This window comes from Manis pentadactyla, chromosome 7 (assembly GCF_030020395.1).
Source record: "Manis pentadactyla isolate mManPen7 chromosome 7, mManPen7.hap1, whole genome shotgun sequence".
Taxonomy (NCBI): Eukaryota; Metazoa; Chordata; class Mammalia; order Pholidota; family Manidae; genus Manis; species Manis pentadactyla.
In genome coordinates, this window is record NC_080025.1 from 103590010 (window position 1) to 103650957 (window position 60948).

The 60948-nt window shown below is 38.5% G+C and overlaps 1 protein-coding gene across 1 annotated transcript; it reads left to right on the forward strand.

Annotated features, from left to right (window-relative positions):
• Positions 1 to 18908: 18908 nt before the first annotated feature.
• On the forward strand, positions 18909 to 60613 carry GARS1 (glycyl-tRNA synthetase 1). Its single transcript, XM_036897337.2, has 17 exons — positions 18909 to 19187; positions 25840 to 25941; positions 27500 to 27602; positions 28736 to 28877; positions 30163 to 30251; positions 30628 to 30704; positions 36608 to 36753; positions 38402 to 38551; positions 44793 to 44955; positions 46066 to 46230; positions 46928 to 47035; positions 47817 to 47962; positions 51734 to 51819; positions 53423 to 53532; positions 56020 to 56113; positions 56814 to 57004; positions 58358 to 60613. Exons 1-17 carry the CDS (start codon positions 18966 to 18968, stop codon positions 58481 to 58483), a joined length of 2220 nt encoding a protein of 739 aa, XP_036753232.2. The 5' UTR covers positions 18909 to 18965; the 3' UTR covers positions 58484 to 60613.
• The last annotated feature ends 335 nt before the right edge of the window (positions 60614 to 60948 follow it).

The window sequence follows — 60948 nt, forward strand, 5'->3', positions numbered from 1 at the left end:
TGAGCTCAGAACCAGGGAGGTGATGCTCTTTCTCCATTGACTCTGGTTAGGACATACACCAGATGCATAATGTCCAGTTTTGTTCCCTAAATACAAGGGGAAGTTTAACAACTAGAGTTTGTCCAGGTAAGGTGATCATTAAGAAACCACACCCATGAGGAAGTTCTGAGGGACCTTGGACTAGGCCATTTTTAAGGGACTAAGGCTCCTGTGTCTAAGGCAGAAGGAACAGAGGGTTCTGTGTGGTACAGAGAAAGGACTAGCAGGCTAAAGCTATAGGGAGGCAGATTTCTGCCCAACGTAAAGAACCTCCTGCATGGACAGAAATCCCAGGAGGGAATGAACAGCTCGCCCTGAGAGGAGTCTGGGAGGAGGCTGAGCAGTTCTTCCTCCCACCCTGCCCGGCAAGTGTGAAGCAGGGACCACAGCCCAAATACCCACAAGTGCCAGGTGAGGCGCTAGGAGGGAGCAGTCTAGGTAAAGGCACAAAATTCAAAATGAAAGCAATAGAAGCCAAAAAAAGCACTGTGGAATCCAGACAAAACCTGGTGCACTGGGGGGGACTGAGTTAGTGCACAACTTCTGCCACAGACAGTGTACAGCAGGGCGTATCGGTTTGCTAGGGCTGCCGTAACAAAGTACCCCAACTAGGTGGCTTACACAGAAATTTGTCTCAGTTATGGAGGCAAGAAGTCCAAAATCAAAGTGTCAGCAGGGTCATGCTCCCTCAGAAACCTCTAGGGGAGGATCCTTCCAGCTTCTGGCAGCCTTCGGGTGTTACCTGGCTTCTGGCAGCATGACTCCAGTCTCTGTGTTCATCTTCAGACAGCCATGGTCCCTCTGTGTCTGTGTCCAAATTTCCCTCTTATAAGGACACTAGTCATATTGGATTAAGGGTCCATCCAACTCCTACATAACTCATCTTAGTTAATTACATCTACACTGACCCCATTTCCAAATAAGGTCACATTCTGAGATGACTTTCTCTTTTGGGGGGATACAATTTAAACCATAACTGGGAGTCTGAGATGCCATTCAGCTGGACACTTGCCAACCTAGGAGTGACACTCAGCTTTGAGAGCCCTTTGTTATTTGTCTGTTTTTGCCTGTCTTGTCTTCCTAGCTTGCATAAGCTTCCTCCTTCCCACCAAACTGGCAAAGCCAAAGCCCCTCTAATATTTAGTGACCGACCCACCCTCTCTCTGCAGGAGAAGCATAGGGGGCAAGGATGCCTTAGGTAAGGGCTGCTGAGTAGGAGCTCGGAGGGCTTCCGTTGCTTACTCCCTGGATGCTGGGTCTGCTGTGCTGAGCTGAAAGCCTCTGAAGGTCAGGTCTGCACCCTCCTGTCACAGCCCTCTCTCTGCCCAGGTGCTGGTTCGTGGGGAGCTGCTCCCCTCTGCTGGACAAAGGGATACCTGCTCTCCTTCCATTTCTTAGGGATTTGTTTTCCTAAGTCACAAGTTCATAAACCCATAGTAAGAGCAGAAAGGGGCCAGAAGTCAGCAAGTCCAGTGCCCTCGTTGTTTAGAGGGCAAGACTGAGGCCACGGAGGGGAAAGAACTTGTCTAAGGCCACACAGAGGGTGAGAGGAGGAGCCAGAAGCAGACACATGCTATCTCCTTCCCACACAAGGTCTGGGAAGTGTCTCTCAGAACTCTGGAGGCCTGGGCTGGAAGAAAACCAGGGTGGGGCTCCTGGGAGTCCTGGCTTGGATGACAAATGGCAGGAGAAGAAGGCAAAGGAGAAGGGGTGGATCCCTTGCTTCATGCAGATGCATGAGAAAGCTGGAGAGACCCTGACCCAGAGAAGTGTACCAGGACCACCACTCAGTCCACTCACTCTGCAGAGCTCCCCATTAGCCTGGTGAGGGATCCCAGCATGGCCTACCTCCACACTCCTACAAAGTCATGTATAAACAGAACACTCTTTCTAAATCAGATGCTCTTTCTACCCTTTCCCTCTTTCTCCTATGTCCCAGATGTCCTTACCATCTTTCTCATACATGGCCCAGTGGTAGCACAGTATAGTTAGGGCAAGCTTCCTGTTCTAGCAAATAGACCATAATGTATCAGAGCTCAAATGCACTATTAATTTACTTTTTGCTTATGTCAACAGTTCAAAGAGCTTATCTGAAAGGGGTGGGGCAACAGACTCTGTTCCTCAGAGTCACTCAGGGACAGGGCTCTGCCATCTTTACCATATGGACCTTGATAGCCAACCAGCAGAAAAGGGAAGAGCATGGAGGATGGCACACGGGAGTTCTTACAGGCCAGGCTGGGAATGGCGTACAGCAAATTCAATCATGCTTCACCAGGTGGAACTCAAAGGATCCAGAAAGGACAAGAAAACACTAAATCCAAACCTGGGTCACAGGCTGGAGACTCGGTCTAAAAAGGAGTCCAGTCCTTGGTATTCTGACCACCCCATCTCTGCCTGGAGCCATTTAGCACAGGTGGTGTGGATGACAAGACTGATGCTTGGGGCAAACCCAGAACTTGCTTATCTCATATAGAGGTAACAGGGTTAAGATTTCAACGTGCCTTTTCAGGGGACACAATTCAACCATCAACAGTCTCCACCCTCCATGGGGCCTCAGTGCTGGCTGACCCCATTCTACATTCCCCAGCAGGGTTTTTCTCAGCAGTTCCTCACAGGGGCTTGCCCAGATCTTCTCTACTTCCTCACACCACAGCCCTGTGGTTCCTGCCTCACACTCAGCAATGACTTTACCTCCGGCTTCACAGAAAAACAGATGCCGACAGGAGGGAGGCCCCTTAACTTCATGTAGCATCCCTCCCACTTTACCCATCTTCTCCTGCCCTCCACCGCCATCTTCTTTGCCAGGTCTAATCTGTACCGTTTGGAAGCCTCTCCTCTGATGAAGGAGCCCTGCTCCTCTTCCAACTTTGTCCACATCAGGAAATGACACCACAATCTGCCTGTGCTCAGGCTAAACGGTACCTACCAGTCCTTCTTGATTATTTTCTTTTCCTGACTCTCCTTCCTCCTCCAGTACAACTATTCTACCAGCATGTCTGATCGGCTTTACCTTCAAAGTACTTCCTAAGCCTGACCCCTCTCTGCATCTCCACTGTGACTATTCTTTTTTTTTCCATAACACCCCCCCCAAATTAATCTATGAATTTACAGCTAATCTAATACACATACTACGAAGTTTAAATGGGGGTGTTTAAGACTTTTTTTTCCAATTGTTTCTTAAAGATCAATCAAATTTTATTCTGGTAAACATTAAATTATTTACTCTATAGATTTCTAATACATGTTCATGTATTTTAGAATGACATGTAATATGCTCCTGACATAGAAAAGCATTCTATGTTGTTTCCAATGTCTGTATCCACTGCCACATTTCAATGATAGTTAAAGAACAGTGGAGCTTTTATGTAAATCAAAATATAATACTTATATTATCTAATTCTAGAGATTCCGGTGATGTAAAAGAATGTATCCCAAAGCATTATATTAAATAAAACTTTATTTGAAAAATACTCTTAAAATTATAAGGTTATGTCTACTTGGATAAGAGAATTGTAGTATCACTTAAATAACAGTAGCCAAACCTAAAAGAGATAAATCAAAATTAGTTTAAAGACAGGAACACCTGCAGAGCTGTGGCATGGCCGTGGGTGGCCAGGACCTGGCTGCTGTGAGCTGGGTCATACATGCAGGTCACCCCAGACCTCTGGATCCTCACGGTGACACCCTCCTCCTTCCTGGGGGGACCTGAGGATTCAGGGGATCCTGTGACAGGTTGTGGCCTCTGTGTGCTGCAGGTGGAGCAGCAGCAGCAGAAGGGCCACCTCGGAAAGGCTGCAGATGGGCCTGGGCATTGGCGAGCATTTGTCTGATGCGGTCGCTTTCTCTTCTTAGCTCCATGAGGTTTCTCTCAGTCAGCATGGCTGCCTTCCAGCTTTCCTGAGCCCTTTTCTCATGCAAAAGGATTTCCTTTTGGTAGAAGGACCGGGTTCTCTCCAATTCTTTGCCCATGTCTTCAGTTATCTTCTTGTACAGCTGGCTAATCTGAAACTTGGAGTTCTGGTTTCTGCACGAGTTGATCAGTTTTTTCTCTATTTCTGCGCACCTCTTTTCTTCCTCAACGACTTGGCTCTGAAGTTGCATGATGTGTTCTTGGTGTAATTCATGCAGCATCTAGAGCTTCAGCTGAAGTAGTTGACTCTCTCCTTTCAGCTGTAGAATTTCACACTTCAGAGACATTTCCTCTGCCTGGAGGGCAGCTGTGTGTTTTCTCAGCTCTTCATTCACTTGCTTTTGTTCCCTCAATGATCTGGCTTTCTTGGGACTTTGAGGGGACACAGGGGTGTCAGCATGGTGTATGTCAGCCATTAGTGCCGCTTCTGACCTGGGGACAGGGTGTTTGCAGCTTCCCGCTTCCCTCTTTTGCTTGACTTCCAGGCTCCCGCCATCCAGGAGATGTCTCAGGGGCTCAAGCATGGGGCGGCGTGGAGCAGGGGCTCAGCCGCTGACAGTAGTTGGCTGACTCCCTCTTTCAGGACCTGCTCTGCATGTGCGTTCAATCCCAACAGCCCTTCTTTCTCCTCCTCCTTTTCCTTCAGCTTCTGCCTGCATTTTGCAATGTCCTGGGTGAGCACTTCTGCTCTTTCTGGAAAAGCAGTGTTTCCATCCCAATCATCCAGCATTTTCTTCCCAAGTTGTTCTCTATCCTTCTGTGATGTACTGAGAGTCGGTTTCTCATCAGTGGCTTTGGGAAGTATAGGAGGCTGGCTCTCCCATTCCTTTGCCAGAAGGCCCAGGGTGTCCTGAAGGGACAGCCTCAGGTGTGTGGTCACTGCTGCCAAGCTCAAGCTTTGTAGGGTGGGAGGACTGGCCTCCACCACAGGCAGCCTGCCGGTGTCATCGGTTGGAGTCATTCGTTCTGCAGTATCAGCACAGTTTCCAGGTACTTCATCACGGACAGAACAGCTTCTGCCCAGAGCCTTCGTGCTTCCTGAATTCCATCTTCTGCTTACTATGAACAGCAGCCCCCCACAAAATACCAGGGTCCCCCATGGAAACCCATGGAATCCTGTTGGGTGTCCCCAGCTCTCAGTCATTGCCAGGAGAGCCCCCTACAGGTGCTTCAGGATCAGCTGGTATGTGGGCCTGGCATCAGGCAGCAGGCCCTCCATGGCTGCAGGGCTCCACAGCTCTGCCTCCAAGTGCCAGTGTCTGTGGTCACAAGCAACTGCTCAGAACCCTGCAAGAGTTCTGTTACCAAGGTAAACAGGTGCCCTACCAACAGGGCAGGTCAGTTAAGTGGGGGAGGGGGAGGCCAGCCAGATTCTAGAACACTGCTCTTCCTACCTACTCTGATGGGGAAATTGATGTCACCTGTACAGGCACATGGGGGAGGAGGGAAAGGCCGATTCCAGCCAGGAGCTCTGGCACTCTAGCCCACCTGGTCCTACAGCAGACCTAGGTGACAATACAGGCCAGGCCAGGCCCCTCTGTTCTGTGCGTAAGTGCAAGTCAGGGCAGAGGTGCTGGGCCCTGTCCCAGCTGAGGCCCTATCTCCTGATTTAACATTTTCTTCTGTTTCAAGGATGACTACTGCCGCCCACCAAGGTCCCAGGCATCTCCCTCCTCTGAGGCTCCCTTTCTCCTTTCCACTGTGACTATTCTGATCCAGGCAATCTACAGGTAGCGACAATAACCTGTAGCTTACCTGGTTTCCCCACCTCCACTCTGGTCTTGTTCCAGCCTAATCTCCATTCACAGCCAGAATGATCATCTTAAAACAGATGTCACACTGTTCACTCCCCTGGTAAAAATACTTTAGTGACTTTCAATTGCACTGAAAGTAATGTTTTTTGCTTTGTTTTTTGTTTTTGTTTTTTTACCATGGCCTATAAGATCTGTATCATCTGGTCTCTGCTTACCTCTCTGATGTTATTGCATGCCTCTGTCCTCTTCGCTTATAATATTCCCAGCACATGGGTTTTCTTACTGTTCTTTACATGGCCAAGTAGGTTACTACTCAGGCGCCTGCACACATTATCACCTCAGATATTCTCATGGCTGATTCCTTGTCATCTTCATATTCTTCAAATGTCTCCTCGTCAAAGAGGCCTGACCACCTATCTAAAGACCACTTTCATCCATTATCATAGTCTAGTACCAAATTTCCCTGCTTTACATTTTTAAAGTCTCTATCACTATCTGAAATTATTTATTATCAGCTTATTTTTATAAGAATGTAAGTCTGCTCCCAAAGAATATAAGCTCCTTGTGAATAGGAAGTTTGTCTGTTATGTTCATTGCTGTCCCTCCAGTACCTAGAACAATGCCTGGCACAGGGTAAGAATTTGGTAAATATTACTGAATGACTATGTGACAGGTTCCAGGCTTCTTAAGTAGCACAGAAGACTCAGAGAGGACACTAGCTCACTGCTGTGACTTTTACTAAGTCATAGAGGCAAATTGAAGGCCAACAGTTCGGTCACCTGTGTGCCATGCTGGAACAAAGGAATTCTTTCAAAGGTTAGGAGTCTCAAACTTGAATTCAGCCTCCCTAAGGGTGCTGCATAACCATTTCTCACTGAGACCCTGGCACAATGGCCAGATGGTCTTTGGGAAGGGTTGCTAATCTCCATTTCTTCCAGGATGCAGAGACCTCCAATCCTTGTCTCAAAAAAATTCTGCTGCTCTAGCCACTTATGCTTCTCACTTTTCAAGCCTCTGAGTGGGTATCTTCCCCCTGTCCCCTAATTTAACAGTTTTAGAAGGTAAAATCTTCTCTTAACCATGTCCTGGGAACCAAAGAGGGAAGGGAAATGAAGCAGTTCTTCTTCCTCCTGATGTGTCAACACCAGGAAAATCAGAAATTAATCTTACAGTGAATTACTTTGCCTCAGCCATTGACATTATCACTCAGGTTTCAAGGGACCTTGCCTCTGTTTTTAGAGGACAGAGGCTAAAACAAATCTTTGCAAAGGGAGGCACACTGAGGCAAAACTTTGTTAGTGGTTCAGGAGACAGGAAGGAGAGTCAGTGAGAGAGAATTAAGGGACCAGGTCACCTAGAATACAGACTGGGTTCACACATCCTGCATTTAGGATCTTCTTTAAGGCACCTTGTTGCTTTAGCTGCCTCTGTAGCTACCTGCACCTATGGGAAGTGTGGGTAAAAGCGTAATATTTCCAGAATATCTCGCCTGGCTTTAGTACATCTGCATATCAATAGGTATTTAGAGGTGGAAAGAAGCATGGCTTTGGTGCATTTGCATCATTTCTCAGGGGTGGAGAGAAGTTCATCTCCATATCAATGGGTAATTACTTGGGCAAGGAGGCCCAAGGAGAAAGGAGGGCAGGTTTTGCTTCTGCTGGAGCAGGAAAGAGAGAAGGGCCTGGGCTGCAGTTTGTAAGCAATAAACAGATTTTAAACTTTATTTCTCCCTCTGACTGATTTTGGTTTTTAGAGTATTTTGCCCTGGGATTTGCTCTCCCCGGACTTACAGAAGAAGACCAGCAAATCAAGCCTTAGAGTTCTCTGCTTCTCAAGTAAAGGGGTAAATGTTTATCGAATGACTATATGACAGGTGCCTGGCTCTTTTTAGTAAGGAGATTCAGGGACTATTCAATGACACTCACTGTCAAAGCCCCAAAAGGTCCCTTGAAGGTCAATGGTTTGGCCACTCATTTATTAAGAAAACAGATTGTACAGCTAGTTCAAAGAAGAATGTTGTATTAGTTATCTATTACTGTGTAACAAACTACCCAAAACCTAACAGCTTAAAAAAAACAAACATTTATTATCTCACAGTCTCTATAGGTTAGAAATTTGGGAGCAGTTCATCTGGGTGGTTCTGGTCATGGTCTTCCATAAGATTAGAGTCAAGATGTTGGCTGGAGTGGCAGTCATCTGAAGGCTGAACTGGGGCTGGGGGACCTGCTTCCTAGTTGGTAGTCATATGGCTTATGTCAGGAGGACTTAGCTCTCCACTGGCCATTGGCATTAATCATAAAAAAGCTGGAGTAGCTATATTAGTATGAGACTAAATAGATTTAAAGAAAAAGGTGTATTTAGATGGAGATGAACATTTCAAAATAACAAGAGTGTCATTCAGCAGGAAGATGTACATATGCTAATAAATTCAAAATACATGAAGCAAACATGACAGAAGTAAAGGGAAAAGTAGATAAATTCACAAGCATAGAGACTTTAACGTCCTCTTTCAGTTATTCATAGAACAACTAGTTAAAAAGCTAGTAGTGATATAAAAGATCTGAATAACACTATCAACCACCTTGTCTAACTGACATTTATAAAACACTACATAGAACAACCGCATAAAGCACATTCTTTTTAAGTACACATGGAATGTTCATCAAGGTATGCCATATGTTGGGTCACAAAATTTACTGAAATCAGTAAGTTTCAAAAGTTATTCTCAGCCCACATGGAAATTAAACTAGAAAGCAATAATAAAAATAAAATATATGTTTAAAAGCCCCAAAGATTTGGAAATTAAACAACATCCTTCTCAGTAACTAATAGGTCAAAGAAGAAATCATAAGGGAAATTAGAATTTTGAACTAAATTAGTATTTTGAACTAAATGAAAATGCAATGTATCAAAAATTTGGGAATTCAAAATAAAGCAGTGCCTACAGGCAAGTCTATAGTTTTAAATGTTCATTTTAGAGAAAAACAAAGGCTTATAATAAATTATCTAAGTTTCTATCTTGAGATGCTAGGGGAAAAAAGAGCAATTTAAACCCATATTAAGTAAAAGGAAAATATTATAAGGTAAAAGCAGAAATCAATGGAATAGAAAATGACAACACAACAGAGAATATTAACAAACCCCAAAATTGGATGTTTTGAGAAAAATGATAAATTCGTAAATGTTTAGCAAGACTTATCAAGAAAAAGAGAGAAAGAGAAGCAAAACGAATTACTGGTATCAGGAATGAAAGAGGGGATTTTACTGCAGATCTTACACATATTCAAAAGATAATAATGGAATGTTATAAGCAACTTTATGCCAATAAATCTGACAACTTATATGAAATGACCAGACTCCTTGAAAAAGAAAACTTAGCAAAGGAGGCAAAAGTTGAGATAGAAAACATGGATGGCTCCATTTCTGTGAAAGCACCTATTTTCAAATTCACTGGTGAATTCTATCAGTTATGGAAGAAATAATACCAATCCCACAAAGACTGGTATTTCAGGAAATAGAGGGGAAAGAAACTCTTCCCAACTCACTTTACACAGGCAGCCTAACCCTCTTACCAAAACCTTCCAAAGATACTGCAAAAGAAAATTACAGGCTAATATTGCTCATGAACATAGAAGAAAAATTCTTATCAAAGTATTAGCAAAACAAGCCCAACAAAACATAAGAAGGATAAAACCAAGTGCAATTGTCCCAACAATGAAAGGTTGATATAACATTTGAAAAATCCAACAATATAACTTACCGTATTAAGAAGATAAAGTAGAAAAACCATACCATATGGTCATCTCAATAGATGCATAAAGATTTTACAAAATTCGACACTCATTCATGACAAAATCTTTAAGCAAACTAGGGATAGGCAGGAACTTCCCTAATATGACAAAGGTGAAAAATTCTACATCTAACATGATGCTTAATGGAGAAACTTTAAACACTTTCCTTTTAAGATCAGAAACAAGGTAAGATATTTACTCTCACCATTTTTATTCAATATTGTGCAAGATGATTTAGACTATCCAGCTAGGTGAGTAAAAAAAAAAGTATAAAGATTGAAAAAAAAAGAAGTAAAACCGATTTATATGCAAATTGCATGACTACTGATGTAGAAAATCCCTAGGAATCTACAAAAAAAAAAACCCAATTACTAAAATTAATAAGTGAAAAATCACAGGACTCAAGATAAAAAAATAATCAATTATATTTCTATACAATAGCAACAAACCACTGGAAAACAAAATAACATGCAGAGTCGAAGAATAAAATACTTAAATCTAACAAAAGACATACCAGGTCTGTATTGTCAAGCTGTCAGTTTTCCCCAATGGATTCACAATCCCAGCATGTATTTTTTTAATTGAAAAATCAATTCTAAAATTTATACGGAAATGGAAGGACCTGGTAGAGTCAAAAACTACTTTTAAAAAGAAGAAAAGGTGGAAAATGTACACTCCTGGCCTGAATTCAGGACTTAACTATAAAGCAACAGTAATCAAGGAAGTCTGACCCTGGCATTAAGACTGATAGACAAAGAATCACTGGAACACAACAGGGATCACAGAAATAGAGCACACTTATATTGAGAACTTATTTTTGACAAAGGTACCATACCCGATCAGCAGTGAAATAATTTAGTGTAAGCCTTTCTTCTTTTCAGCAGCTGGCGTTAGAGTAATTGAATATCTATATGGGAAAAAAATGAACTTTGATCCTTACTGCAAACTATACACAAATATTAATTCGAGATAGATCATAGGCCTAAACACAAAAGCTAAAACTCTTAAAACTTTAAACAAAAATATAGGAAAATATCTTTGAGATCTGAGTTTAGGCACAGATTTTTTTTTTAGCACCCAGAAGAAAAAAATAGATAAATTAGATTTCATAAGAATAAAAAATTTTACTTATCAAAAATCATCATTAACAAAATGAATAGACAAGCAACAAATACCTCCTAGGTATTAACCCAAGGGAAATGAAAACATATGTTCACAAGCAGGGATGGACAAAAATGTCTACAGCAATTGTGAAACTTAAATCACCAATCTTCCTGATAAGGACTTCAAAATAAAAGTCATAAACCTGCTCACAGAGCTACAGAAAAATATTTACAAAACATGTATCTGGCAAAGGACTTGTATCCAGAATATATAAAACTCCTAAAACTCAATACTAAAAACAAAGAATCCAATAAAAAATGGACAAAGTATTTGAACACACACTTCACAAAAGAATATATACTTACATTCTTTTTAATATTAGTGGCCACTAACCATATGAAAACATATTCAACACCATTAATCATCCAGAGAAAGACAATGTAAAATCTTAGGACACTACTACACCCACTGGAATAGCTAAAATCTGAAAGACTGGCAGACTTAGATGTTGACAAGGATGTACAGAAATTAGAATTCTTGTATGTTATTCAGGAGGATGTAAAATGGTATGCTGGAAAAAATTGTGGCAATTTCCAAAAAAAGCCTAACATATATCTGCCTTTTGACCCAGCAATTCCCTCCTAGGTACTTCCCTAAGGGAAATGAAAATATATGTCCACAAAAACAGATGCACAAAAATGTCTACAGTAGTAGTGAAACTCAAATCACCAATATTCCTAATGAAGACTTCATACTAAAAGTCATAAACATGCTCACAGAACTACAGAAAAATACTCAAGATCTCAGGGGGGACTTCAACAAAGAGACATAAATTTTGAAAAATACAGTTTCTGAAATGAAACATACAATGGAGGGATTTAAAAGTAGATCAGGTGAGGTGGAGGAGATGGTAAATGAAATAGAAATTTGAGAATATGAATACAAAGAAGCTGAGGCACTGAGAGAAAAAATGGATCTCTAGGAATGAAAGAATAGTAAGAGAACTGTGTGACCAATCCAAAAAGAACAATATTCGTATTATAGGGGTACCAGAAGAAGAAGAGAGAAAAAGGGATAAAAGGTCTCTTTGAGGAAATGACTGTGGAAAACTTCCCCAATCGGGAGAAAGAAATAGTCTCTCAGGTCATGGAAGTGCAAAGATCTCCCAATACAAGGAACCCTGGGAAGACAACACCAAGACATATAATAATTAAAATGGCAAAGATCAAGGACAAGGAGAGAGTATTGAGAGCAGCCAGAGAAAAAAGATCACTTATAAAGGAAAGCTCAACAGGCTATCATCAGACTTCTCAGCAGAAACCTTACAGGCCAGAAGGGAATGGCATGACATATTTAATGGCAATGAAACAGAAAGGCCTCTAATCAAGAATACTCTACCCGGTAAGATTATCATTTAAATTTGAGGCAGGGATTAAACAAGTTCCAGATAAGCAAAAGTTGAGGGAATTCACCACCACCAAACCATTTCTTACAAAGTATATTAAAGGAACTGCTCTAGATAGAAATCCTCCTAAGGAAAAATAGCTGTCACCTGAGAAAATAAAGGAAGTAGACCAATTAATTACTAAGCAAACACAAAATTAAATCAACTACTCATAAAGTTAGTCAAGGGATCCACAAATAGTACAGAATATGACACCTAATATATAAAGAGTAGAAAGGGAAAAAGAAGGGTAGAAAAATAAAAAGAACCTTTAGATTGTGTTTGAAATAGAGTAATAAGCAAGTTAAGATAAACTGTTAGTGAGGATGCTACCCTTGAACCCTTCATAACCACAAATCTAAAACCTACAATGGCAATAAGTACATATCTATTGATAATCACCCTAAATGTAAATGGAATAAATGCACCAATTAAAAGACACAGAGTTATAGAATGGATTAAAAAAACAAGACCCATCTATATGCTGCCTAAAAGAGACTCCTTTCAAACCCAAAGACATACACAGACTAAAAGTGAAAGGATGGAAAAAAATATCTCATGCAAATAATAGAAAAAAGCAGGAGTAGCAGAACTTATATTAGACAAAATAGATTTCAAAACAAAGAAATTAACAAGAGACAAAGAAGGACATTACATAATGATAAAGGAGTCAGTCCAACAACAGGATATAACCATTATAAGAATCTATGCACCCAACATTGGAGCACCTAATTATATAATACAAATACTAACAGAATTAAAGATGAAAAAAGAATGCAACACACTCACTTTAGAAGACATCAACACACCACTCACTCCAAAGGACAGATCAACCTGACAGAAAATAAGTAAGAAGACAAAGGCACTGAACAACACATTAGAACAGATGGACCTAACAGACATCTATAGAACACTCCACCCAAAAGCAGCAGAATTCACATTCTTCTCAACTGCACATGGAACATTTTCCAGAATATATCACATACTAGGCCACAAAAAGAGCCTCAGTAAATTTAAAAAGTTTGAAATTGTACTGACAACTTCTCAGATCACAAAGATATGAAACTAGAAATAAATTGTGTAAAGAAAACAAAGAGGCCCACAAATACAAGGAGGCTTAACAACATGCTCCTAAATAATCAATGAATCAATGACAAATAAAAACAGATCAAACAATATATGGAGACAAAGGAAAACAAAAACTCAACAGCCCAAAACTTGTGGAATGCAGCAAAGGCAGTTCTAAGAGGAAAGTATATAACAATACAGGCTTACCCCAAGAAAGAACAATCCCAAATGAATAATCTAAATTCACAATTAATGAAACTAGAAAAAGAAGAACAAACGAGGCCCAAAGTCAGTAGAAGGAGGGACATAATAAAGATCAGAGCAGAAATAAATAAAATTAAGAAGAATAAAATAATAGAAAGAATCAATGAAATCAGGACCAGGTTCTTTGAGAAAATAAACAAAATAGATAAACCTCTAGCCAGACTTATCAAGAAAAAAAAGAGTGTACATAAACAAAATCAGAAATGGAAAAGAAAAATCATTACGGACACCATGGAAATATAAAGACTTAAGAGAGAATACTATGAAAAATTACATGCCAACAAATTGGATAACCTAGAAGAAATGCATAACTTTCTAGAAAAATACAACCTTCCAAGAATGACCCAGGAGGCGACATAAAATCTGAAAAGACCAATTACCAGCAATCAAATCTAATTGGTAATCAAAAAACTACCTAAGAACAAAAGTCCTGTACCAGATGGCTTCATGACTGAATTTTATCAAACTTTTAAAGAACTAAAACCATCCTCCTTAAAATTTTCCAAAGAGTAGAAGAGGAGGGAATACTTCCAAACCCATTCTATAAAGCCAGCATCATTCTAATACCAGAACCAAAGACACCACAAAAAAGAAAATTACAGATCAATATCCCTGATGAACATAGATGCAAAAATACTCAACAAAATATTAGCAAACCAAACTAAAAAATACATCAAAAAGATCATCCATCACAACCAAGTGGGATTTATTCCAGGTATGCAAGAATGGTATAATATTTGAAAATCAATCAACATTATACACCACATCAACAAAAACAACAAAAATCACGTGATCATCTCAATAGATGCTAAAAAAGCATTTGACAAAATTCAATATCCATTCATGGTAACAACTCTCAACAAAATGGGTATAGAGGGTAAGTACCTCACCATAGTAAAGGCCATATATGATAAACCCACAGCCAACATCACAGTTAACAGTGAAAAGCTGAAAGCTTTTCCTCTACAATCAGGAACAAGACGAGGATGCCCACTCTTACCACTTCTATTCAACACAGTATTGGAGGTCCTAGCCACAGTAGACAACACAAAGAGATAAAATGCATCCAAATAGGTAAGGAAGAAGTTAAACTGCCACTGTTTGCAGATGACATGATATTATACATAGAAAACTCTAAAGACTCCACCAAAAAACTATTAGAATAACTGAATTCAGCAAAGTTGCAAGGTATAAAATTAATACACAGAAATCTGTTGCATTTCTATATTCTAACAATGGATTATCAGAAAGAGAAATCAGGAAAACAACTCCATTCACAATTGCATCAAAAAGAATAAAATACCTAGGAATAAACCTAACCAAGGAGGTGAAAGACCTATACTCTGAAAACTACAAGACACTTACGAGAGAAATTAAAGAAGACACCAATAAATGGAAATATATCCTGTGCTCATGGATAGGAAGAATTAATATTGTCAAAATGGCCATCCTGCCTAAAGCAAACTACAGATTCAATGCAATCCCTATCAAAATACTAACAGCATTCTTCAATGAACTAGAAGAAAAAGTTCTAAAATTCATATGGAACCACAAAAGACCCCAAATAGCCAAAGCAATCCAAAAAAGGAAGAACAAAGCTGGGGGGCTTATGCTTCCCAACTTCAAGCTCTAATACAAAGCCACAGCAATCAAAACAATTTGGTACTGGCAAAAGAACAGACCCCTTGATCAAAGGAACAGAATAGAGAGCCTAGATATAAATCCACACATACACAGCCAATTAATATACAATAAAGGAGCCATGGATATACAATGGGGAAATGACAGCTTCTTCAACAACTGGTGTTGGCAAAACTGGACAGCTACATGCAAGAAAATTAAACTGGATTATTGTCTAAACCCATACACAAAACTAAACTCAAAATGGATCAAAGACCTGAATGTAAGTCATGAAACCATAAAACTCCTAGAAGAAAACATAGGCAAAAATCTCTTGTATATAAACATGAGCAACTTTTTCCTGAACACATCTCCTTGGGCAAGGGAAACAAAATAAAAAATGAACAAATGGGACTACATCATGCTAAAAAGCTTCTTCTGTACAGCAAAGGACACCATCAGCAGAACAAAAAGTATCCTACAGTATGGGAGAATATATTTGTAAATGACATATTAGAGAAGGGGTTAACATCCAAAATACATAAAGAACTCACACACCTCAACACCCAAAAACAAATAAGCCGATTAAAAAATGGCTGAGGGTCTGAAGAGACACTTCTCCAAAGAAGAAATTCAAATGGCCAACAGGTACATGAAAAGATGCTCCATATCACTAGTCATCAGGGAAATGCAAATTAAAACCACAATAAGGTATCACCTCATACCAGTTAGGATGGCCTGTATCCAAAAGACAAACAACAACAAATACTGGCGAGGATGAGAAGGGGGAACCCTCCTACAGTGCTGGTGGGAATGTAAATTAGTTCAACCACTGTGGAAAGCAATACAGAGGTTCCTCAAAAAACTAAAAATAGAAATACTATTTGACCCAGTAATTCCACTCCTAGGAATTTACCCTAAGAATGAAGGAGCCCTGTTTCAAAATAACATATGCACCCCTACATTTATTACAGCACTATTTACAATAGCCAAGATACAGAAGCAACCTAAGTGTCCATCAACAGATGAATGGATAAAGAAGAGGTGGTACATATAGACAATGGAATATTATTCAGCCATAAAAAGAAAAGAAATCCTCCCATTTGCAACAACATGGATGGGAACTAGCGGGTATTATGCTCAGTGAAATAAGCCAGGCGGAGAAAGACAAGTAACAAATGACTTCAATCATTTGTGGAATATAAAATCAAAACAAAACTGAAGGAACAAAATAGCAGCAGATTCACAGACTCTGCAAAGGAACTGGTGGTTACCAAAGGGGAGGGGTGGGGAGGGTGGCTGGTGAGGGAGGGAGGGAGAATGGGATTAAGGGGCGCTATAATTTGCAATCACAATATAGGTAGATCACAGGGAAGGCAGTACAGCATGAGAAGACAAGTAATGACTCTATAGCATCTTACTACACTGATGGACAGTGAATGCAATGTGGGAGGTGAGGACTCGATAATATGGGTGAATGTTGAAACCACAATGTTGTTCATGTGAAACCTTCATAAGATTATATATCAATGATACTTTAATGAAAAAAAAAGTCTATAGCAGCTTAATTCATAATAGCCCAGAACAGGAAACAACTCAAATGTCCATCAACTGGTGAATAAACAAATTATATTATGTTCATACAATGGAACACTAGTAAGCAATAGAAAAGACAAATTCCTGATACATGAAACAACATGGATTAATCTCTCAGATATTATGCTTAATGAAAGAAGTCAGATACAGTATCCATACTATATTCCATTTATACCACAATTTTGAGTAGAAGAAAACTAATCTAAGAGGAAAGAAATCAGAATAGTGGTTTCCTGGTTGTAGGGGGTGGGATAACTTGGAAGAAAGGGGGAACTTTGTGAGGTCAGAGAAATATTCTGTATCTTGATTGGGGGTTATAAGAGGGTTTTCCTTTGTCAAAACCCATTGAACTATATACTTAAGATTTGTGTATTTCAATGTATGTACATTTTAGTCCCTCATATAAAGAACTTTAAATAAGAAGGAAAAAAACATGGCTATGTTATACAATGCCAGGGTCTTGGAAAAGCCCATCCAAATGAGTGTTCCTGAAGCTCACTTAGAGCTGCTTCAGCTACATGGCATAACTGCCTTTGCCCCAGCTCCTATTCTTGCCCTCCACTCCACTTGACCACGGACAAGTTGTTTCATATCTTAGTACCTTGAATTCCAAATCTGTAAAATGAGAATTACTATGGACCCTATCTTTGGAATGGTGGATAAATCACATGAGATAACTTAGAACACTAACTGGTACACAGTAAGCCCTCAAAGAATATAAGCTATTATTATTGCCTTGCAGATGTAGTTTTCTATGGGAAACCTCTTAAGATATTCTGGTAATATTAGGGCCATGTGGACCGACTGAAGTGTCCTACCCAACAAGCAACAGACACAGCTTGTCTCTTAAAAATAATCACCGGGGCTACAGTGAGGAGGATGCACTGCAGGGAGAAAAGAATGAATTTGGAGACTAGCAATAGGACTGCCATCACATGAACATGGATGAAACATTATTGACCTAAAGAATTAAAAAAAATATGTATAATTGTATTCAGAGTATACAAAATTTGAATGTTTTAATAATAATGTAAGCAAAAGCATACGTAAAAGTAACTCATATTAATCGTATTATAAATTCAAAATCACCTATTAAAATTTTATAAAAATAAAAATTATGATTAATAACTATCAAATCTTGAAATAAGTTTTTAAAATATGAATTATTTAATATTGCAAAAGGTTCTTCTGCATCTGCCCTGCTTATGTATGGTAAATGTGAGTATTTCTCCCGATCCACCAAGTGTAACAGGAAGAGAAGTGACACTACTGAGAAAGGTGCTTCATTCTGGTGGGGCTGTCTACTCCTGCACACTTCTGGGGTTGGAATTGTTGGTCACAGGCAAAGTGTGTATAGTTTGCTTCAGTGGATACTGTCAAACAGTTTTCCCAAGTGGCTGCCCAGTTGACCCTCCTCTCAGCAATGTGGGAGAGTCCTAGGGCATCTCTTGGCATATTCCATTATTTTCATCAGGCATTATGGTGGGTGTCTGCAATGCTACTTCTGCAACCAACACTTTTTTCTATTCCCTCTCTGAAAAGGGAATCCAGCTTTTCCAGACAATTCATCTTGGGGAGGGAGAGGGGAAGGAAGCCATCTCTGGATGATGGTCAGCTGGGGCCTAATTCCAAGAGGCAGGTGGCTGAGCCAGGCCACACAGAAGGGAACCCCGTGCACCTGGATTCTCTTCTCCACTCCCCTGCATTATCATGTTTCGTAGCCTTACCTCATCTCTTTGCTCCTTACCTTTCCTGAAAAGGCGACTCAGAATTGACCTTCTCCAAAAAAGCCCCACGCTTCTCCTCTTTTCCCTTTTTTCTTGACTATGGCAAGTCATGAATGTGTAAGGTTGAGCAAATCATTAACCTCTCTTGACCTGTTTCTTCAGCTGAGGAACAGTGAGTCTATCCCTGATTTTATGTTTTCTGATCCTTTAAGGCCCAGGGAGCTAAAGAACAGAAACAGAAGTCTGTATCCCTGGGTCAGCCCGAGCGTCTGTCCCCCCGTATACAAGCCTATGCTCTGAAAAGGGTTTGTGCCTCAGTCTGCGTCTCTCGGATGGAGCTGCGCCCTTGAATGTCCACCCTACTGCGGTCTGACGCACCTTTCCGCAAATCTGTTCGCAGGAGGGCACCCCGAAAGCCCGCAGTCCTCCTTGGCGGCCCAGGCGGAGCAAGCCCCGCTGAAGTTCCCAAAGGATGCCCGGTCCTTCCGGCGTTTTGTGTCGAATCTGCCAGCGCCGCGTCGCGGGATGCGGAATGTGCGGCTGCACGCGCGCCGCGGCGTTTACGCGGCGATTTCATCATGCTCCCCGCCCGGCCGCGCGCCGCGCTTCCGCCGCCGCCCCCTCGGGACCGCCCAGGGCCGCTGTCTCATGCCGTTTCCGCGCCCCGCGCTGCTTAGAGCCGCCCGCGCTGCTCTGCTGCTGTCGCTGCCGACCCGGCTACCGGCTCGGCCCCTGCTCCCGCCCCTCCGACCCCTCAGCACACCCGCGCGCGCCCCGACCCCCTTCCCCGGCGCCGCCTCCTGGAGCAGCATGGACCACGCGGGGGCCGAGGAGGTGCTGGCACCTCTCAGGCTAGCCGTACGCCAGCAGGTACCGGCATCTTGCACCTCCCCGTTCCCAGCCTTACAGCCCTCCAGCCCCCGGTCTCCTCTGACCATTCTCTCTCCGTCTTGTGCACCCATCCGCCTTCCCGGCTACCCCTCTCCTTCTACCTCTAGAAGCCCTTGGTTTCCTGGCATCTTCCTCGCCTCCTCACTTTGGACGCAAGTCCCCTCGTGCGGCGGCCACCTACCCTCCGGTGGAGCGGCGCCCTCCCCTCTCCTCGGGTGACTCCCTCGGATCCCCTAGACATCTTGCGTCCCTCCGCTGGCGATCTGTTCTCCTTTCCCCATCCTTGTGATTGTCGGCTCCTCTCCTCCGTCCAATGGGGCTGGGATCTGTGACCCTTTGGTTCTCCTGTCCCAGCTCAAGAACCTCAACTTCAGTTTCCCAGTCTCTGTTGTGTTCTTTTTGCTCCCCGGGTGGCGAGGTTCCCAGTTCTTCCTGGCCAGTTATGAGCCCAAGCTGCTGGTTCTCTCTTATTGCCTCGGAACTTTTAAAAATCTTTGGGATGCTATATGAATAGTGTTTCCTCCTTGACATCTTCCTTCATTCAGTGCTCAGCCAAATGATCGGCTGAAAACGTAAAGAGAGTTGAAATGTGGGTGTGGGAGGTGTTCCACTTTTTTTCCCCCAATCATGAGATCATCGTCCTTCGCTCCTGTCATCTTTACTGGGTTCGGGAAAGGCCATTTGGAATAAGCGAGCTTTCAGATCGTAACTGGGAAACTGCAAATGTTGCTGAGTTACTTGGGTGAAGTCATCCAGGCTTTGTATGGAACATGTTGAAATTTGATTTTGCGAAAGGGAGGGAGGATTCGTGGTCTGGAGGGCCTGGTGATTTAATTCAGGCCTCCTTTTCCTAAGGCCCATCATGCATATCAGGAAAAGACTTGAAATGGATTGTCACATCCAGTCAGGTAGAGTCAACAGCTTGGAATAGGATCCTGGGGATCGATGACCTCGTAGTAAACACCAAACGGGTTTCTCCTGCACGGGTGCCTGATGCAATAACTTGCCTTAACTATGGAGGGTGGAACCGTCCTTTCTCCGAAATAATTCACTGGGGCAGAGCTGCCGAAAATTCAGCAAATTCTGCCCCTTTGCAATGAATGTTTAGATTCAGTGTGACTGATACGATTGTGTTTTATTTAGAAATTTCACTATAGGCTTAATTTTTTCCCTCTATTACTGGTATCAGAATGTTGTATGGGCTTGATTCTGGTCTCCCTCCACTCACCCTCCCCAAATAAAATTAGGTGTGGTTAACTTTGTCTTTTCTGTAACTCTCAATTTTTTTTTTCATGTCCTTCACTTTAGAAGGGAGAATACATCTAATTTGGAAAAACACACTCAAACCCCTCCCTCTGCCACGTTAGCCTGGAACTGCAGTTCAAATTACCCATCTGTAGTAACACTGGAACTGGTTAACTGAAGTAAACGTGCATGGTGAACAACCTTCCGATTCGATTACTGTCTTGTGAATTATGTTGGCTTGGTTGTTAAATTTTTTTGTACTTTAAGATATTATCTGAATATGTAAGTTAGTTTGGGTTTTTTCTAATTTTCCAGGGCCACACAAATTTCAGTTAACTGCCTGGAACCTTGAATTGCAGTGGTCCCAGTGTGAGCTAGAAGGGAATGTAAAGATCATCTAGTGCAGGCAGGACCTGTTGAGATGATTTTCACTTAATCTGGAAGTTTCAGAAGGAACTGGTGTAGAGATTCGGTGAGGTGCTTTCAGTATCATTGCCTGGACTTAGGAAGCTGCTTGGCAGTGATTGGTAGTTGTAGCTTGATGCTCTAACAAAGTAACTAGTATAGAGAAAAGTAGCCAAGAAGGATTTTTTTTAAACTAGTCAATGAATACTAATTGTCAAAACAGGAGAGGTTTTGAAGAATTGCTAGATGGGTTTCTTTACATTCTTGCCTATTTTTGTTTGACTGTACCTCGTAATTAAGAGTGGCTCTGAAGTTGTATTTTCAGAGTTTGGGTCTTACTCCATTGTCTACTAGCTGGTGGTGTTCAGCAAATTATTTAACCTTTCTGTAGCCAAACTTCTTCATCTGTAATACAGGAATGGAGTTATAAACATTAAAATGAGATAGTGCACGTAAGGTCCTGAGAATGCTGCCTACAGTCTGCAGTAAGCTCTTGGTAAAATATTAGATATTATTCTTAAATGATTTTGGCTTATTCGAATGCTGGTTTTACCAGACCATGGCTGGCATGGAGTTCACATATTTTCTTGTGATGGATGGTTTGACAGTAATGTTGAACTTTTATAAGAGGATTATATCTTCTTAATTTGGTAAGCCAGAATGATAGAAAAGCCATTCTAATGATTTCCTGGGAAGTTTTGAAATTATTTGCTCTCTGAATCACTAATGACAGTAATGTATGTGTGAATAACATGTGAATGTATGTGTTCCAGTATTTCGAATTTTCTTTAACTGTAATTGGGAGGACACAGATAAAACTCAGATTTTAGTAGTATTAAGAAGACTAATGATGAAGATTCCTGGATTTTTCTGTTTTGGTTTTCTGAACTGAGAGTGCTCATTAAAGCTCTTGCTTAATCCACAAAGTGCAAATAAAAAGTTTATGAAGTTTCTGTCAATTATAAACACTTGGAAATCTGAGATGAACTCCTTAATCTTAAACAAGAGCCGTTTAGGTCCATTTAAAGCTAAACATCTTACAAAGGTGGAGAAGTGTTCTTTTTGTTTTTTCTTGGCCAGCTGAATATGCACCATAATATATATGAAGGGTATGTGAAGAAGAGCCCTTAGAATGATTTCTCATCTAATAACTACTTTGCTTTATAATCACAGGCTCTTAGTTCTAATATATGTTTTTATGTTAAGAACTTATCTAGGAATTTAGCTTCTAGTTGATGTTTCTTAAGCGTAAATTAGAGATGTTGATGACATTTCTCGTCAGTTTCATTCAATACACAAACAACACACAACTTACGGTTGTGTGAAAGGGAGAAGAAAAATCATTAGAAATTACGAATCCTTACATCCTTCCCAAATTTAAATCAACTATTTTTGGGGGGGGGCTTGTTTTCAAGATTGGATCATTATAAATCCTAATTTTAATTATTCCATTATTCAGAAAAAACATTATTGCCTTTCTTCACTGCATTTTAGGGATGATTAACTCAGTGTAGGGATCCTTCTTTGTCATAGCTGGCCTCTCCTTGAATGTATGTGCCTGAAACTTAAAAGACAAAAAAACTGATTCTGGGAAATTGATTTTAAAGCCTCCCTGCCTCTGCCTTTCCTCGTGACCTTGCTTTCCAGTGCCCTCTGAGAAGTGTTGAAAGAACAAGTAGGTGAAGCATTTGGATGTGCCAGGCGGTACTTGACACACAGGGGTAGATAGTAAAAAAAAAAACTACTTGTCTACTTCCAGACATTCCAAAGAACTGCTACTTGCCTACCACTTTTCAGAACAAAGACTCTTACAGAGTTCTTAGCCTCATCAAAAAGCACTGTTAGAGAACATTTATGAGACAAGTGTTCCGATAGGTAGAGGAAGGGAAAAGAACCACTGCATGAATAAAGAGTAAGCCAGTAGATACTTATGAAGGGCTTGGTACTGTGCTAGGTTTAGGTTCTGGTTTTAACTAGAGAAGTCAGGATAATAGAATAAAACAACTAGTATAATAACAGACAAGACTTTACTAGTAGATGACAAGAGAATATGAGGAATAACTAATTCAGTGCTCTGAGCATTTAGACCCAGTGTCCCTTTTTACACCAGATATTTTAGAATTCCTCATTACTATCCTGTAATGAAATTAATACAAAATATCGATTAAATCTTATTAAAGAAAAAAATGTGTCTTCACATATGCTTTAAATGTAATGCGAAGAAGTAAAAAAATAATTTATAATAAAATAATATGCATTTCAATATGTAAATTCTTAGATATGATGCCACCATTGGAAATCACGCTAAAATTAGCAGATACTTTCATTTACACATAGATATGTTGTGAATACCACTGCTATAAAGGCACATTGATAAAGATAAATTGTGTTGATTGGTCAGATACCACAACAGCAGTGCCATTGGTCACATGGTTTGCTTGTTAATACAACTCCTGGTAAAATATTGAAAAAAAACAGGATATAGTCTTCCTTTAAATTATGTTTTCCTGGGTGCATTCCTGAAAAATTCAGTGTGTGTTAAGACTGGGAAAATATTTCTGATTATATGTAAGCAGAGTTAGGGTCTAAGTTCAGGCAGTTATAAAAGAGTTTTTTTTTAGTCCTGACAAGGACATTCTAAAGTAGAGTGAATTACAGGAGAGAGACTGTCATTGAATGCGGGGAAGCAAGTGGGAGCTTGAAAAATGTCAGTAACAAGGGGAAAGGGTGATGACAGCCCTTCAAAGGAACTGGGGTTTGTTTGGGAGGAGGAAAGAGGAATCAGTTTGAAAGTACAGAGGGGAATAAGGATGACATCTGCCATTTCCAGCCCCTGAGAATCAAAGGGACATGGGAGAAAACCCAGCTGCTAGTTAAAACAGCTTCAAGGGGAGAAATGTCCTCAAGGAACTATTTAAGTCCTTCATTTTGGAAATGCTTCGTACAGGACATTGTAGAATTTCATTAAGTGAAAGCACTTTTGGATAAGAGGATAAACATTATTGAAGGAATGTGGGTAGGACCAGTCACCAAATTAGGGATGCTGTGCTCTTGTGAAAAAAAAGCCTTCTGGGGATCGGAGAGAAATGATACGAATCAAGGTGATTTGCAGCCAGGTATAATCTTAGTGTAGACGTTTTTGGATAAGAGACAAACTGGTAGTCTGTTGTAACATTCTAAGTGAATTTAACCAGATGTTGGAGGTAAAGGAAGATATCTTGATATTTCTTGTTTGAGAATGGTAAGTTTGTTGCCATTAACAATATGCAGAACAAGTTTGTAGGAGAGGAAAAGTAATTTATCTATAAACAAGTTGGGTTTTTGAAGCTTTTGAAAAATAAGTTGGCCACAACCAAGTTGAGGCGTTTTGTGGCATAAGAGCTGTTATTTTGTGTGTGCCTGTTGTTTGTTAGGTGCTATTGCAGATACTCTGCTTTAATTGTTTCATTTACTCTCTGTAACAATTCAGTTAGATAAGTATTAATTATCATCCTGATTTTACAGCTGAAGAAACTGAAGCCCAAAGAGGTTTACATTTTTTCTGGGTTTCACAATTGACTGATCAAGGATTAAAACTCATCTTTAACCCCTCTTAAGCACTATGTTTTATACACTTGTCTAGGAGTAGATTTTTGCTATGTATATTGTTTGGAATTCATTGTGCTTCCTAAATCTGAGAATTCATGTCTTTGAGCAAAGAAATAAAGAGAAAACTCTATAGCCATTATCTCTTCAAATATAATCTCTTACTCATTTTCTTTATTCTTTTCTTATGGAATTTTGCTTGGATGAATGTTGGACTCTTCTCTATGTCTTATTACCTCATTTATATTTTTAACTGTCCCATTCCATGCATTATCCATAAATAATTTTTTATGTCTGTCTTCTAGGTCACTAATTCTCTCTTCAACTTTGTCTGATCTGCTGTTTAAACTGTCAGTGAGTTTTTAATTTCAACAGCTCATTTCCAGATGATCTGTGTGGTTCTTTTTCAATTTCCCTGATTGTTTCTGACAGTCTCTTGTTCTTCATGTTTTTTTTAAATTTCTTTTTATTTTTTATAATTTCCTTTTAAAAAAATTAAGCATTCAAAAAGTATATTTGGTCATTCTAATACTTTTAGGGGATCTAATTCTGTTGTCATTTCTGCTGAGTTTCACTTAACAGTTATGGTGGATTGTATCCTCATGGGTTTTTTAATTTTGAGTGGAGGGCTTCTAATTTTGGTGAGCTTAGTCTGTGAAAATCCTAAAAGGTCTGTGTGGAAGGTCTATTCCTGTAGAGAGCCATTGCTTCTGTAGGGTATCCAAGGGCTCTATCAACTTAACAACTTTTAATTTCTCAGCTTGAAGTTTCCTAGACCATGGAGGTAGTATTTTGTTTGCCTTCCCAGATTACCTATCCCACCACATTACTGTAAGTGTGGGAATCAGTGTATAAGTGGTAGGCTGTTGGAAGTGAACAAAGTAATCTACAGAACTTAGCAAGGAAAAAATTCCAACAATTAAGAAAAGGTCAGGGGAAAATGAGCGAGTAGTGACTGAGAAGAAAGGGTCAGAGAAGTAGGTAGAAAACCAAGACAGTCATTTTTTCTAAGAAAGAAAGAAAAAAGATTGAAGGAGAAGGTGGTTTATTGGCTGTTCTGTGTTCTCAGTACTAATCTTGCTCTTTCCTACTTTTTGATCAGTGCTTTTTCTTCCTTCCTTCTTCCCTCTGTCCCCTACCTCCAGAAGAAAAAAAGCACACTGGTAATAATCACCCTTAGAGTATAGTTGTTTGTATTCTGCTGGACTATAAATGCTGAGGGCAGGTCATAAAAAACTGAATACTTTAAGTTATTCATAATAACCTCTCACATAATAAACATTTAAATTGCCTCATTCTTATATAGATACTTTTTAAAGGTATGCTTAAAAACACATTCATAACTTTTCTTGACTTCTGAAACCAATCCTGAGCATAATTTCTCTTTGTTGGCTAGGGAGAACTTGTACGAAAACTGAAAGAAGATAAAGCACCCCAAGTAGATGTAGACAAAGCAGTAGCTGAGCTCAAAGCCCGGAAGAGGGTTCTGGAAGCAAAGGTGAGTCTTGGGGCCCTAAAGTAGGAATATAAGTAGGTATAGGGTTGTTCATCTTTATTTAATTTCTTTGGGTGGGAAAGACCTTAAAAGAAGAGTTTCTGAATGAGTATCATTTGTTTTTTCTCTATGTATCCAGAATGCCTTCTCCTCCTACCTGGCAAACTCCTCATCCTTTCAAAGTGCAGGTCAAAATGTCACTTTTCTATGAAGCCTTCCCCCAAATCCTAGACTCAATGAATTTCCCTGAAAGGCATTGTGTTTGCCCTTCTTTATGAATTCTCCTATGCCTGAAAGTAATGGTTTTGAGTTAAAAAATTTTTTTTTCTTCTAAGGAGAACGTCTATCCACTTGATACCTGTTCCCAAATCTTGCAAACACGTTGTAGATCCCCCATCACAAAACTGACATAGTTTGAAGTTTTGTTGTTTTTTTTTGAGAGGGCATCTCCCATATTTATTGATCAAATGGTTGTTAACAGTTAACAACAATAAAATTCTGTCCAGGGGACTCAATGCACAATCATTAATCCACCCCAAGCCTAATTCTCATCAGTCTCCGATCTTCTGAAGCACAACGAACAAGTTCTTACATGGTGAACAAATTCTTACATAGTGAATAAGTTCTTACATGGTGAACAGTGCAAGGGCAGTCATCACAGAAACTTTCGGTTTTGATCACGCATTATGAACTATAAACAATCAGGTCAGATATGAATATTTGTTTGATATTTATACTTGATTTATATGTGAATCCCACATTTCTCCCTTATTATTATTATTATTATTTTTAATAAAATGCTGAAGTGGTAGGTAGATGCAAGATAAAGGTAGAAAACATAGTTTAGTGCTGTAAGAGAGCAAATGTAGATGATCAGGTGTGTGCCTGTAGACTATGTGAATCCAAGACTTTGTTACAAGGGCAACAAAACTTCCATGGATGCAGAAGATTTCTCTCAAAACAGGGGAGGTGAGGTTCTAAGCCTCACCTCTGTTGATCCCCAATTTCTCACCTGATGGCCCCCCTGCGACTGTGCCTGTCTTAGGTTGTTCCTCCCTTGAGGAATCTTACCCGTCTCTGGCTAACCAGTCATCTTCTGGGGCCATACAGTGAAATGTATAGTTGGTAAGTGAGAGAGAGGCAATACTGTTGAAAAGGTTAGCTTTTTACTTGTTTGCAGATTTATGCCCTGTGGCTTTTATGCCCAGTATTTGTCTTGAGGTATCTTTACCACTTGGAACATAGTTTGAAGTTTTAAGTCACTATTTTGCTACAGTGATCCACTAAAAATTCAGCTATTGCTTATTAGTATCTGCATATAAGTCAGCTTAGTGTTGTAGTCTTGGAAATGAGCATATACTTTCCTAAATAAGTAAAAGTCTTTTCTGTAACTCAAAAGGCAAAGAACCCCTAAGGTTTCTGTTTTTTCAAAGGTATCAAAATCTTGTCTAATAAAGTTTATATTGAATTTTGTTGTGGAATAAACTAAATTCACATATCTAAATTCATATTCCCACTCATCCCTCTAATCACATGTTTTCTGTTTAAAAATCCCGTACAGGAGTTAGCACTACAGCCCAAAGATGACATAGTAGACAGAGCAAAAATGGAAGATACTCTGAAGAGGAGGTTTTTCTATGATCAAGCATTTGCTATTTATGGAGGTAGGAGATTAATGATAGAACAATTATATTGTTAGTTACTTTAATAATGGTCTCAAATCACAAATGTGGCTGGCCAGTCGAGGTATAATTGTATCAGGTCACATAAAGCAGAGGGCAGGTCATAAAAAACTGAATACCTTCAGTTATTCATAATAACCTCTCACATAATAAACATTTGAATTGCCTCATTCTTATATAGATACTTTTTAAAGATTGCTTTCATTTGTTTAGAGGTGGCCATTTGGTGTAAAATCTGTTTTTATTTCCTTCCAGCTTACTTATTCTTGAAGATTGCTTTTTCCCAACATGATGTAGGGAGTTGTTGGGGGTCAGAGTTTAAGCATTTAATGTGTCCATGTATGTACATATCAAATAGGCTTTTCTTAAAATTGCAATGGAGACTTGTGAAACAGTAGACCATCGTTACACTGGCCAGCTGTACCATGCACCTCCACATGAGGGCAGTGATAAAACAGAGTCCCTACATTGTTCTTTATGGCAATTGCCAGGAGAAAACAGTCTTCATAGGTATATAAATAAATCTTTACATCTTTCTGAATGCTGTATGAAGATATGGAGGCAAATACAATTCACTGACTGAAGATAGAATGATATATTTTTCGTAGTCAACAGAGATCATTGCAACAATACTACTTTTAATACTTTATCAGGGAAACTGAATTCATGTTTGGCTAAGTAGATCTCTAAATGTTTGACTTCTTAAGATTCAAACAGTGGCTTATATACCCAAAAATAAATTAGAGAATTGGGTGCTAAAATTTTAGATCATTATTATCAGCTAATGCAACAAATAATTTTCTGATTTCTATGGCAGAAAACTACAATCTTTTTCATTCTGTTTCTTCTGTATAGAGGAACTTCTTTTGCTTTTAGTTTTTTGCTATCCTCCTAGAAAATTCTTAATATGGAAATAGTAAATGGAGTAAGAGCTTTTTAATTTTACTTCTGTCAGCTAACTAGAAGTAAGGCTCTTCAGTGTTGAGGGATTTGAATTGTTGACTAATACATTATTAGGGAATATGTGAAGCCTTAACAGTTTCTCATGTCTGCTTTCCTTCTTTTGTTCAGAGTGACAAGGTAAAGTACACATTTTCCTCATTCATGTTTTATAGGTGTTAGTGGTCTGTATGATTTTGGGCCAGTAGGATGTGCTTTGAAGAACAATATTATTCAGACTTGGAGACAGCACTTTATCCAAGAGGAACAAATTCTGGAGATTGATTGTACCATGCTTACCCCTGAACCTGTTTTAAAGTAAGATTTCTACTTTGAGGCCTGAAATCCTTTAATATGCATACTTAAGTAACTTTTTCTGATTATAAAAACTACTTAACATTTATTGTGAAAATCTCGAAGTAAAGAACTAAGAAAATACACAACTACTGTCCCTAGATGGCTATGATAAAATTGTTATATATATATCTTCCCTGTCTTTTTTTTCTCTTAAGTACATATATAAATGGATATATATTTATTGGTATCAATTGATTGACATTGATATATATATCAGTGTTGGCAGCACACTCCTTTTTTTTCATGTAATGTAGATGAATATTAACCTATGCCATTAAATATTATTCTAAAGCATTTTTAGTGACTGCATAGTATTCTGTTTTGTGGGTGTGCTGTAATTTGCTTAGCCAGTGCAATATTGTAAGCATTCAAGTTCTTTCTGATTTTGACTGCCCAGAACATCCTGATAAATGAATTTTTGGTATATCTCTGATTACTTCCTTAGTATAAGTTCTTAGATACTCTGGGCAATGGTGTGCATATATTTAAAATCAAATACTACTCTTTATGTTGAACTTTCAGCCAAAATTTAGATTATCTTACCAGCATTGTTGAAAGCAGAGCAGAATTTCTCTGCTATAAAATCATGAAAGAGGAATTCTTAACCATTTTATAACTCATCACTTCCTGCATTTAAAGAACTACCTGCCTGGGAAAGAACTACTTTTCACTGTTTGTATCCATTTGTCTCTCTCTTAATAATTTCAGCCAATTAAGACAAGGTGAATTCCTGATGATGTATCTAAATTATTGGGACAACCTATTCTTTAGCTATTTGCTTCACTAATAGGAGCTGTGTAGAGATAATACCAGTGTCTGTGCAGATTTCAGTGCCAAAAAACTTCCATTAGGGTTCAGTGTCTATATTGGTTATCACAAATTCTTGCCTATTCAAATTCTCTATGATTTTGGCCTTTGTGTAGATTATTATTAATAATGGGCTAGGCATGGATTAATTGATTCTGTAAAGTAGCATAGACTTTATGACAACTTGTGAAAAAATATAATCTAGTCGATACCTTTTTTCTTATGGGAAGAAAGAACTTGGAGAGAGGGTGGGAATAGATTTGAGGGAGAATTTTCTCTGGCATACATTATTATCTATCATGGATACATCATTATAGATGTGGGAGCGTCCATCTTTGAGATACACAGATATAAACACTAGTAAGAAATATGTAGAAGGGGGATTCTATGTGCTGATCTGTATGGAAATGACAAATTGGCTTGGCATTTGTTAACCTAGGACCTCTGGCCATGTAGACAAATTTGCTGACTTCATGGTGAAAGATGTAAAAAATGGAGAGTGTTTTCGTGCTGACCATCTATTAAAAGGTATGATTCCTCATCTCAGATAAATATCCTTTCAAGTAGGATTGATCAAAGGGTTTAGATAAACTTTTCTCAAATTTTTTTCAATTAAAAGTTTTTTGGGGGCATGTCGGACAGAATAAAGTACACAGATGTTAAAGACACAGATCAAGTCCCTTATTTTGAAAAAAGAAGTTATATATAGATAATTAGAAATTCTCAGTCAACAAAAGAATGAAGACAGTATCATGACATTCCCTGTAAAACCAACCACGGATTCACATAAATTAAGAATGTTATCCTTGGTTTCATTTTTTACCTGATGAGCATTGAAACTCAGAAGTACTTTGCCCTTTTTCCAATCAGTTGAAGTTGACATGTATCAATGCTGTTCTTGTAGCTCATTTACAGAAATTAATGTCTGATAAGAAGTATTCTGCTGAGAAGAAATCAGAGATGGAAAGTGTCTTGGCTCAGGTGAGTACTTGAGAGATGTTACCACATTAGCTAAGAGAGGTGCTGTCTTTCAGCATTTGATGACTGTTCCACATTGTGCTGACCCTGGTCACAATTGTAAAGAAGTGGAGTTTACCTTCTATCCTTCATAGCATCTCTTTTTGCATTTTTGTATTCTTCTCTAGTTAACCCTTTATTTTAGCAAAATTAGCAAGTGTAAAGAGGCATGAAATTTGTTCTCTCTCCTTGGAAATCAGTTTTCTGGATAATGAATGGCATGCAATGTTGATCTGGAGATTTGGGGGCGGATATCTTCATGAGCATTGTCTCATCAGCCACTTGATCTGTTTCTGGTTGTGCTGTCCCTGACTATATATGCTGTTACTCTTACAACCTGATGAGCAGGCCCATGCTTTTCCTGGAGACTAAAAGTTTTATAATTTCTATTTAAATTGACAAATTTTAGATGGAGACCATAGAGATAACCTATTCTTTTAGCAAGTACAGAAATACCTTCTATATTAGAAATAGTTCTTACCTTTTTTGGGGTCACAGACCACTTGAAGGATATGATGAAGATTGCACTTCTTTGCCCCAGAAGATGCACATATCTGTGTGTATATATCGCTGATTTCTCATCTCTTGTATCCATTTAAGCAGAGTACATTTCTCCAACACTATGTTTGATTATGAGGTCCACTAAGGCTTGCCTCTTAAAACTCTTGGGTAAAAAAAAACAGCAACCAGTGTTGTGTTTTTACATATTTTCTTTATATTGGTATATAAGTATGTAAGGCTATATGTAGGACTCCCTCATTCTTTGCTTTTTTTCTCATGAGAATTTACTGGATACTTTTCCATGGTTGCCCTAATTTTTTTTTTTAAACATGCCAATTTTGTCTTTGATATCTAGCTTTCCAACATTAGCTGAGAAATTTTCTTCTTCCTCACTTAAATTAAAAATCTTCTGAAGGAACAAAACAGCAGCATAATCACAGAACCCAAGAATGGACTAACGGTTACCAAAGGGAAAGGGACTGGGCAGGAGGGGTGGGAAGGGAGGGATAAGGGCGGGGGAAAAAGAAAGGGGGACTTACAATTAGCATGTATAATGTGGGGGGAGCATAGGGAGGGATGTGCAACACAGAGAAGACAAGTAGTCAGTCTACAGCATCTTACTATGCTGATGGACAGTGACTGTAATAGCTTTTGTGGGTGGTGACTTGGTGAAGGGGGGAGTCTAGGAACCGTAATGTTCTTTATGTAATTGTAGATCAATGATAATAAAATGAATTTTTTTAAAAAAAGCTTTCCAGGAGATTGTGGGCCACTGGTCTAAAGGAAAAAGAACCAGTATAGTATTCCCAGTAAGTGAGGAAGACCAGTAAACCTATTCTGGAAGAAAAGGATCAGAAATAGATCATGGTGAAAGAATCTGAGGAGCCCTCCATTCTACCTACAGCTCATAGCTCACTGACCTCTATCTTGGGATACATCTGAAAACTTTGAGGCCTAAACAGGGAACTTCATTCATTACCTTCTCTCCCAAGTCTGGAATTGAATAGAGAGGGTATGCAGAAAGTGGGAGTTGGAGGTAGGAGAGGGAAAAGGAAACATGGAGAAATAGCAGTGAAGGCAAGAGTTCTCCCAGTCTTTAAATATGTTTGTAAAATACTTCTTCTCCGGGTCTGGATGAGAGAATCAGGTGAAGGAGATGGAGATGTTTAGCTTGGAGAAGAGAAGCCACAGGGACAAGGATAACTGTCTTCAAATGTTGAAAGTCAGTTACTCGATTTCCTGATAAAACCAGTCACAGACCAAATTCTAGAGCAAAGAATATTCAAAACTCTTGGCATGTAGATGGATGTAGGGAAAATGGAAGTTGCCATGGCCAGGATGCTCTTCTGACCCTAATCTACTTGCCCACTGCACATATGTAATGATGTAATAGTTGGCCTGCTGTGCAGGTGCATGCTTACCCACGTGTTGGCAATGAGCCATTATTCTTTGTGTTGGTATATAAAGACCTCCACCCAGTGCTCTGCATAAAGGTGGAGGCAGACGGTAAATCATGGACTTGCTGGATGCAGATGTGATTCTAGCGCTTGACCTGCCACCACAAGAATAAAGCTTGTTATAAGATCTTTAAAAAAAAAAAAATCTTCTTACTTAATCTGGCTGATGACTCATCTGCCAATTCATTTTGGTTCTTGTGAAGTATATTTTATCCTTTGCATGAAGTTTATTACTTTGGTATAATTGCTCCTGGTTTATAAAAACCAGTTCTTGTGTTTTGACACCATCATAGCCACATATTCATTTCCCATTTCCTTCCTTTTCTAAAGACATACCTTTCATTAGAAAGAAGAAATGAAAAGTGCTTCTGGTTACCGCTAAGTTACTCTGTTTCCCATTCACAGTGTTAGACTTGCTAAGGTTTTGTATATATGTGACTTTGATCGAAATAGTTTCATTCAATTCCAAGTCAGTTGTCAGAAGCAGGAGGTAATTAGTTGATGTGTTAAGTCATGATTTATAGTTTGAGCACTGACTGACTTTCTCTTTCATCTCACATCAGTGTTCTAGGACAGCAGTTTGTTTTTTGATTTGCTATATCAGATATATATATACAACTGTCAACATAATCTTCAGTGAAAAGTAGGCACCAATGGGACGTGGTCTAACTCAGAAATGGCCCTGGTGAATTCACAGTAGAACACCCATCTGTTTCTTGAGCACATAATAGCATTTTCTGCACCTGTTAGTGTGTATGACTCCTTTTCAGCTTTATGAAGCTTGGTAGTTGCTTTGAAAGGCACTCATTCACCCCCTGTTGTAGCTTTATTCCTGTTACGTGGATTTAACAGCTCAAAATTAATCTCTCATTTCTTTGTCCTTTTTTGTTGACTCCTCTCTGCATGTACCCATTTTTAAAGTCATTTTTAACTTTTTATTTTGAAAGATTAAAAACATAAAAACAAAAAATAGTAAAATAGATACTTATGTGCCCATCAACCTTCTTTAATGCTGTTAGATTTTATTGAATCTATTTCCTATTCACTTCCCTGCCTTCTTCCTTTGAGTTTTCTTGAAGCACATCTCAAACATTATTTTATTGCATCTGTAAATATTTCATTATAGAGTGCTAAATGATAAAATTCCTTTAAAAATGAACGTCACTGCTGTTACCTTCATAAATATTAATGATTTTTAAATTCATCACTTAGTCAATGTTCACATTTCCCTGATTGTCTTAAATGTTACCAGTTTTTTGTTTTTTTTAATTTGTTTAAAAATTTTGTTCCTTCGAGTTTTTAACTGTTTAGATTTGGCTAATTGGTGTTTCATTTTAGTGGTGTTTTGACATGTTCCTTTTTCTATATTTCCTATAATCTGGTAGTCAGCTTTAAAGGCCTTATCAGACATTTATGGCAGGATTTTTAAGTAAGTGGTATAATTTACTTCTGTTGGAGGGGCATAATACATGGTTATCTCTTCTGCAAGCTAGATCCACTGATGATCATTGTCTAGATCCATTTTGATGAGGGGTTTCAATATGGTGATTTTGTCATATTGTTACTCCTTTTCTATTTGCTAAAATATTTCTATATAGAAAAACCTTGCTTCATCAACTATTTGATTCTCTGAGGCACTATTTTTAAGGAAAAGTGAGGCTAAATGCTTGATTTCTATGCTTACCTCCCTGTCTTTTTTTTTAACCTTTTTAAATTAGTTGGTTGCTCAGCATCCTTCAAAATGTGCAGTGAGTCCCTGCTTGCCTCTTCCTTTAGTGATCAATGCCAAACTCTCTAAAATATCTAAATACATCTAAAATGATAGATGACCTCCAATTCAAGAATTGCAAATGACTATGACAAACCATCTAATAGTAAAGAATATTTAAAGCTAAAAAAATATCTCATAGAAACAAATAATTAGATCAACTCATGGCCATAGAACTGAGGCTTTGGAGTCAGAAAAACCTGGGTAAATCATCCAGCTCTATCACTTAAGGGCTGTCACTTGGAGCCATTCTCTCTCAATAGTTCAGTTACCACCTAGATATGCAGCTAGTCCATTATTTTGTTTTAGTTTGAATTTTTAGAGTTTCATTTTTTGAAATTTAAGTTTATTTTACAGTTATGGTAAAATTTTTCACAGTTCCAAAGTTTAATCTTCAAAACAATGGAAATTCTAATAGATCTAGTTATCCCTCTTCCCTCCACCCTATTTCCTTCTTACCCCTATAAGTAACCAGTTTTTAACTTGAAAAAAAAAAACTACAAATCTTTTTTGTTGCTGCTTTTACAGAATTTTAAAAAAGACATAGGCATTTGTATGCCCCCTTTTCTAGGTAAATGGTAGCATTCCATACATGCTTCTCTTCAACATGCTTTATGAAATCTCTCAGAGATGTCTTCAGAACAGTGTATGGAGTTACAGCTACATCATTCTCTGTTGTATAGATGGACGAATTTATAGAAGCAGTCCCCTATTGATGGATATAGTCTTTCTGATCTTTGCCATTACAAGTAGTTCTGCAGTTAAGTAGCCTTGTTTTGACCTTTTTGTATTTTTGCTACAGTATTTTTGGGATAGATTCCTAGAAGTTTGATTGCTTGCTGAAAAGGTACAAGCAAATATTTTGTTGGATATTTCCAAATTCTCTTCCATAGGGTTTGATTCTTGTCTGTATCCTCAGAATCTTTCCTTCCTGACTTTTTTCATTATGTCTTCTACTGAAAACCACTGTATATTCTTGAATTGCCTGGGAAAAAACTCTCCTCAAATGTGTGACTTTCTCCTCAAGCAGGGAGACCAGCTTATGTTTATGGTGTTCCTCTCTTGAAGTCACTGGAACAGTTTCCTCATTGATCTAATCTACTGGGTAATCATGTGAATACAACATTTTAATGAATTTCCCATAGAACTTCTATGAAATAGAGCCTAGAGGGCTTAATTTTTTAATTGTTCATTCAAATTGGGAATATGGAGTTAGTGTGAGTGTTGCCTTTCTGTGCAGTAAAAATGTCTGTTGCCTTTTTGAAGGGAGCAAATAAAAACTATAATAGTCACCTTTTAATTGAGTAGGTGCTGTGTGCCAGGCCCTATACTACATACTTTACATACTTTATTTAAATTTCATACTAGCCCTTCATAGTGAGGTAGATTCTGTTCCCCTATTTTGCATACAAGCAAACTGAGACTCAGAGAATTAGGAAAGAACTTAATCTTGAGTTGCACAACTTTAAATAGTAGAGTTGGGCGATTTACCCAGGTTTTTCTCACTCCAAAGCTTTAGTACTTACGGCCATGAGTTGATTTATCTAAGTATTTTGTTTCTATTAGGTTTAGTTTTAGATACTCTTTACTGTTAGGTGGTTTGTCATAGGCACTTGAAATTCTTGAATTGGAGGTCACCTGTCATTTTAGAGGTATAGTATGTGCAGAACACTGGAAAATGCGTAGATAAATAAGATACAACTTCTGCCTTTGAGAAACTTATTATCTAGTGGGAAAGGAAAGTTAAAAGCACATCTAATTATTAAAAGGTAAGTGCATCTGACTCTTAAATATGCACATAGTGGCAAAATTCGACTTAGAAAAACTTACTTATATGATTTCAGATTCTTGCCAATGCATAGCTTTATAGTTGAACAAAGGTATTTTGCCCTATTTTCATTGTAAATGATGAATGTGTGAGTTTTGGGTCAGTCCTAGAAAGATACTCCATTTCTCTGATGGTAAATGAAGTGTGTAAACTTGTTATGGTTTTAGTGTGGATATCTTGAAGGCTAGGTTAATTCTGATCTTATTTTGGAAAGGTTTTGATTATGGATGAGGTTTTATAATGTAACAGTTTATCTTACACTTTGTTTGTTCTCAGTCTTTCACATTAATTATTTTCTTGACATATTCTTTAGCTTGATAACTATGGACAACAAGAACTTGCAGATCTTTTTGTGAACTATAATGTAAAATCCCCCATTACTGGAAATGATCTTTCTCCTCCAGTATCTTTTAACTTAATGTTCAAGACCTTCATTGGGCCTGGAGGAAACATGCCTGGGTATGTATCACTTATTGTTTATGTATGTTATTTTTAAAAATTTGTAATAAAATGTAAATGTCAGTATCAGTCATGAAAGAAAAATTTTGAAAAGTAATATGTAGAATGTACAGATAAATATATTAAGGAGAAAGAATGGCAGACATATTCTTAAATTTTACTTTTGTTCAATTCTTTCTGAATGTAATTTTTTAAAGTGTGTATGATGATTTTTTTGCCATAAACAAAAGTCTGTGGTCATCACATCTTGTAGTTGCAGCTGCATAGGGAAGGAGAGATGGTTGAAGAATGATTTTAAAAGTCATTGAATTTACTGCTGAAGGAGCCTCCAGAACCCATTTAATCTAGGTCAGCATTGTCCAATAGAACTTTCTGCAGTGATGGGAATATTATGTAATGTGTGCTGTCCAATTTGGCAGCCACATGTGGCTATTGAGCACTTGAAATGGAGCTAGTGCTTCTGAGGACTGAATTTTAAAATAAATTTGATTAACTTATATTTAAATAGGCATGTGACTATCAGCCTACCATATTGGACAGCATAGATTTGTTTGTTGATTTAAAAGATGGTTTTCACAGACTGAGTAAATAAAATGTGAACAGTTTACAATATATTCCAGAACTAGAATCTGTATTTCCAGAATCCTTGTCCATATGTAGCCAAAGTATCCCATTTCATAGCTTCAGATATTTTTCTTAATGTTCTCATTTTAGGGTAAGAGAGCATAAGTTTTTGTTGGATGAAGCTAGATAAATAGTGTTTCCTGGAGTAGAAACTAAAGTATATAAAAAGTAATTGTAATAGAATGTATTGCGGGAATTATTTTTATAAGACACTGGATTGATTTTGGGTATTTTGTGGAAAGAGGCCAAAGGTATTTTGGCAGTACATACAGAGAGTCATAAAATGGGCCACACCCTCTGACCTATCATCCCACTTTAGGGAATTACATTTATTTATTTTGAATTACACTATTGGGAACACTTTCTTAATTGATACTTTGCATAGAATATTCTGTAAAATTAATACAGGACAGTAGCTATAATGGTGTATTTGCTTGGCTTTATCTTTAAAACATAGAGAAATACAGAAGAAGCCTCTGGCTGAAAATATAAAATGCCACAAAGAAGAAAATGATGTAAAAAAACTGCAAAAATTGCTTGGCATGGTGTGATGGTCATGATGTGTGTGCTTCAATATTAAGTATTAGCCCATACGGGCTTCTTGTTAGCTTCATGGTCATGCTTTAATATGTGGTTTAACAGAAGTATACTAGACATGGGTCTTATTTTCAGAAGAATCTAAAATTGTCATCTGCCTCCGTATAAATGATTAATCAGGAGAGTGTCAAAGGGTTTTAGCGACATGATGAGAGAGGTGGTGTTTGACTCACTAGAGTGAATAATAAAATTATATTTTAACAGTAGCACTGCCATACCAGTTGCCTGATATATTCTGTAATATTTGCTTGAGAATGTTTGCTACCAAGGGAAACATCTATTTCTGAAACATTGTTTTAGGGCCCATAAAAAGCTTTGTGTGAAAATAGTATATTTAGGACGTTTTAGGATTTGTATCTAGACTTTCATATTTGTTGGAAAACATAGTATCTTTCTTTATAAAAGACTGACTGACTTAAATTTATAGGTACTTGAGACCAGAAACTGCACAGGGTATTTTCCTGAATTTCAAACGACTTTTGGAGTTCAACCAAGGAAAGTTACCCTTTGCTGCTGCCCAAATTGGAAACTCTTTTAGAAATGAGATCTCCCCTCGATCTGGACTGATCAGAGTCAGGTACTGCCTATATTATTATTCTAGTAAAATTAGCGAATGACCTACCTTGGCATTGAATTGGAAATGTAAGCTTGCTATTTGAAACAATTCTGCTACATTCTTATATGATTATGTATTCATTTCTGTCTTCCAGAAAAGCGTGTTTTACATTTGTAATCTCCAAATATAATCTCTGGAATGAGAGGCAGTCTTGAGTGACCAAAGTGAACTTCTTGAAGGGAAGGAGGGAGGGTAGAGAATAGGTTACAATTCTCATCTTCTCCAAATGGTCTTTTCCCCTTGTTCATCATATGTTTTGGGAATGGCAAGATCCTGAGTTTCTAAACTAAGGCATTTTTTGACAATGGTGATGTATATACGTGTAGGGAGAGGTGGGGCTGGGGGTGTAGGGAGAGGTGGGGATGGGGTTATGGGGAGAGGGGGATGGGGTGTAGGGAGAGGTGGTGATGGTGTAGAGAGGGGTGGGGATGGGGTGTAGGGAGAGGTGATGGGGGTGTAGAGAAAGGAGATGGGGGTGTAGGGAGAGGTGGGGCTGGGGCAGAGGGAGAGGAGGGGATGGGGGTGTAGGGAGAGGTGGCAATGTGGGTGTAGGGAGACATGTGGATGGGGTGATGGTTGTGGCAGGATCATTTTGTTGTCCAGGGCGAATAACATTACTAGAGTTGGCATGAGGGTGTTTCAGTAACCAGTTGGTGTACCTCCAGGTGTTTGGGTACCTGTATGACAGAAAGTCCATCTTGCAGGCACATTCCTATATACTCTAGTTCGGACACTTATTTGCCTGTATTCTAATAACCTCCCAGTGTCAGATATATCCAGGGATGTGTGGGAAGGCACCCCGGTGCTTTTCAGTTAATTTTTTTCTTTAGAAATCTACTATGATGTGGCTGTTTATGACTTAAACTTTTGGTGATTTCTATACATTTTTTTTACTGTTATCCCTTAGGGTAGTAAATTCTATATAAAAAAATATGATATATAGATAAACTTAACTTTCTTAGGCTCTAAAAGTATTTTCTGCAGCCCCATCACTCCACCCATTTCCTCTCTTTTTTCCTGACTCACTGTACTCACAGGCCTCATTCATAGCACATTCCAGCCACTGACTACATCAGAGCACCTCAGACCCCTGCCCCATCTTGTTAGTCCCCATCAGGCCCTCTGAGGAAATGCCTCTGTGTTCTGACCAAACTGTGTCTTCAGGCCTCCAGTCTCTTCAGCCTCAGGATCTAGAAAGGGGAGACTTCCTGGAGGAAAGGGCTTGCACAACTTAGAGAAATGGAGTGGGAAGGACCCCTCTGGCCCTTCAAGCAGAAAGAAGATGTAGTCAGGAACTTCAGGCATTATAACAATGAAAAACTTGTCAGATCTGAGTCTGTTTTATTTCCCAACTTCTGGGGATTTTTGTCTTCCTTCCTTTTGTTGTTTGGCTTCCCCTCTTCCTGAAGCATCTACAAGCATGCACTCAAAACACGAGGAAGCTGTGAAAGACTGGCCTTGTCTAAAGCCAGTAGACAAGGAGGATTTACATCAAATACAGTAGCTATTAGAGATTGTAAAGGCTCATGAAGAAGGTAAAAGTTGGGGTGCCTATAGAATAAAAAGTGGAAAATAGGAAAGCCAGCTTGGAGCTGAGGAGGGATCTGAGGAGTGATCCCAGGAATTAACTGGTGCAAGACCCTTGTGCTTCCTGACGTTTTGTTCCTCAGTCCTTTTCACCTCAAAGCATCCTGTCTGGATGTAGCTGGTTTTGTTCTGTATCTCTGCAAGATCCTGACTAGAAGTCCACTGATTCTTCCATGAGTCAGTATCCCTTTGGTTTTTGTTCCATGGTAGGGCTTTAGGATTTGTTTAGGGTTACAATTTCTTCTTGATGACATAGAGTTATCAGGGTATTAGTCTTTGTATAGCTGTCATTCCTTTTATTAAAGTTGGGAGTATTAGATGGTTCATATGAAATTTTTTAAATTTAATTTAATTTTAATTGGCTGGTTTTGTCTTCTAGGCCTATATGTATTTTAGTTCTCCACAGTTCTAGGTATAGTCTGATGAAAGACAAGAAACAGCTGGTAAAATAAACCATGTTGATTTCCATCTCCTGTCTGTTAGCTAGGATTACTTGATAGAAGAGATGGAAAGGCTTGGGCAGCAGATTATTTGGGGATTCTGGGCAGGGCCCTTATTTTGTTCTGCTCGGCTTTTTGGATATTCTGTGGCTGTCGGCCCAGTTAAAAGCTATGTATAGACAGACATCATATTGCTCTGTCTCTCTCATATTTCTGTGCACACAGATGTTTGATGGTTGTTGAAAGAATTAAGATATAGGTGCTGCAGGACCAAATAAGAGATACTATTAAAATACAGAAGGTTTAAATCAGAGCTCTTTTGCAATGCATTTCATGTTTTTTAAGGAACCAACTAAGCAATTTTTCATTACTTCTAAAACATCTGAGATAACCATGAAAGGGCACTAGTAAGGGTGTATGTCTGTGTTTGTTTTTTTTTTACAATCTTTTTTTTGTTTTTTTTTGGTATCATTAATATACAATCACATGAGCAACATTGTGGTTACTAGATTCCTCCCAGTATCAAGTCCCCACCACATACCCCATTATAGTCACATCCATCAGCATAGTAAGATGCTATGTAAGCATAGTAAGAGTCACTACTTGCCTTCTCTTTGCTATACTGCCTTCCCCATGCCCCCACCCCACATTATGTGTGCTAATTGTAATGCCCCTTATTCCCCTTCTCCCTCCCTTCCCACCCACCCTCCCCATTCCCTCTCCCTTTCGCAACTGTTAGTCCATTCTTGGGTTCAGTGAGTCTGCTGCTGTTTTGTTCCTTCAGTTTTTGCTTTGTTCTTATGCTCCACAGAAGAGTGAAATCATTTGGTACTTATCTTTCTCCACCTGGCTTATTTCACTGAGCATAATACCCTGTAGCTCCATCCATGTTGTTGCAAATGGTAGGATTTGTTTTCTTCTTATGGCTGAATAATATTCCATTCCATATACCACATCTTCTTTATCCATTCATCTACTGATGGACACTTAGGTTGCCTACATTTCTTGGCTATTGTAAATAGTGCTACTATAAACATAGGGGTGCATATGTCTTTTTGAAACTGGGCTACTGCATTCTTAGGGTAAATTCCTAGGAGTGGAATTCCTGGGTCAAATGGTATTTCTATTTTGAGTTTTTTGAGGAACCTCCATACTGCTTTCCACAGCGGTTGAACTAGTTTACATTCCCACCAGCAGTGTAGAAGGGTTCCCCTTTCTCCACATCCTTGCCAACATTTGTGTTTCTATTTTTTTCTATGTTGGCCATCCTAACTAGTGTGAGGTGATATCTCATTGTGGTTTTAATTTGCATTTCCCTGATAATTAGCGATGTGGAGCATCTTTCATGTGCCTGTTGGCCATCTGAATTTCTTCTTTGGAGAAGTGTCTGTTCATATCCTCCACCCATTTTTTAATAGGGCTTTTTGCTTTTTGGGTGTTGAGGCGTGTGAGTTCTTTAACAAATATATTCTCCCATACTGTAGGTAGCCTTTTTATCCTGCTGATGGTGTCCTATGCTGTACAGAAGCTTTTTAGCATGATGTAGTCCCATTTGTTCTTTTTTTTTTAGATAATTATTTTTTATTGAAGGGTAGTTGACGCACAGTATTACATTACATTAGTTTCAAGTGTACAACACAGTGATAAAACCATTTGTTCTTTTTTTATTTTGTTTCCCTTGCTCAAGGAGATGCATTCAGGAAAAAGTTGCTCATGTTTATATTCAAGAGATTTTTGCCTATGTTTTCTTCTAAGAGTTTTATGGTTTCAGGACTTACATTCAGGTCTTTGATCCATTTTGAGTTTACTTTTGTGTATGGAGTTAGACAATAATCCAGTTTCATTCTCTTGCATGTAGCTGTCCAGTTTTGCCAACACCAGCTATTGAAGAGGCTGTCATTTCCCCATTGTATATCCATGGCTCCTTTATTGTATATTAATTGACCATATATGCTTCTGTTTATATGTGGGCTCTCTAGTCTGTTCTATTGGTCTATGGGTCTGTTCTTGTGCCAGTACGAAATTGTCTTGATTACTGTGGCTTTGTAGTAGAGCTTGAAGTCCGGGAGCGTAATCCCACCCCCCTCCCCCCTCAGCTTTATTCTTCCTTCTCAGGATTGCTTTCTCTATTTGGGGTCTTTTGTGGATCCATATGAATTTTAGAACTATTTGCTCTAGTTCGTTGAAGAATGCTGTTGATATTTTGATAGGTATTGCATTGAATCTATAGATTGCTTTAGGCAGGATGGCCATTTTGACAATATTAATTCTTCCTATCCATGAGAACAGTATGTGTTTCCATTTATTCATATCTTCTTTAATTTCTCTCATGAGTTTCTTATAGTTTTTATAGTATAGGTCTTTCACTTCCTTGGTTATTTTTATTCTTAGGTATTTTATTCTTTTTGATGCAGTTGTGAATGGAATTGTTTTCTTGATTTCTCTTTCTGCCAATTCATCGTCAGTATATAGGAATGCAACAGATTTCTGTGTATTAATTTTGTATCCTGCAACTTTGCTGAATTCAGATATTAGATCTAGTAGTTTTGGAGTGGATTCTTTAGGGTTTTTTATGTACAATATCATGTCATCTGCAAACAGAGACAGTTTAACTTCTTTACCAATCTGGATGCCTTTTATTTCTTTGTGTTGTCTGATTGCCGTGGCTAGGACCTCCAGAACTATGTTGAATAAAAGTGGGGAGAGTGGGCATCCTTGTCTTGTTCCCGGTCTTAAAGGAAAAGCTTTCAGGTTCTCGCTGTTAAGTATAATGTTGGCTGTGGGTTTTTCATATATGGCCTTTATTATGTTGAGGTACCTGGCCTCTATACCCATTTTGTTGAGAGTTTTTATCATGAATGGATGTTGAAGTCTGTGTTTTTAAAGAAGAGAGATTTGATTTTGACTCATAAAATTAACTTAAAATACTTTTCCCCCAGTAGCTACTAAATTGCCATTCAGAGAAATCTCTATGGGAAACCATTATTATGTGCATATTTGTTTCATCATTATGCAGTTATCTTTATGTTAGCCTCTTCAATTCATGTATCATGTCCTCTGCCTTGAAAACACTTTATTTAAGAAGTTGTTACTCTAAAGAAACCAGCTGTATAGTGCCATTATCAGTCATTTACTTGTTCAGAGCAATAAGAAAGAAGAAATCAAGCTACTATAACAGTTAAAGAACAATTTTAAATAAATTTTAATTTCCCATTCTTTGAAAAAGGAGTATTGGGAGCTTCATTAGTGTATATTTATAAAGACTAGTTAATGCTTTAAGGAAAACCATCTTATTGGGAAGTCACAATTCAGTATCTCATTTCTTTTTTGTGTCTGACATTTGTTTAAGTCATCTTAATTTTTAAAAATGTATTAATCTGTACTTTAAATTTAGTTTCCATTAAAAGTAATACTCTTTTTTGGTTGTGGCCAGTGTCATAGAGAAAACAGAGACAGTAGTTAAAGCAGTAAGAACAGATTATATTTAGGACTACTGAAATAAAGGAAAAGAGAACTTAGTTTAGAACAGAACTCAGTTCTGAATACAGAGTGGGCAAGTGGGGATTTATAACCAAGGGGTGGGAGGTGTCAGTGGATGGAGATTTACTTAGAGGCAACATTGGGTTAAGGGGGTTCTGGCTAACCTGGCCTAACAGGATTCTTACAGAAGACAGGCCAGGTGATTGTACATCATATGGGGATGGTGGAGGAGGGCAAACTGGATAAGACAGCAAGAAAGATCAGATAGCAAGGGGGGAGCAGTTCTCGTTGAACTTAGCCGAGTTTTTGCTAAAACTGGATTCTACAAGCAATTGCACAGATGGGCCTGGAACAAGATTCAGGAGACTGAATAAAGTTTGGTTAAGCAGAGAATCAATGGCACTACATAGAAGGGATTAATATTTGAGAGAAGTTTTATTGTATTTATTAAAAATATTATTTAGGTGGATAATAAAATTTTCATTAATGTTATTTAAAATAATCACCCAGAGAAACAAAAAATCCAACATTTTTTTTTTGCCATTCCCCTAGGAAACAGTTTTCTGTTTATTGAGAAGAGATTCTTATAGTGTGAGGTCCTATAACACTATAGAATGAAGTTGAAAATAAGGGCCTTGCTTATTGTTTTTTATAGTTAAGCATGCAGCTTTTATCCCTTCTATTTTTGCTTTCAGAGAATTCACAATGGCAGAAATTGAGCACTTTGTAGATCCCAGTGAAAAAGACCATCCCAAATTCCAGAATGTGGCAGATCTCCACCTTTATTTGTATTCAGCAAAAGCCCAGGTCAGCGGACAGTCTGCCCAGAAAATGCGCCTAGGAGATGCTGTTGAACAGGTAAGTTTCCAAAGGTAATTTAATTAAGATTATACCTATTCAAATATAATGAATTATAATAAAAACTTAATAAATTCTGTGTACCAAATGACAAAATATTTTATTTTAGCAGTCATTTTATTTTTTTATACAGTATATGTTTTTATGCAGTGTTTATTGTACACTATCATTACTGGGAGGAAATTACCTGAGCATGTTAAGTTGTGGGCCACTGGGGCTAATGAAAAAAATGTTCAGTGGAACACTTGGAAGAAAGGACTTGATTTGAACTGTGCTCCCATCAATCTGACTTTTAACAATATGGACTACTTTTGGGAAGACATTTTGACTCAGAAAGCAAGCCTCTGGATTTTAAAGTCTTCTGTATTACCCGTAGCAATTAGGATAAAGTCTTGTGTATAATAGAATTTCTCCACTTATTTGCCTGGAGAAATGAGTGAGTGAAAACTTCCTAACAGTAGGTGCTGCCCAATAATGGAATGAATTGCCCTGGGAACAGTGAGCTTCCTGCCCCTGCAAATATTCCAGTAGTGGCTTGGTGGTAACTTCTCAGCTATTTTGCAGAGAAGAGCTCTGCAGTGGGTAGGAGATAAAGCTAGGTGATTTTTAAGATCCTTCCAGTACTAAAATTTTAAGATTGCATATACTATGGGATACACAAATATCAGTGGTTAAGAATACTTTAAAATCCCCTCAACACGCCTTACTAGTTTTGTTAAAATTCAGAAGGAATGTATTTGCCATTCCTTTGGATCATTATTATGAATGGCATTTTAGTACTGTTTTTAGAAGATATGAGGCATTAGGCTGAATTTTTGCTGACCATACAGTGAGTATGGTAGAAGATTTTTAATCACTCCATTGTTATCATCTTGTTAACTTGACATTAACCCCTTTAAAAACAGCCAGGATCACATGCTGGGTATTTGAGATTGTTCTGAAAGCTAAATAAATTTATTACCTTATGTTTCAAATATTTTTCAGTAGATTATGAGTAACTCAATGGGAAGTGGTACATTAGCCTTCAAAAGTGTTAATGTTTGTATATTTTCCTTCCACCATGTTTGCTTACTTATTTATTTACTTACTTGTTTGTTCATTTATTTTTAGGGTGTGATTAACAACTCAGTATTAGGCTATTTCATTGGCCGGATCTATCTCTACCTCATCAAAGTTGGAGTATCTCCGGATAAACTCCGCTTCCGACAACACATGGAGAACGAGATGGCGCATTATGCCTGTGACTGTTGGGATGCTGAATCCAAAACATCCTATGTAAGTAGAATGCCATGAATTTTAGTATGTGATTTTCACAATGTTCATGTAGAAGCATGGATTTCAAAATTCCTTTTTTGTGTGCTTTACATTGGAGTGGAATGAAAAGAAAGAGGTCTTTTCCTGAGCAAAAAAGGAAAAAAGCCATTGTCCCCTGCTCTCTTGTAAGGGGAGGGCTACTCTTACATCTCAAGAACCCTTTGTAGACTTTGGTGGCTTTTAAGAGAGTGACAGAGTGTGCGTGCGAGTGTGCATGTGGTGGGGGTGGAGAAGGCCAGTGGTGGGGCAGTGCTGGTGTGTCTGGTCCTGGGTGGGCGATGTAATTGGTAATACCCTGAGTGGAGCTAAGGTGGCCTTCCTGCCAGAGCCCAGCAGAGGTTGGAAATGGTGGTGGGGTTGAGTAGAGAAAGTCACAGAGCTCTTAAAGAGCTAGTTGATAGATTTTGGGGATACACTAGTAGATTCTGATCTCTTGTTTAGGGAGCTACCTTTTCTCAAATTATGTGTATTTAATAGTATAAACTTCCCTTTCCGTCTATTAGCTGGGATTACTTGATGGAATTGATGGAAAGGCTTTGGCAGCAGATTATTTTGGGATTCTGGGCAGGGCCCTTATTTCGTTCTTCCTTTCTTTTTGGATGTTCTGATGCTTTCAGCCAATGAGAGTAATAAGTGTGTTTATCTGTTGTCTTTTTAGGGCTGGATTGAGATTGTTGGATGTGCTGACCGTTCCTGTTACGACCTTTCTTGTCACGCGCGAGCCACCAAAGTCCCACTTGTAGCTGAGAAACCTTTGAAAGAGCCCATATCCTTTCTGGTCACTTCAACAACTTAGGACTGAAGTATAAACATCTTGGAAGTGGCTAAGTCCCAAGTCTATACCTAGTTCTATGGAAAAGCTAAGATGTTTTGGTATTTTGGTAACACTTATTTAAACTTATTATTTTACCTGCCTCATTGGTCTTTTCTTACTCTCTTTACCAATAATCTGACATGTCCCATTCAGTGTTTGGTCCTTAAAAGAACATTCAGAAAAATGCTCTGAGTGTCTTTCAGGTTGTTGACCAGTTTTCCTTAGCCATCTCCAAAATGCATTTCTCCACACCTACATGCCCTTTAAATATAGGTTACTTGTGGAACAGTTTCTCTGTTAAAAAAATACTTTCTCTATTTTATGGTAGATGGAGTAATTTAGCCCCCTTGATCTGTAATTCAGCAAAGTAGAAATTCCTTCCTTTACCAGTCAGTGAATCTGTGGGCTAGGCCAGTGATAGGCAACAGATCCTGTTCTGTTTGGGACATTTAAGAAATGAATAAATTATGAGAGGTTATTATGCTGTGTATCAGGTTAAATTGCTGATTAGGTCATATCCCTTTTGTCTCACTGTAACTTTGAAAAAGTCTCTACTGACTGTGTTTACTTATTTTGAGTGAGGTGTCTGAGTTTGTGGGTGGTTGTTTCATCTTGCACTTGAAGTCACTATAAACAGGTGTAGTTGCTTTAAGTCAATGACTGATCATTCTCAAGATCATTCCCAAAATACCGAGGCAGTTCTATACTTTTGGATTCCTTGACTACTTCATACAAAACAGTCAATATTGTTCAGTTTGAACCCAATAAGGGAGCAGTTGGTAAGGCATATAAGAAGGATGCAAAGCTGGTGATGGAGTATCTTGCCATTTGTGATGAATGTTACATTACAGAAATGGAGAAAATACTGAATGAAAAAGGGTAAGAGTTAAGATGTGTACTTTTATATAGGCTCCAGTTAGATAGGCCCTCTCTGCCAGGTTCTGAAAGTTAGGGTGAGATTAGTTTCTTTAGAAATTTTTTGCAGGGAGGTACTGTTTCTTGGATACATTTAAAGGACTGTGTTTGCTGAGATCTTGCCATGATAGCCTGGAAATAGATTTGAGATGGACTGTAAAGATCTTTCTTAGAGGAAGAGACTTGTCCAAGTTAGTGACTAAGGAAGGATTAGAATCCTGTCTCTCAAGTCTGTGCTCTTTTTTTGAGTTTTAGAGTGGTTGCTGTAATTTTTTTCAACAATAAATATAAATACAATAGAGAAGAATAAAGGAATACAAAGTCCGGCACTAAACAATGTAAAATTTGCTATGTCTGGCAAACAATAGAAAATTTCTAGGCATATGTAAAAGCATGAAACTGTGACCCATAATGAGAAAAGTCAGTCCAAAAAACACCCAGAAATGACAAACATGATGGAATAAATACATAAGGATGTTAAAAACAGTTATTATAAGTATACTTCATATACTCAAGGATGTAAGGGAAAACATGAGTGTATCAGGTGAGAAATGGACATATATATTTAAAAAGAACCAAATGGAACATCTAAGGGCAATATCTCAAATGAAAATTCACTGAATGGGATTAACAGTAGGTAAAACACTACAGAAGAAAGATGGCTGAACTTAAAGACATATCAATAGAAACTATCCCAAATGAAGCATAGGAAAAAAGACTGGGGGAAAAAAGTGTCCATGTGAGGCAGTCTAATGTGTAACTGGGAGTCAGAGGGTGTACAGGGAAAAATATCTGAAGATATATACAGTAGGTGAAAATTTCCCAGATTTTATGTAAACTCTAAATCTACAAATTTGAGAAGTTTAGCACCAAGCAAAGAACACACAAAGAAAGCCTCATGAAAGCACATCAGAGTCAAATTGAGGAAAACAGATAATGAAGAGAAAAATCTTTAAAGTAGCCAGGGGAAAAAGTCTCATTACATAAAATGGAGTAAAGATAAGAATGATCAAAGTTCTTGTCAAAGACTATGTAAACCACAATAAAGAGCTTACAGACAAAAATACCGTACCCTGCAAAAGTATCTTTAAAAAATGAAGAGAAAGTACCTTCGGACAAACAAAAGCTCAGAGAATTCATTGCTGTAGACCTATACAAGAAATGTTAAAGGAAGTTCTTAAGGCAGAAGTTCGAAAGTTTAGATCTATGCAAAGAAATTAAGAGCTCAAGAAATGATAAATATATGGATGAAGATAAATGACATTTTCTTTAATTTATTTAAAATGATATCTCAATTTCTTTAAAAGATAATGGATTGTTTAAAGCAAAAACAATAGTAATATATTATGAAATTTATAATGTATAGATGTAAAATGTATGCCATCAATAGCCCAAAGGATGGGAGCAAAGAATTGGGAACACAGTATACTGTTGTAAGGTACACACAGTATGTATAAAGTGGCATAATGTTATTTGAAGGTAGACAATGATAAGTTTTAAAGAGTACATATAATGAACTCTAGAATAACTACCTGGGAAAAAAACAAAACCCAAAGCGATATAACTATAAACCAGTAAGGGAGATAAAGTAGAATAATAATAAATACTGCAGAAGACAGGTAAAGAGGAAAAATGAACAAAGAACAGATGGGACAAATAAAAAACAATTTGTGAGATGGTAGATTTGAACTCAATAATATTGATGATTACATTAAATATAATTATCTAAACACTTGAATTAATAGCCATTGATTGTCAGACTTCTTAAAAATTCAAGACCAATTATATGGTGTTTATAGGAAAGTCACTAATTGTAATGCACAGATAGGCTTAAAAGGATCAAACAAGATTTTGCTTACAAACAAATCAAAATTGTAGGATGGCTATAATATAAATGTAGGATTCCTTTATTAATCAAAGTAAACTTTAGAACAAGCAAAATCACAAGGGACAGAGTTGCATTTCATAATTTAGTGGGATCAGTTCATCAAGAAGGCATATCACTTCTATGTATGCAGCTAAAAACAACCTCAAAATATATAAAGCAAACTTGACAGAACTGAACGGGAAAATGAACACCACCATAGGTATAATTGGAGATTTCTGTGCTCTCTCACTAATTGGTAGAGCAAGTAGACAAAACAAAATCAGTAGGAATCCAAAGATATAAACACTATTAATCACCTTAATTTCCAGTTATAGAATACCTAAAACCAGAGAGTATATATACGTTTTTTAAAGTGCTCTTCAAACGCCTTTCATACTGTTTTTTTTGTACAGCCCTCCAGCTAAGAATGAGTTTTGTATTTTCAAAGAGTTGTTTAAAAAGCACAGAATATAAGAGACTGCATGTGGCCTGCAAATACTAAATACTTCATGTCTGGCCATAACTTCTTTCCCAGAAAGTTTGCCCATCTGTGTCATAGATGTTAGGCTAAGTGGAAGAAGTTTTACACAACAGATTATATACAAAACTCCACGAAAGAAATCTAGTTCATAGTGATAGAAGCACATGAGTGGTTAAAAGAGAACAGACTCAGGGAACCTTAGAGGTGCTGGTGCTTGCATGTGTATACACATTTGTCAAAAGAGCTTTCAAAAGGTGAACTCTCTTAAATTGAAGATATAGTTATTTATTTTAGAAGAAAAATGTTAAACATTTCTGGTCTCCCAGAATTAGCATCTCTTTATGCTAAAACAACATCAAATCCCACTAAAATGGACATAGATCCCTACTTAGGTAGTCTCCACAAATAAGACAGTTTCCTGTATTAATTATTCTCAAGTAAAGACTATCTCCTTGCTCAACTTTCTTTGGTAACTTACCTGCTCTACATTTACTATTCTCACAGAGAATATATATGATTCTGTTTATGTAATGGAATCTTTAATGCACATACATACAAATTTCAGACAGAATAGTAAAAAATGGGGAAAAACCATTCCTATGATGCATGAGATTACCAATACTAGAAAGTAGCTAAGTACAGTGTCGTGTGCCAACTATACAGCTTCAAGGACAACCACTTGAGGGCTCTCTTTTCCCAGTAATGAGTTGCTTGTGAGACTAGACAGATCCAGGTGGATCTTCATAATGTGAGGAAATACCTTGTATACTGAGATATGTGTGTTACGTGAAGCACCTTATAAATGTGAATTCTTATAACTGAACCGGAATGGGCATATCTTGGGATAGGAACATAATGCAGTCAATGATTTGGGGGAGAAGAATATTTTATATTGACATCAAACAGAATCATTAAACTTATTTTAAGCTGATCTTCAACATAAGTGTCAAAGTGTATTTTGGAAATAGTGTGGGCACCTCCTGTAAGATGTCAAGTTGGTTATTTTTACATTTATTGGGACAATAATGAGCACAGTAGCCTTCTTCCCAGCAGGTCTGTTTCTGACTGATTTATTGTACTTTATTCTAAGAATATTTAAGAAACTGTTTTTGTTTTTACTTGATCTCAAAACCAAAGGAATTAGCCACTAAGTCACTTGTGGAATTTTATAAAACTAGTCATATTTTTTATTGAATCCCAGTATACTATTTGGTTAGAATAATACTTATTATGAAATAATTTAAATTTGACTTCAGCTGTTATATCTGGATAGTTGACTAAGTTGTATTACACTTAAAAACAGTTTAGCAATCTGTAAAACTCCTTTAAATGAAGGTTTAGGGTTGCATGTTTTCATTAATGTATTATGTATCTTGTTACTTTGTAGGGAATTCACTATTGAAACTGAAGGGAAAACATTTCAGTTAACAAAAGACATGGTCAATGTGAAGAGATTCCAGAAAACATTACATGGTATGTTTGTAAAAATAATTACAAACAAAAAAATATTGTTTCTCCTTAAAAATTTTAAGTTTTATAACCATTTTACAGAACATTAGTAGAGGAAAAATAAATCTTTAATGCCATAACCCTAAACCTGATGAATATGTTTAAAGCATTATCTTGGGACTTTTTTTTTTTAAACATAGCTGCACTCATACTGAAGAACACTTCATAATGCCACCTTAAATTTTCTATGACCTGAGGTACATTTGAAGAATATCTCTGATTAAAAACATCTTTTTTTTTCATTTTAGGGAAAAGTCCTTTGTTTTCTAAGCAAAAGTGGGAACTCACTCCTGTCTTTTTTTCAAATTAACCTATTAAAAGTCATTTTAATTCATGATCCTCCATGCTTTTTCAGAAGCCAAAGAGATGGTTATTTTTTATAGACAAATCTATGAATTGGGACATGAAGATTTGGGAGCATATACGAAGGATGCTCATCATTAACTGTGGCCTAACTGAAGCTTCTGGAAAGGGAGAGTAGTGGGTATTTGGAAGCTGCCAGTGAAGAGAGCAGGCCTACTGTTCCATTTGTGGGCTGTCTTGTGGCCAGGCCTGAGTGAGGTGTAGACGCAGGCCGGCGGTCTAGGAGGAAGCAGGGATCCTTCGTGCACCAGGGCCTTGCAGCCCTGCCCTGGCAGCTGGCTGGGAGCTGTACTTCACCTCTGCTCAGATGCCTCAGAAGGAGAGGCAGGAATGTCTTGACAATATTTCTAAAAATTTATTCTTCTTGTCACAAGACAAGAGAAATACTCTCTCTTTTCTTCCACATATGTGAGGTTTTGCTTCTGGTTATCCCATTTCCCTTCAAACACAAACTCTCCAAGGTTAGGGTCAGTTACCTTAGACCTGGGTAATGCTTAGCAGTGCTTCCTTTTGGATAATAAGTAATAATGGATTCATTTTCTATGTATCCCACAAGAGCAGTCTCACCCAGGGGAAGAGCTTTAGGGTCCCTGGTAAGTGTCTTTGAGTGCTGATCCCTGAACAGACTTCTCTAAGGGCCTCTTAACCTGAGAACCTTGGAGAGACAATGGCAGTAACTTGACGCTCTAAGATAGCAAGATAAAAAGTAAAACACAAACCATGTGATGCTTGTCGGAAGTAGGAATTATTTTTATTAATTTTGCCAGCTATGGTGGTAGATTTTATTTTTTTATTTTTTTTTTATTTTGGTAGTAGATTTTTATTCCAGCAAAATCTTACAAAAGCTCTAGAGTTTTAATGCTTTCTGCAAGGCAAGGTAGATGATAGAGTATAGCTGCTGTTCATAGCTTACCACCTGGGGAGAGAATACCCTGGTACCTTGTTTCATTTTTATGCTATATAAACAAAGAGTTAAATTTGGTGAATTTTTTTTTCACTCCAACTTTCTTTTTAAAGACATCTTATTTTCTACCAGCAAGTAGTTTTAGAAATGTTCTGATTTCTTTGTCCTGATGTACAAGATCAATCAGAATCCATCTAGAATAGAGATATTTCTTATGCTAATAAGAATTGTTTAGAGAAGGCCTGAAATGCATTCTGTGGGGTTTTAGAGAACACTATTGAATATCTGTCTTTTTTGCAGTGGAAGAAGTTGTTCCGAATGTAATTGAACCCTCCTTTGGCCTTGGCAGGATCATGTATACAGTATTTGAACATACATTCCATGTACGTGAGGGAGATGAACAGAGAACGGTAAGTTGTCTAGGGTAGTGTGCTGGTCTCTCAACAGTGTCAGAGAATTAAATTTACTGAAGTACATTAATAGGACTCTGGAATGATCAGTTCGTTGCTGTTGACTGTAATGCTCTAGTGCTGGGAACACTCTTCTTTACTTAACTGTTCACAAAGCAAAGCACTTTCTTATGTTGTCTCTTCCAAGCTTTAGGATGTGGAGGTTATTTTAGATGCCATCGTTTCAGTTGCATGGTGCTCTCTATTATGATACAAAAACATTACTCTGGGGGAACTATTTATATTGCATCAGTGAGAGAATGGTATTTTCTCACATTTGATGGAATGGATATGCTCACGTTTTCAGGAAATTGGGAAGGAGGAGATGGCTCAGAATTTAGCCAAACCAAGTAACTATCGATGCACTGATAAAGCATTAAAGGGAACCTTCTCAAACTGTATAAACTTGTCTGGGGTACTTTTGCAGTAAAGTTGTAAATTCCTAGGTCCTCACAAGATACTGATTTACTAGGTCTGAGACACAGGGATCTATAGATTTTTTTTGTAAGAACCTCAGGAGATTCCAGTATGGGAAGCTGACAGATGATCAACTGAGCAATGGAATTTGGGCATTCAAGCACTGCTAAAGATAAATGTTTATAAGAAGTCTTTTATCAAGGCCCACAGCTTTCTTGTATCTCTGATGCTTCTGAATCACTGCCCCATGCCTTCTACTTTATCTCTTCATTCTGCCTTTACTTCACCTTTCTCACCTTGCCTCTGCCTGCAGAGATTAGTACTCCTTTAAGTTATAGGCACAGATTTCTAGGAAAAGCAATCAGAATAAGAATGGCTAGAGATGAGAGATAGTGTAAGTCAATTAGTTGAAAGAAACATTCTTACCTGAATGACCATTCTAAAGCTGAGAGTGTCTATCAGGTGAACATCAACTCTATAGTTCTTTTAGGACAGTCAGCCTTGAAGAATGGACTGATGAGTTGGTGCCAGTATTTTAAAAAGCCCGATATACTGTTAGTAATATGTAGCTAATGAAGTTTCAGTTTTATTCTCTGCCAGAAAGTTGTGTGTTCATTTCCTGCATTCAAGAAACAACTTTTCAGTTGTTCAACAGATAATCAGAACATGGGCTATGCACCAGGCATGCAAACATGAGGCATGGCTCTTCTTGAGGAATGATGACATACATAATGAATGTGTTCCTTTTAGAAGCCAAGTTTGCTTCAAGCTTTCCCTGCTTATTTTTCTAATAAAAGGTTGCTAAAAAATCTTGTAGCTGTTTCTTTGAATCTAACAGGATTGATATAATTAGAGTTTTAATAGAACTTTCATAAGAGCTAAGCAAGAATAAATTAGTGTTTTATGAATTCTGTAGAGTCCCATCAAGAAGAGAAATTTGATTAGGTTGTGGGAAGCCAAACATGTTTCTAAATTATTAACATACAGTCCCTCAATCCATTTTCCTAATAAATTTGGTATAAAAACATTGCTACCGAGATGAAAAAATTATTTTTCTATAAAGGCAGGTCCCCACTTCTTTTTCACATTTAATACATTATCACAAGATGGAGGAGAGCAGTAGAATTCTGAATGTTCTGTGAGTCTGGCAGCCAGGTTTGTGGAGCTGAGGGTTACTCATAGTGAGCTAGTCATTGTTGCTTGGCATTAAAGGTTAGTTAGGCTTTTGAGGGGTAAACTCGAACCTGTGTCATTATTTTTATGAGACCTATTCATTCTGAGTTCTACATTCTTACCTTCAAGTGAACCTTTTGTACAAATATTAAGAACTGTCTTCAGCTGTCATTTCCAACCCAGAATGGTAGACGAGTTTGCCTTCAACAGAATGACTTTATTTTTTTTTAAATTTCTGAGTAAGTCTGAAACTTATTTCAGGAACAGTTTAGGAGGGCTTTACTTTTCAGTATAGGTATACAGAACATCTTTTTTGTTTAATGCTATTTCTTTTGGACATATACTTGTGAGCTAGTTAAACTTTTCTCTTTTACTTGTTCACTGAGACTCATAGATCCTTCAGCTGTCTGAATCTCTTAAAGGACAGAGTGGTATTTTGTTTTTGGCATCACCATTCATGTGATGATTTGTAGGGACACTCTTTAGGAGTCTCCACAGAGAGAGGTAAGGCTTTTATGTGGTACCAAAAAATGACCGTCTTAGAGGTAGCTTTCAGAATGCACTTATGTCATATCACTTTGCTACAACAGACCTGTGAAGTAAGCAGAGTCAGTGGTAAAGACCTACTTTTCAGATGGAGAAACTAAGGTCCAGAGAGTTCGGGTGCACTGAGTTGGTCCAAATTCAAAACTGAACACAAAATCTTTCTCATTCTGATTCTGGTTATCTTGCTTTTGTTCTTTTGTCACACTGCTTTTCATATCATATTTCCTGGTATTTTTGATAATGAAGTTTAGACATTAATTTAGATCTTTATAAACTAATGTATTTGGATTTCTTTCCCTTTAAACCATCCAGTTCTTCAATTTCCCTGCCGTAGTAGCTCCATTCAAATGTTCCGTCCTTCCACTGAGCCAAAACCAAGAGTTCATGCCATTTGTCAAGGAATTATGTAAGTAAATCAAATTGAATAATCTCCAGGAAAATACTCTCAAGTACACTGAATCTTAGGAAATGTGTCTTTTCTCTTCCTAGTAAAATACATACTGCATAAAGAATAACTCTAAGTGATTTAAGCCTCTGCTCTTGTTTCTACGAGAGTATGCTTGCTCTGCTCAGGATGTTTCCTCCTAGCATTTGACTGAGTTGAGGTGGGACCTAAGTCAGATTTAATACATCCTTGCTTCTGCTATTGAGCTTGGTTGGAAGCTCATTTCATCAGGGGAACCCTGTGGGGTGTAACAACCCCGGGGGCCGGACAGCCACTGGACCCACAGCACTGCAAGGGATCCTAGTGGTCATCTGGTGTGACCCACTTATTTCAGAGCTGCGAAATGGGAAGAGTTCCTTTGCTGCTCAGGGTCATGCCAGTGGAGGTGGTGGAGTTGGGACTGGCCTCGTGGCCTTAGCTTTTAGTCTGATACTAGTTCCCCTGTAGCTGTTTGACATGTAGGTTGGAGTGAGGGGTTGGGCTCCCCCAAATGACTTAGTAAGCTTTGGGGACTTTTCTTCTTTTCTTTCTCATGCAACTGTAACTTAGGGTCTCTTTTGTCTTAGTCCCTTTTATAAGTTTCCTGAGTTTGTATTGCAACATTTAGATGACATTGGGGCTTTCTCCTTTTTTTAATTTTTAATTTGCTAATCTTGGGTAGCGGAAGCCCTGACCAGGAACAGCGTCTCTCACAAAGTAGACGATTCCTCTGGGTCTATTGGGAGACGCTATGCCAGGACTGACGAGATTGGCGTGGCTTTCGGCATCACCATTGACTTTGATACGGTGAACAAGACCCCCCACACAGCAACTCTGCGGGACCGAGACTCCATGCGGCAGATAAGAGCAGAGGTGGCTGGCCTTCTCTTTGATGTTTTTAGTTTTAGAAATATGTACTGGTTCCTTCTGATTTGAGTTGGATTTTGTTGTATGATAGTCCCTTTCCTTTATTTTTTTTTATTTTTAATTTTAATCATAAGCTTGTATCAGACAGAGCCCAGATTTCCAAATCCCCTTAGTTTAATTATGAAAATATCCATTAACACTTCTCTAATATTGTATAGCCATTTGGATCACTGTGGGCTCATTCTCCAGCAGTTTGCTTTTAGAGTTGTTTGTTTATTTGGGCAAGAGAAATATGATCCCAAGTGGTGGTTACCATAGTTTCGTGAGCAAGCTTAAGCACTATGACCTGTATATTTCTATATAAATATATACATGTGTATGTTTAAACTTTTCCATGTTAACCCATTCAAAACAGCAAATAGTATTTCAGTAATTTTACTTAATGGGAAGGAAATTATAGAGATGGGAAAAGTACAGAAGGTAAAGGAAAGAGTGGCCACTTTAATTGACAACCACCTGACTGATTTATTCATTTGGAGGAGGTTTTTATTTAGAGTGCCTGTTATGTGCTTGGCTTAATACAGAGAGTTAATAGTAGGGAAAACAGAAGTAAAACTGCTTTTTTCCAGAGGAGTGTTTAGCCTAATTGACAAATCACATTTCTGGCTTGTCTTCTTACAAAACCAGATCTAGTTACTCTGGACCTACATGCCCATCTGACAGTGGTTCTCAAAGTGTGTTCCCCAGACCAGCAGTATCCACATCACCAGGGAACTTGTTAGCTGAGCCAGTCTCCACTCCAGACCTACTGGATTGGAAACTGGGGTGAGGTGGGGGGCTGGAGGGAAGACAGTGGACAAAACTGTTCAAGGAGACCTCTAGATGATTCTGACGCACACTCAAGTCCGGGAACCTCTGCTGCAGGGCAGCCAGCATCTGGCTGTGCTGAGGAACAGCTGGTCTCCTAATCTGGGGCTCTCCAGTTTGCACGTCTCCCCTGCTCCCCTCACTCATGTTACCTGGCAGACCCCTGTTCTAAGGGTTACATTTAATACACATGAAATTCAGGTGACACAGAGACAATTAGGAAAGGCTTTGTGGATGAATTGAGTATACAGGGGAGCTGGCAGGCATCCTGGACTGGAAGAAAAGCGTGAACCCAGGCCTGAGAGAGAGGGGAGTGTGGTTGAGTAAAGAGGCTTCAGGGGGAGTGGAGAAACATTCTGCAGGGACTAGTTTGTAAGATCTTTTCATTATTTAGACACTGATTGCCTCTGTAAGGCTGCCTGAGCTCAGGGTGGATCTCTTTGAGGATCTGATCAAGCTGGTGATTCTTGGGCTTCTCTTCCTTTGCCCCAGGTCTCTGAACTGCCCAGTGTAGTCCGCGATCTGGCCAATGGCAGCATCACGTGGGCCGATGTGGAGGCCAGATACCCTGTCTTTGAAGGGCAAGAGACTGGTAAAAAAGAAGCAATTGAGGAATGAGGACCATTCCAGCACCTTTGAGCACTTGGCCTAATAAAAGAGTAACTCCTGTCCTGCTCACCTCACCAACAAACAGCATCACAGGTGCTCCGGGGACTGCGTTTCATCCTCAGTGGCTGCCGGATCTGTCTTCCCAATTAAAGTTGAAGGAATTCTGAACAACCTATAATCTGTTTGCTCATGTTTCCATGTTTACAGAAAAACTGTCCCTCCTATCGTTGGGAAGACACAGTCATGGCTTACTGTTAAACACAATTCATTTATTTTTAAAAATGTAAAAAATACAGCTGTATTGGGGTAAAACTAGATACCATAAAATTCTCCTGTTTTAAGTGTACAATCCAGAGATGTTTAGTGTATTTATAAGAGTTGTGTAACCACTACCACAGTCCAACTTGAGAACATTTCCATCACTCCAGTAAGACATCTCAGGCACCTGTGCATCACTCCCCATTCCAGCCTCAGCCCTAAGCAACCACTTACCTACTTTCTGCTGTATAGATTTACCTTTTCTATTTTTTTATCTTTTTCTGAGAAAGAGATGCATTGTGCTGAAGAGGCAGCCGTCTCTAAAGCAGGCGGAACATCTGGGAAAAGCTGAGCCTGGGGATGGGGTGGCTGAGCAGTGATGGCAGCACGCTGGCGTGATGTGAGGCTGCCAGCCCTAAAGTTCTGCTGACAGGTGTCTGCCCTGCAAAGCCTCCAGGATGGGGGTGCAGTGACAGGAGCCTTCTCTTTTAAAGTAGGCGAGCTTGTACTAATTTGAACAATTCTTTATTTGTAGAATTAAGATTGTCTTGTGCCCCAACTTCCTCTCGGACAGTATAGGGGAGGACAGGGGTGATCTCCAGGTTTTCCTTTGCCTTGGTTTTGGAGAGCAGTTGAAGTAGTGAACCCCTGAGGAATTCTCTCATTTTTTCTCATTTCTGATGATGCTTCCCATAGTATCTTACATAGATATTCAATAAATAGACTTTGGATGAGTCTTGAATTTTTGAACAAACCATTTGGGGAGGAAAACCTTTTAGTGAAGCCTATCCCTGTTCTGCCGGGTGCTTTTTAAAGCATTCATTATTAAATTAGAAGGAACTAGATTTTAAATAAATTGAGTTTTTATTTTCCAGGGATTCTTTTCACCTAAGATACATTATAATATAGCCCTTAACTTGGTATATGTTCTAGCTTTCTCCCACTGGGTCTTGGGAGTCTTGTCTTCATCCTGTTTACTTCCTCCCTTTTACAGAAAGTACCTCCATAAGAAATCACCACCACCTCAGACATGGTCACAAGCTCCTTAATAGGAAAAGATGCATGAAATGCCTAGTGGGCTCTACCTACTTTGGATCGTGAAGGGATTAGAGCCAAACAAAGGTCTCTTCACTCTTCATTGACGAGCACATGTGTCCTGAGTTCAGTACTGGATGTTAATTCTGTGAGCCCTTCTCTGCCCCTTCCCCTAGCAACAGTGCATGGTTTCTTCTGAGAGAATATCCACCGTTTCGGACATAATGGGTTACATGAGGGAGAAGGCAGTCTGACAGCAGAGTGCTCAGGTGCCCTTTGTGCCAAATGTGCTTGATCCTCAGCACAAGCAGGTAAAGAGCCATTTTCTAAACAAGGATGCCAGGGCTTTTCTAGTTTGATGCTCTGTGAGGCCTTTTTTATTACTTATGTATTTGTATGTATCAAACGGGGCTAGCTCAACAAAAGCTAGACAAATAGCATGACTCTCAGAGAAATTACTCCTGTTTATCACTCTCCCCAAAAACAGGGATGGGGAAGAGTCAGATTCTAACTGGTTTCTGTGGAATGTACATAAGAATACAGTAGTTTCTTTAAAACTTAGGTTGTCATTTGGGGCATTCAGTCAAGTACATCAGGGAGTTATATCCAGAGAGGTGGTCTGTGCCTGACTTCTGCAGGGCTCCAGAACCTTACTATTGCTTAACAGCTCATAAGAGTAAAATACTGAATGTAGGTGGATGTTCCAGAAAAGAAATTCATTGCCCAGTCTTATAAATATAGAAATAATCTCACTAATTGTGTGAGATAGTACTGAGATGTCAGATGGCCAAAGTTCTTTGTGACGACTTGCAGAATTATTTTGTTCAATAAATCACTTGAAATAGATTCATTCTAGACCTTTATTTACTGTTCCCTCAGCCAGAATAAACTTACGGTAATGGTAGTGACTGTCTTAGCCAGTGGAATCTATTCATGAGAGAACCGGATGTCCTGGAAATAAATCCAAATTATCTCTGGATATAGCTGCACTTAAATTACCCTCCCATTACCAGGGAAACTTAATCTGTGTCTCTTGGGTGGGGCTAGGATAGGTTTCCAGAGCAGTGCTAATACTAAGGAGGCTTGCACCAGCATCTCTGCAGCTAGTCTATGTTTAAGGCAGGTTTATGTTTGTTTTGTTTTGTCCACTGGCCAACACCACAGTGAAATTTAAGTGAAGA

Coding starts and splice junctions, on each gene's coding strand:
- GARS1 (XM_036897337.2), top strand. CDS start 18,966: ATGCCGTTTCCGCGCCCCGCGCTGCTTAGAGCCGCCCGCGCTGCTCTG. Junction 27,603..28,735: donor AGCATTTGCTATTTATGGAG/GTAGGAGATTAA, acceptor CATGTTTTATAG/GTGTTAGTGGTCTGTATGAT. Junction 51,820..53,422: donor ATTCCAGAAAACATTACATG/GTATGTTTGTAA, acceptor TCTTTTTTGCAG/TGGAAGAAGTTGTTCCGAAT.